Source organism: Stegastes partitus, unplaced genomic scaffold (genome assembly GCF_000690725.1).
Source record: "Stegastes partitus isolate 25-593 unplaced genomic scaffold, Stegastes_partitus-1.0.2 Scaffold1513, whole genome shotgun sequence".
In the NCBI taxonomy this organism is placed as follows: Eukaryota; Metazoa; Chordata; class Actinopteri; family Pomacentridae; genus Stegastes; species Stegastes partitus.
In genome coordinates this window covers 58571-119642 of record NW_007579244.1, presented here as the reverse complement: position 1 = coordinate 119642, position 61072 = coordinate 58571, and the positions used below count along the sequence as shown (strand labels likewise).

At 41.8% G+C, this 61072-nt stretch overlaps 6 protein-coding genes across 9 annotated transcripts; 4 read left to right on the top strand and 2 right to left on the bottom strand.

Annotated features, from left to right (window-relative positions):
- The first annotated feature begins 1558 nt into the window (after window positions 1-1558).
- LOC103371028 (kelch-like protein 33) lies at window positions 1559-6574 on the top strand. Its single transcript, XM_008300241.1, has 4 exons — window positions 1559-2516; window positions 2602-3550; window positions 3640-3810; window positions 5260-6574. Exons 1-4 carry the CDS (start codon window positions 1685-1687, stop codon window positions 5777-5779), a joined length of 2472 nt encoding a protein of 823 aa, XP_008298463.1. The 5' UTR covers window positions 1559-1684; the 3' UTR covers window positions 5780-6574.
- Window positions 6575-8017: 1443 nt separating this feature from the next.
- LOC103371027 (complement C1q tumor necrosis factor-related protein 3-like) lies at window positions 8018-10521 on the top strand. 2 transcript variants are annotated; one of them, XM_008300240.1, is made up of 4 exons: window positions 8018-8754; window positions 8842-8907; window positions 9184-9315; window positions 9778-10521. In XM_008300240.1, the coding sequence occupies exons 1-4, from the start codon at window positions 8496-8498 to the stop codon at window positions 10056-10058; spliced, it is 738 nt and encodes a 245-aa protein (XP_008298462.1). In that variant the 5' UTR covers window positions 8018-8495; the 3' UTR covers window positions 10059-10521. The 2 variants fall into 2 exon arrangements, with proteins under 2 accessions (XP_008298462.1, XP_008298461.1); XM_008300239.1 differs by having other exon boundaries at window positions 8018-8907.
- Window positions 10522-10565: 44 nt separating this feature from the next.
- Window positions 10566-16760, bottom strand: LOC103371026 (uncharacterized). The gene is made up of 4 exons (XM_008300238.1): window positions 14393-16760; window positions 13019-13958; window positions 12757-12924; window positions 10566-11531 (listed from the first exon to the last, which is right to left on the bottom strand). The coding sequence occupies exons 1-4, from the start codon at window positions 16524-16526 to the stop codon at window positions 11009-11011; spliced, it is 3765 nt and encodes a 1254-aa protein (XP_008298460.1). The 5' UTR covers window positions 16527-16760; the 3' UTR covers window positions 10566-11008.
- Window positions 16761-20334: 3574 nt separating this feature from the next.
- On the bottom strand, window positions 20335-29512 carry LOC103371025 (uncharacterized). 2 transcript variants are annotated; one of them, XM_008300236.1, is made up of 7 exons: window positions 29318-29512; window positions 27609-27707; window positions 27141-27230; window positions 26820-26894; window positions 23854-23924; window positions 23596-23767; window positions 20335-21923 (listed from the first exon to the last, which is right to left on the bottom strand). In XM_008300236.1, the coding sequence occupies exons 2-7, from the start codon at window positions 27675-27677 to the stop codon at window positions 21714-21716; spliced, it is 687 nt and encodes a 228-aa protein (XP_008298458.1). In that variant the 5' UTR covers window positions 27678-27707; window positions 29318-29512; the 3' UTR covers window positions 20335-21713. The 2 variants fall into 2 exon arrangements, with proteins under 2 accessions (XP_008298458.1, XP_008298457.1); XM_008300235.1 differs by lacking the exons at window positions 27609-27707; window positions 29318-29512 and having other exon boundaries at window positions 27141-27588.
- A 6768-nt stretch (window positions 29513-36280) lies between these two features.
- On the top strand, window positions 36281-37227 carry LOC103371024 (FH1/FH2 domain-containing protein 3-like). The gene is made up of 4 exons (XM_008300234.1): window positions 36281-36401; window positions 36505-36727; window positions 36834-36933; window positions 37029-37227. Exons 2-4 carry the CDS (start codon window positions 36545-36547, stop codon window positions 37055-37057), a joined length of 312 nt encoding a protein of 103 aa, XP_008298456.1. The 5' UTR covers window positions 36281-36401; window positions 36505-36544; the 3' UTR covers window positions 37058-37227.
- A 1008-nt stretch (window positions 37228-38235) lies between these two features.
- On the top strand, window positions 38236-49186 carry hnrnpc (heterogeneous nuclear ribonucleoprotein C). 2 transcript variants are annotated; one of them, XM_008300232.1, is made up of 10 exons: window positions 38236-38335; window positions 40183-40216; window positions 43203-43252; window positions 44009-44280; window positions 46114-46186; window positions 46270-46317; window positions 46632-46795; window positions 46877-46990; window positions 47514-47665; window positions 48198-49186. In XM_008300232.1, exons 3-10 carry the CDS (start codon window positions 43248-43250, stop codon window positions 48288-48290), a joined length of 921 nt encoding a protein of 306 aa, XP_008298454.1. In that variant the 5' UTR covers window positions 38236-38335; window positions 40183-40216; window positions 43203-43247; the 3' UTR covers window positions 48291-49186. The 2 variants fall into 2 exon arrangements, with proteins under 2 accessions (XP_008298454.1, XP_008298455.1); XM_008300233.1 differs by lacking the exon at window positions 40183-40216.
- The last annotated feature ends 11886 nt before the right edge of the window (window positions 49187-61072 follow it).

Genomic DNA, 61072 nt, shown 5'->3' with positions numbered 1-61072 from the left:
TTCATTGATATTTTAAAGAAAAGATCAGGAGGAGGTTTTATTGTCGATATAAAATGTGTTTTCATTTCCCTTCTTAACAACAACATCAAACTATGTTTATCATGCTCAAAAAAAAGTTAGGTTTTGTTGAATGAATCTGCTACCCTGAAGGAACATTGTAGGTGGAAATGGAAAGAGAAAAGCTGACCTTAGATTTGACCTGCCAATGGAACAGATCATTGTTTTTAGTAAAACTGCACCAGTTTAATGTCTATGACAGAGTTGTAGAAACAAGCATTAGTACCCTGAATGAATCTGGATGTACATTTAGTCTAAACTCTTCAGAGTTATATCACCATGTGTGACAGGTGGCTGATCAAAACCAATTATATCAAATGAAAGGTTTCATTTTGACCTACATTTTGATACCAAACTGATCTTGTAGTGGTGATATCTTCTATTTCATAGTAGTTTTTAAATGTAGTCATTGTAACACGTGAGTGTGTCGTTTATGGCTACGATAAGAAACACCACTGATGTTCATGTTTTATGTGTAATCATTAACAGGAACTAGAGCACAAATGTTATTTCTAAAGACCACCTTAGTTCGTTTATGTCTGGCTCCTTGAAGTAAGAAAGAAACACAAAAGCAGTTGTATACCTGCACTCTTTGGCAAATATTTATCTTGATCAGAATTTTGACTTCACAGATGTTCAGCAAGTACTGTTTTATTTCTATTTTTTTAAATAATGCATTATGGCTAAACTCTAAAGGGAATCACAGTCATCACAGTCAATCACAATCATGGCAAGAAGGAGAGAGAACTCAGATGTTGTTTGTTCAATATGACAATGTTATAATGCTATTACTATTAAAAGAACAAATACAAATGTTGACATTTGTATCTTCCAACAACTTAATGACAATCTGCTTCACTGTATACCTTTTTTGATTTATTTATCATAAATTAATTTAAATCAATCAAACATGTTTTATTTTCCTCTTTCTCTTTCCATGTTCTCTCTGTTCTGTGAAAACACTGTTTGCATTATTTTATTTATTTACTCATGTATTTATTGACAGGATTTACTGCTTATGGTGTATTTTTGGCAAATCAATGCGACATATCAAATGAAGTGATTTCAATGAAATGCATTGGTTTAAAGCTTAGATTTGACTCATTTTCTGATGGAACAGCATGTCACACGTGACTAGTTTGAGGACCACTGAAAAGTTAAAAATGCAGTAATTTGCGTATTTTTTACAGTTTCTGGCAGTGATAAAGAGTGTAATTTGGGCATTTTTTTATCTGCTTTTTCTTCAAGCTTAGAGATTTATTTCAAGGTCAAAGTAGGTGGGGAAATATTTTTGCCTGGCTCTTTATTAACCCTCTAGCAAAAGTCCTACTGAAACACAGACGTGTGTTCCTCCTTGGCTAACAGTACAATGAAGCACACACCAAGGTTCTCTTGAAACTGAATCTCTCTGACCCAGCAGCTATGAATAGCCACATGTTTATGCAGCGAGCAAATTTGAGCCGAAGCGAGTGAGAGGATTTGAAGGTGGCAGGAAGGTTTGTGAAGGCAAACAAAGTAGGCATAAGAAAGCAGCAAATTCATCAAGACGAGGTTTTGCTGTATATTAGCAGTAACTGTAAACTCCACTGAAAAACAACAGTAATGCAAAGAGAAAATAACCAGTGACATGGAGTTTACTCGGCGTTACCTGCCAATGGATTGGGAAGAGCGATGGAGGAGAGAGAAGGAGAGGAGAAAAAGAGTGATTGAAGAAGGTGGAGAAGGGATTGAACAGGACAACCGTGAGCTGAGGAGGATCGTGGCTTACAATGACTCCAGGATGGGCCTGACGAGTGGGAGGGGCAACAATGAGGGGTCAGAGGTCAGAATGAGTGGTGCTGGTCAGGAGAGAACTGGGGAGCTCATGAGCGATGAAGTATTTGGAGACGAAGGGCGTAACATCCACACTTGCTGCAGCAAAAACTATCCTAAAGAGGTGTTTGCATCCCTGCAAGAATTGTGGGATTCATCTCTTCTCACAGACCTGACTCTGACCACTGAGAATGGGAACAGCTTCCATGTGCACGCCCTTATCCTGGCTGCGGTCAGCGGTTTCATTCTGGAAAGGCTGAAGATAAAATGTGGAGAGCAAAGTGTCGAACAATCAGATAATGAAGAAGCTTTACAAGTCCATAGGTGGTCAGTACACACGGGTGCTGGAGTTGACCATGTTGGGCTTCGGGCAGTTGTGGAGTTTGCCTACACTGGGGTTGTAGTGTCTTTAAACAAAGTCACCATGGCTCAAATCAAGGCTGCTGCTCAAGTGTTGGTGGTACCAAGACTGGTGGAGCTCTGCAACAACAAAGAAAGACTGAAGGAAGGTGATTGTGCCTTGAAGGAAGAGAGAACGGTCTCTACTGTGGAACAGATGAAGATTACTTTTCAGGCCATTGAACAGCTGTGGGCAGAAAGAGTTGGATGTGATGTAACTTTGAATGTGGATGGCTCTTTCTTTCATGGTTAGTATGACTGTAAATCTTTAGGGAACCTTGATAAATGTTTGATAGTGGTCAAAGGTTGAACTCTTCTTCTGTCCATCTGAAGTTCACAGAGTTATCCTGGCAGCAAGCAGCGACTACTTCCGAGGCATGTTCACCTGTGGAATGAGGGAGTCTCGTCAGACTTGCGTTGAACTTCACTTCTTGTTTGCTCCTGAGTTAGAGGCACTTATTAGTTGCTCCTACAGTGGAAACCTTCTGCTTAGTTGGGACTCTGTTTTCGAGATCACCTGCACGGCCCTCCAGCTTCAGTTCCAGCCTGCTCTTTTGATTTGCCTCAACTTCATGCATCAAGAAATACAGGCAGACTCCTGCCTGGATGTGGCATCTTTTGCTGAAGCTTATGGAATGTCTGAACTTCTGGAGGAAGCCAATGACTTTGTACTGAGGAACTTCAGGGAAGTGTCAGCCACAGCAAAGTTTCAAGACCTACCAGCAGAGAAGCTACTGAACTTCCTTTGTTGTGATGGTCTGTGCGTGCCGTCAGAGTTGGCTGTATTTCGAGCTGTGATCTCATGGATTGAGGCTGATCCTGAGGAGAGATTGGCCCAGGCTGGCTTGCTGATGACAGGAGTTCGGTTCCCCCTCATGACCTTTCGAGAGTTCAGGGAGGTCAGAGCCATAAACCTGCGCATGGAGTGCTTTGGAGACAAAGAGGTTGAACTCTATGGTTCGGCACTCAAAGAATTTGGTTTCAGCCTTCCAAAATCCCAGGATCACTGTCGGGTGAGGAGGCCCAAAGATGTTGTGGTTCTTATCGGGGGTGACCAGCTAAATCAAGATGTGGGCCACCGCATACCGAGCAGGGAACTGTGGTTTGTGAACTCCCTACGTTGTGGCACGGGGTTAGTGAAGGATATTGAATGGAGGAGACTGAGTGAGATTCCAGACAAGCCAAAGTTTAGACATGGAGTCGCAGTAATGGAGGGGATGCTGTATGTAGTTGGGGGATGTTACTTTTATGCAAAGGATGACATAATGAAATCTGCCTACAGGTAAAGAAAGCACAGTCAGTGCACAAATATTCTCCTCTCTGTGCATCTGTGGTCTCAAGTTTTGCTCACACCTTTGCTTTTATTGTCAGGTACGACCCTGTGAAGGACAGCTGGAAGAGGCTGGCTGACATGCAAGAGTTCAGAAGTAACTTCTCAATGGTGGTACATGAGGAGCGCCTCTACGCCATTGGTGGAGACAAGGACATCAACACCAACGTTGACAGTGTTGAGATGTACAACCCAGACACTGACTCCTGGAGGTAATATCACCTGAAGTTGACCATTTGAAGTATCAGGACAAGCTGAGTCGAAAATCGAACATATCAGAAGTGTGTTGGGCCACTGTTGAACAGGAGTCATGCCTCTCAAATTACCACAACATTTAAAGAACCCTCAGACATTTAAAAAGAAAAGTGAACAATGTTTATAACTGAGCATAATATTAAACAAAATATCAAGAATGAAAGCTGTGAGTTTGCATATATGGTATTTTGACCCTTCCTCATTCCATGCATATGCAGTTCTAATGCTTGGACAGCAGATGTCAGCATTTGCTTGGAAACAGTTGTTTCAAAGTACTTCATTGCTTTGGAAAGCTTTAGCTCCTCCATTTCTGAGCACAATTGAACATTAAAAAATGAATTTTAAAAAAATAAGTAGGATGTTGACTCTATTGCAAAACTTGAAATGTTGTCATCTGACTGAAATTAATACTTTATTTCACAAATGTTGCATTCAAGTCAGTGGGGACCCGCTACACTGTTGTATTTGGGCCTTTTGTTATCAAGTTTAAATTCAAAGAAGACCAACTATTTTTACAATCTAAAACATGAATGAAAGTCAAGTGGTTCAACAGTTTAGGTACTGTCCATTCACCCAGCATTGAAGCTGGGGGGCGATCATGTTTTGCTGAAGGGTTTTTTTTGTTTGTTTGTTTTTGGGGGGGGGGGTTTGCATCATTGGTGAAAAGTTCTGTCATAACCTTTCAGCATGTTGTAATTGTGGTGGCCTGAATGGAAACTCTTGGCTCTGTTTTCAGGCTTTAGAAAATCTAGCCTGTGATAGACAGTAAAAAGATCAACAAAGGGTGGAGCAAAGGGTTAGAGGTTATCACTGGTGTGGAATCCTGTGTTTGCCTCTTGTTTTTCCTACCTCAGCTTTAGTCAGTTCAAGTCATTAACAAACAATTGAGCTAGCTTAGAGCATTGTCTGTTAAACCCTTTTTTATTTCCAAATATAGGGACCGTGATACTATTTGTAACAATACTGATACCCAGGCACAGTGAAAACCCAATAAGACGTGAGGAAATTGACAATGCAAGACTTAATGTGTCTAAGCACAACACCTTTATGTCTGTGTTGGTATGACAGTTCTTGGTTTTATTTCTGGGTCTTTTCCTGAAACTTTAAAAATGTTCGGCCAGCTAGCATTTAGTTTCCAGACTGTCTTTAGAAATTATGTTCATGTTCAATCAAATGTGATCATTAATAAGAACATCTCATGAATTTTAGGTCCATGCTCCTCATCCAGCACAGGTTTTTATTTGACACTATTTTTTTCATTAAGTATTTGGTTTCCCAGTGACACCAGTCATGCAGGTTAATCTCATTGATTAGTGGCTTGCTGTCAGTTCGACTGACACCCACTGTACATGCACAGACACCCGGCTGATTTTACCATCTGATGCCTTTTGTTTCATTTGTCACAGCTTTGCCCGTCCTCTGGATCAGGCTCTGAGCGGCTACGCTGTCGCCGTTCTAAATGAAGGGGTTTTCATCTCTGGTGGTTTCAACTGTGAGTATGTGTGTCTGGTTTCCATGTTCTTGTACCACCCAGAGAGAGGAACCACCTACCTGGCAGACATGACGAATGAGCGGGCCCAGCATTGCATGGAAGCCCTGCAAGGCCATCTTTACGTCGCCGGTGGAGTGTGCAACCTGAGGAAGTTTTACACCGACCAACAAGCCTGCGAGGTGTATGATCCTGTGGCCGATGCCTGGACTGCCTTTGCGTCACTGCCTGTGCCCCATGTTGGTGCAGCCTCAGTTGTCCTGGAGGAGAAGTTCTATGTACTGGGAGGATACTGCCAGGATGACTACAGTGAGTCTGGACTAGTCCATCGCTTTGATTCCAGCACACAGCGGTGGGAGAACATGGGCAAACTGCCAGGGGCTGTTACGGACATTCAGGCCTGCCTGCTCCGATTACCCCAGCACCTCAGACAGTAAATGACTGGTCAATAAATCCACTGTGGCCGTTGTAGTCAGAAGAGTTAAAGATCAAAATATGGCAAAGATACCAACATAATTGTTTGTAAGTTAGAGGTTTTTGGGTTGATTATGAGCAGATTTTATCTAGATAAAAGTCCATTGCTACTTATTGTAGTACTTTTTGAATAAATATTCCACTACAACACAGACAACTCAACCAACAGTCCATAAGAGTGAAGAAATGTTTGAGTAGACGTGGTTCCTGGATTCAAAATCAGTTTGTCTGAGATGTTCCTTGGATGGCATGTAGACTCTAAAGTCCAAAACCTCTATTTTTTTTCATAAATAGTCGCATTTATTATCACAGCATGGGCATGTTTCACCTTAAAACTCTCAAGTGTTTTGGCATGAAGCCCTCATCAGCGAGTCAAACAGATTTCATGGAGCCAATCTGTGGAACCAGGGAAACCACAAATCTTACATTTGGACGTGGTGTTTGTGGCATAAACACAGTGTAAGCCTATAAAACCTCCAGTCAGTCACCATTTTGACACACAGTATTTTTCTAAATTATAACACAATCAATACCAACAATAGCAATGGTTTACAAGAACAAGCAAATAATTTTGTTTGTGCAATTTTGACAAACATTGTGTGCAGTGGCAATGCAAGTGGAAGATTCCTGTTGGTGGAACACCACTACGAAAGGACATGAAACCTGTTTGACCCCAGAAGAAGGCTTTTATAGGTTACACACAATCGTACACACAATCATGCCATTTAAATAAAAGCATTTTAATTGTTAAGAAAAAAGAGTGTCTTGAAGGTTTAATGTGATGATATGAGTCTCTATATGCTCTCCCGTATTGCTCAATGACAAAAATAAGCTTTAATCAATATATAGAGTCAGACTATTAAAAATTGCTTCATGAGACTACTAAGCCAAATATCCCTAATGTTTTGTGAGTAGTGCATTATTTTTTGTGCGGTATTAGTTTAAGCAGACTGTGTTTGTCTATTGTTGTGACTTAGACGAAGATCAGAACACATTTTATGACCAATTTATGCAGAAATCCAAGTAATCCCAAAGGGTTCGCATAGATGGTGGAGAAGGGGTGAAGGTGATGGGTTGAAGATGGGGGGAGAAGAGGGAAGGTGGAGGGGTGGATGGAAGGAGTGGAGGAGGAGCTGGGAGAGAAGGGGGGAGGCAGAGGAAGCTGGTGTCACTCATCCTGAGCTGAACAAGAAGCAGCTTCCTCCACCTTTGTGTTGCCTTCATGGTTCCTTCCAGCTCCACAAACAACTCAGTCGTCGATCTGTCAAGATATCAGATGCTCTCGTGTTGAAGTTCACCAATGAAATGAGCTTGTCCCTGTCTCTGATTTATAATCTTTGGTGACACGGAATCGGAACACACCCAAGTTTCACTGTTAGGCGGAGAAGATTCTCGAACTCAAGTGTTCTCAGTAAGAACCAAGGATTCTTTGTATATGTATATTTATATGTGTGTGTTTTCTTTGCATATTTTGACAACTGTTCACACAATCCTCTTCACACGTGGGTGTTGTGTTGCTGGAGACCTGAGGAAGTGTATCGTTGAGTTTGAAGCAGATCGGATTAACGGGGACCGTCCTCGGTCTGGTCTTTGGCTGCCTGTAGGGGGAGCTCCTCAGGGGCTCAGAGGACAGAATAATGCAGGTGGCAAAATGTCTGCTCCAGGTGGCTGACTTCTGTGTTTCCTTTCAGTCAGACCAAAACATTTAAAATGATTCATGTAAAACATCCCAGTCTGGAGCATTCAGATTGACTGGCATGAGGTGCTACGAAGACACAAGACAGCTTGAACATTTTCAGGAGCTTGCTGCCATGAAGCTCGTCATTCAGAGTTTCTCTTCGTATGTCTTTTACAGTTGCAAGAAAAAGTATGTGAACCCTTTGGGATTCTTTGGATTTCTGCATAGATTGGTCGTAAAATGTGTTCTGATCTTCTTAAAGTAATACTGCACAAAAGTTCTGTGTTTTCAACGCCAGCTGAAGCTCAACAGAGGATGGGTGATGCAACAGGACAATGACCCAAAGCATAGACGTAAATCAACAACAGAATGGCTTCAACAGAAGAAAATACGCCGTCTGGAGTGACCCAGTCAGAGCGCCGACCTCAACCGGATTGAGATGCTGTGGCATGACCTCAAGAGAGCGATTCACACCAGACATCCCAACAATTCTGCTGCACTGGAACAGTTTTATAAAGAGGGATGGTCCAAAATTCCTCCTGACTGTTGTGCAGGTCTGATCTGCAAGTTTGGTTTCAAGAAAACCTAATTAAATTAACCATGATTTACTGTTGACAAGAAACAAAATGAGGAAAGCTTCTAAGGGGGTGAAAACTTTTAATAGGCACTTTAAATACAGAACATGTTTGCAGGTCAGAGGGGCAATTGTTGCACATTGTGACAGTCCTAAGGTCCAGACGTTTTCTAAAAAAAAAAAAAACTCAGTTTCAAGGACAGTTCAAATATGCTGATGCAACACAGCCTGTTGGAGGACATGGGGCCCTATGCACAGTGCACATACAGCAAAGCATGGCTCTGTTTTACTGGCAAACACACTTTAAATCCTCCCCACAGGCCTGTTGAGATGTGACTAGAACTGGGCTTCCTCACTCACTGACATCCAAGGACAGGTTCATAACCCACTGAGGAAAATCCTCCCAACAGGTCACACATTTGAAAAAATGGACTTCACCGCTTTGCGTCTGCTGATCCTGCTGGGATTCATGCATGTGGAGCCAGGATTTGGACAGAGAGATGACATGGACTTCAGTGAGTGGATGACGGCTAATCAGAAATATATAAAAAATTTGGTGCTCAACCTGACAAATGCAGAGCAATGCAGGAGTGATGTTGAAGCTCTGGACGCCAGGCTCAACGCGACTGTAGACGAGCTGACGAGACAGAAAGCTGAAATAGACAATCTGAAGACGGAGAATGAAGGTAGAACACAATGTCTGAATCATTATGACGTATATTCTAATCCAAAATGTTTCCTCATTCATTTATCTATTGATTGTTCTTGTGCAGACCTGAAAGCCAGACTGAATGCGACAGAGAACGAGATTGGTCAGCTGAAAAAGAGCAGTGGAAAAGGTAAGATGATTAAGTCGTACTAATATCCAGTATTTACATGCTGGAGTAAATCTTTCAAATCTTGCAGGACTAAATAAAAGAGATTCCTCAAGTGGAAACGACATGTCATTGGTTAAATAAAGGAAAAATAAATTAATTAATTAATTAAAGCTGTGAAGAATTTACGTTTTCATTCAATACTGCCTGTGTTTTCATGTCTGAATTAACAGCAATAGGCACTTCTCACTCATTTACATCTTTCCCATGAACATTTACAGTTTATTCTTCCGTCCACAGCTGCTCCTCAGATTGCATTTTCAGCGTCTTTGGCGAACTCTGGTGAGATTTACAACGGACCCTCCACAGACAAGACTCTGGTTTTCAAAAGGGTCTTCTCAAACATCGGCAGTGGCTACGATGCAAATTCAGGTACTGTGCACTTCAATACAATACAGCATGTTTCAGTACCATGTGATTTCACGCTGTGAGTCCGTGCTTAGAATGTGCTTTTACATTTTTATGAACACGTTTGTTTCTAAGAGTTTTTCTAAGAGCATCTGCTTCTGGTATTTCAAACAATATCGAGCAACGTAGAAGAATTTCCTGGCGCTACGTGACTCAGATCACAGTTGTGAAGCGTTTTAACAGCTAAACACAGGACATTGTTTCATTGGTTCAAACCCTTATGATAGTTTATAAAAGTTGAATTTACAGTCAATGCAGGTAGGCGCTATGGCATACATTTCTCTTACATCATAAATGAAATAATAAGGTAACCCAGCTTCTTAAAGGCTGTAATCTGCTGGATGTTTGCTTCCAAAGTAGCTCTGCCTCTCAGAAAAAAAATAAAGAAATAAAGGTCAGTTTCCTTTTTCCTTTGTCCTGTTGCAGGAGTCTTCACGGCACCAGTGAACGGTTTCTACTACTTTAGCTTCAGCACCTATGGCTACAACACTCACACAATGGGGGCCATACTAATAAAGAATGATGTGCGTCAAATTTCGACCTACGACAGCCCCACATCAGACGGCTCTGACAGCAGCAGTAACGCCGCTGTTCTGCAGCTGGCTGCCGGTGATAATGTGCACATGGAACTGTGGGATGATGGCAGAGTGTACGATAACCTGAACGGCCACACGACCTTCAGTGGTTTCCTCCTCTTTCCTCTGTAGATGATCAAACACCGTCTACTTGCATTGTGGTTCCATCAATAGGAGAGATGCAACAGTAGGGGTTTTATTTACAGCCTGAAACATGCTGAAATGAAAATACAACAATATTCTCTGATGTTATCTTCACAATTGCCTCAATAAAATAACCTTTTCATGCATCATGATAAAAAAAAAAAAATACAGAAAACTTGAAATACAAAAAATTAACTGTCTTAATGTAAGTAATCATCTGGTTTTATGATAGTCTAAATACAAGGACATTTTTATCCCATTAACCTGTAGTATCTTGCCTTGAAGTCCATTTTAAACCATTGATGCATGGTGTCTACCGCAGTGGACAGCTGTGTATCTCACTCACCGTCATAGATATATATGTTTTTTAATCCAATTTTACATGTTAGGTTGTGTTTAAGAAAGAAAACTATCTCATAAGTTTGTTTTAAAGTTCATGCATGAAAGGAGGAAAAAAAAACTAACAATAACAAAGAAAACTGTAATACAAAAGAACTCAATGTATGTTTTTTATTGTTCATTTTTAAGTAAATTTTTATTAAAAATATAAACCTGTGATCATTCTTTAGATTAATAAATACAAGACAAGTGTTCACCAGCCTCCCAGCTAAAGTACAGCAACTACGAGAACAAGAGGAACCAGCTCCCTCTGGTGGTCTTAGTTTTTATTGCAGTCATAGAAGTGAGCTTTTTTTCTTTATTTTTCAAAATCCTGACTAAGACATGAACCTTTTTTTTCAGCACCTTCTGAAAACGGTTGAGACTTGAAGTTATAGCACCAAAAATGCACCATGTTTGATAAATGTAAACCGGCGTGCCTGAGTTCACACACTGTAAGCTCCATTTCATGAAAATATCAAGTGATTGTGAGAACGTTGCATGCAATAAACCGTAAAACCTTATATGAATTGACAACTAATGACATTTGCCACGTCGTGTTACATTCGGAAATGTTGTGGCAAACACAGCACGGATGCTCGTATGTCATTGTTTGGCCCAGGCATCCTTCCCATGTTCTCCCATCTACATGTGATGGTATCATACCGATGGACCATTTTAGTGTCACTGTAGTCCTCCTGGCTGTATCCACCCAGCAGGTAAAACTTTCCCTCCAAAACCGCACTTCCGGCTCCGATGTGAGGCACCAGCAGAGATGGGAAAGCAGTCCAGACGTCTTCTGCCAGACTGTACACTTCACAAGCTAGCTGGTCAACAACAGCAATGTTATCAGCTGTGGTGACTCCACCCGCTACGTAAAGACGTTCACCCAGGGGCTCCATACAGTGATGAGCTCGAGGTTTGGACATGTTTGCCAGATAGGTGCTTCCTGTCTCTGGATGGTACAGAAACATGGACGCGAGACACAGATAGTCGTTGTTTTGCCCTCCTGAGACGAAGATCTGCCCTTGTGCGACCTTCGCTACATGCCCACTGAGAGGCAGATCCAAGGGCCTGGTGAAGCTGAAAGAGAAAAGACCTTGAATTTAAAAACTTTTGGTTGGATTCAAAGAAACAGAATGTTGACAGCATGTTATATATTTTTAAAAAACTACTCAAATGTTGATTGTCCAAGATCTACCAAGGGTTTAGTTGATATGTTTTCTCTCACACTAAACTAGAAAGTCTTACAGGTTAAGGGATTTGAGTGTGTTGGTTGCACCTGTATTTTGAAGCATCCGATCAGTGTAATTAGCTCCAGCTGCACTACCTGCACCTGACTGCTCCTCAGCTGAATCTAATTGGCTGTTAAGGGTAGTGTGAGGCCTAGTCTGCAAATACACAGGCAGTTTTATTTTTTACAGGATTTTTTTCTTCTTCAGTCTCTTTATTCCACTTGAAAATGCAAAAACTATACTGAGGCAATGTCAGAAGCGTAATTAAACCAACAGAAGGCGACGTGACCATAACCCTGAAGCCATTCAAGAGCCTGAAGAACTCTTGCCAGTTACCAGTAAGTTACCAACAATTCAAGAAAGGGGGCAATCATGTGTGTTCACTGATAACGAAGTCCTCCTCAATATAATATAGGTCTAAACATGTAAAAGTCTTGTTTACAAGATTGGCACCAACACTTTTTTAAAAACCCAGTGTTTCCTGCCCACAGTTCATATCAGCACTTCAAACAAGTGAAGTGAATATCTTCACCCTGCACAGCATTTACCAACGGATCTGACTTAAGTGACCTGCAAAACTACATTTGCAGCTGAATGAAAGCTAAAACACACAGAAAATTTTAAAGACACACCTGTTTGAACCAGGCCTTCAGCAGCACCAATAGCAGATTTTTCTTTCTTTTCTGTCCTTATTTTACCTCATCATACTCTAGTTCTGCCTTATTCAGCGCAGAACCTCTAGCACTTGCTAGTTTCTTCTAAACCTAACAACTTCAGCCTATCAGGAATTTCAGTGAATTTTCATTGAAGCATTTTTCTATTATGCCAGGATACAATAACTTATGTAAATGTCTACAGGTTAAAAGTGTGTTGTGTTTCCAATGCTCCCTTCTTTTGGTGACATTTCCCACTGAATCACATTTTTTGTTTAAGTTTTTTGCAAGCAAATCAAAGAGATTGGTTAGTTAGACGTCAGATGTTAGATAGACGTTGGGTATATTAAAGCAAAATGCTAAATCCTTGCAGTACATAGCACATTTTGCTGTGAATCATGAATATTCTGTCCAGTGTACCTCCAAGTGTTTGTCGTGGGGCAGTATCGTTCGACGCTGTCTATGTCGTCAGGTTCACAGTGTCCACCAATGGCATGTATCTTTCCATCCAGTACAACCACAGAGAAAGAGCACCTGTTCTCCTGCATATTAGCCAGGCCCTCCCAGTTGTTTTGAAGAGGATCATACCTTCAGATGTGGTAAAAATGACAGTGAAAAACAGTGAAAGATGCATTTAAAACTATTACTGTTATTCTTAGTTCACATCTGTGATCTCGCTCACCTGTAAACTGAATTCAGGGTATCATAAATGCCATAATATTTCTTGCCTCCAAACACATACAGTTGACCTTTGAGCACAGCCACCTCATGACTAAACCTCGCTGGCTCTGGCATCTCTCCCAACTTTCTCCACTCCATGGCCTTTTTCACTCCCGTCAAGTTTCTCAAGGAATTCCCAAACCAGAGCTCTCTGCTGATGCTGCGGCTTCCCAGGTCTTCAGTGATCTGGTCACCTCCAACCAAGACCAGGCTCTCTTTTGGCAGATAGATACGGCACTTATTCTGCAGTGAAGGCTCATTGGAGCAGAAATCTTCAAGGACTGCTTCATATAGCTCTGCCAAGCTGCGATCAGACCACATGTTCTGAGACTGGACCTCTCTGAATTCCTTGAATGTCATCAGGGGAAAGTGGATGGTTTTCATTAGGTCTTTAGCAAGTCTAAGCCTGATGCGAGGCTTTGCTTGCATCCAGGCCACTACTGCTTTGAATACAACAAGCTCAGATGGAACACAGAGTGAGCAACTGTTCAGGTACTTCAGGAGCTGTCTGGCTGGCAGGTCCTTGAACTTTGAGGTGCATGCCACCTTCTGGAATTGCCGCAAGACAAAATCATCGGCAACTTCAAGAAGCTGCGTCATCCCGTAGGCCTCAGCAAAAGAAATCACATCCAGACAGGAGTCAGGATTTATTTCTTGATGCAGGAAGCTGAGGCACAAGGAGAGGGCAGGTTGGTACTGGAGCTGGAGAGCAGTACTGGTGAGTTCGAAGACGCACCTCCAGCTGAGGGGGAGAGCACCGCTGTAGGAACAGCCGATTAGAACTTCCAGCTCTGAGGCCAACAGGAAGGGAAGGGTCACACATGGCTGGTGGGACTCCTTCATTCCCAACGTGAACATGCCACGGAAGTAGTCACTGCTTGCAGCGAGGATAACTCTGTGGACTAGACAGAAGATGGCAATGATTAGATATCCCAACTAACAGTTCCAGGACTAAACCTTTTATTTATGTGCATCATTAAAGGGGATCCCTGTTGACATTGTTGGTTGTGTGCCCCACAGTTTGGATGAAAACTTATCCAGTTTTCCCATGGACCACTGTGTAGCTACTTTGCAAATAAACAGACACCAACAGGACTGAAAATGCATTTGGCAGGGCTACAAATACCAAGAAATCCTGCAGCCTGATCTTAGATACCAAAGTTATTAATAAATTATCGTCTAATGTGCTCACTCTCTGCAATGAAGGAGGTGGTATTAAGTTTCATTTAGCACCTTCTTGTGGGAAAAGAAACGTATAATAGACAAAACCAAATAGGGGCACTGTGGGGGATCCAAAGTAGGCTGCTATGAATGCAGACATTGGTGGTCTACTCACCATGAAACGACGCCCCAAGAGCTTCCAGAATCACATCGCAGCCCACTTGGTCCATCCACAGCTGCTTGACGGACTTAAGACTGATCGTTATTTGTTGTGCAGCAGAGGTCCGTTCCTTTTTCTTCTGCCCTCCAGTTTTTGTGGACTCCTCCTCTTGCTGGGTGCAGAGATTCAGGACCCTGATTACCCCCAGTGCTTGAGCTGCAGCCCTAATCTGGTCAACATTGTCCTTGTTCAGACTTGATATGAGTCCAGTGTACGCAAACTCCACGATCGCCTCTATCCCAACATGATCCACGTCTGGACCAAGAAATACTGACCACCTCTGGGCTCCTGCACTTGCATCATGGTCTCGTCTTTCATTAGCTCTATTGTTTTCTACTTTTTTCCAGATAAGGGAGCTGACAGCGGCCAGGACGGGAGCATGGACATTGAAGCTTTTCCCATCGTCAGTGTTCAAAGTGAGGTCAGTAAGAAGGGAGCAATCTCTGAACTTGTTCAAGGCGAGGAATATGTCTGTTGGGTAATCATCTTTGCTGTAAATCTTCACCTCATCTTCATCACTATCATCCCCATCCTCGTCCATCGAATGTGCTGCTTCCTCCTCATTTGTAGAATCTTCCTCTTGAAGATTTTCAAAATAATTTTGAAACTCCGCTTGAGTTGTCCAAGATTTGGTGACAGTTCCTTCTTCATCTGTCAGCTTCTCACTTTCATCTTTTTCATTCCTTTCCTGGGTAGTCCAAGCTCCAGAGAGTCCATTTTCGTTTCTCCGTGACTTTTCACCAGGAGCCTCTAAGTCATTTGGATCTTCATTCTGTTTCTCACCATATCTATCTTCAACTTCAAGTCTCTCTAAGTTGTGAGATTCGCTCCCTGAGCTTTCATTCATTGATTCCACTGAATCGTTGAATCTGTCTGCTTCCCGTGCTGTACCATCCCAGTTTTGCTGAATGTTCTCAATTGGTATTTGTTCTCTGATTTGTTCTTCCTGGTGGTATCTTCCACTTTGCTCTTGTTCTTGAAGCTCTTCTTCTTTCCCCTCAGACTCCCTCTTAACTTCATTGTCTCCTTCTTCCTCCATTTCCTTTGCTTCCTTCACCGCCCACTCTTCCTCCTCATCTACCTGCTCATTCTCCTTAATCTCCCTCTCTATCTCATTTTCATCCAGTTCCTCCTCTTCCTCCAAATCTACCCTTTCATCTGCGTCAGTCATCTGCTCGTCTCCCTTTTTGTTCTCGTTAAGCCCCTCCTCCTGGCTACTTTCTCCTTCGACCTCTTTAAATTTGTTCGCTTCAATCGCCTCCCATTCTTCCTCCTCGTCTGCCTCCTCCTCCTTAACCCATCTCTTCACCTCATCTTCGCGCTGTTCCTGCCATTTCGTAACTTCCCCTGCTTTCTTTATCTCTGTCTCCTCGCCTTCACACACCTGATTGTTCTTCTTAACCTCCCTCTCCTCCTCATTTTCTTCCTTTTCCTCCATATCTACCATTCGATCTTCTTCAACCATCTCTGTGTCCTTCTCATCTCCCCTTATCTTCTCTTCAAGCCCCTTATCTAGATCACTTTCTCCTTTTACCACCTCTTCTTCGAATACTTCTGCTTCCTTCACCTCCCATTCTTCCTCCTCTACCATTTCTTCCTTCTCCTCAACCCAACTCTCCGCCCCATCTTCCCTTTCCTCTTCACATGCCCTATTGTCCCCTTCTTTCTTCACCTCTTTTTCCTCATTCTTCCTAACCTTCTTCTCAACCTCCTCTTCCTCCACATCTGCCCTTCCATTCACTTCACTCATCTCCTTGTCTTCCTCTTCATCTCCCTCCTTACTCTCTTCAAGCCTTTTCTCCTGACTTTCTCCTTCTACCACCACTTCTTCAAGTTCCTCTACCTCCATTTCCTCCTCTTGTCCTTTTACCACTGACTCATTGTCTTCCTCACTTCTATCCTCTTCACTGCTGTCTGCATCTTCACCTTCCTCGTCCACACTATCCTCTTCTTCCTCATCACTCACCTCCACTTTAACCCAGCGTCTAATCCTCTCCCACAGTTTTTTCCTCCTTTTCTCCTCCATCTCTCTCTTCCATTCAGTCCACTTCCTCTGGACGCATAGATTAGCTATTGACATGCTGTTCATTATCCCTATAATCTGCACCAACACCTTCAGTCTCTCAAAACATTTACACCTGGAGAAGCCAAACAATTGCAGATCACTTACTTTGTGCAAAGGTTCTGAGGAAAGGTGCACATACAGTAGTAGATCATGTATTGTTGGAAGCAGCACCACTTCTTATCCTGCCTGCAGACAGCAGCTGTGTTGTCTGTTTGCTCCTCTCCTGCCTCTCTCTCCTCGTGCACATAAATATTAGAGAGTGGCATGAGTGTTCGCTCATATGACCAAACAGGCTGCTCTGTAAAGTGTACTGTATCCCTGGCAGTTGACATTGTAGACATTTTATGGAGTCAGACCTAACAAAAAATGTAAGGGCTTCAAGGACTAAATGTTTTTACACTTCTATTTTTCCATTTCTTACTAGATTTTTATCTTTTATTTATTATAAGACACTTTTGTATCTTTACATGCCATGCACTTTACCCTCATGTTCTTAAATAATTGTGCATTTCAGTTTTTTACTATAGTGATCATGTTCAGCAGTTAATAATAAAAAATCTGGGGCAAGCAAGTAATAAACATCGAATGATCTTGACTCAGAGGCAGCTGGATCTCTGCCCATCTGAGTCTATGAACTGCAACATCTTGGGGGCCTTGGCAGGCATCTTTATTCTGGGGCATATGACTTGGGGATCAGTATTAAATGCCTAGCATGTCATCAGTGGGATCACATTGCTCCTCCACATCCAAACACAGTGGAATTTGGGTCAAGGATCAACAGGCGTGTGGGGAAGAAGGAGGCCGATAGGGCACCGAACCAGACAACACCCTGATGTTGACAACACCTGTCGGCTTGTCAGCTTTTGTGCCAACAGAGAAAGCAAGCAGCTCTGTCAAGCCGTTACCTTGGCTTGAAAAATAGCTTCACAGGTTGCAAGCAGCTGACAACGGACCCCCGCAAACACACTCTCGTCTTGGGTTACCACATTGTTAGAAAGAGCAGCTGGATTGAGTTGCACTTGCTATTTATACATTCATTGTCTTTCCACAGTTTTAACCTGTGATTTACGGTCTTAAGAGGCCTCCCAATATGCTATTTGCATCTGCTACCATTCTTCCTGTCTCTATTTTACATATAACTCTACAAACTGTGATTGTAGGTCTTCTGTTTTCAACATGAAAACTTTACCTCTCAGATCCTCTGAGATCATTGGAACACTGTCATTTTGTCCATACAAATTGGATTTCTAATTACTTTGGATTTTAGCCATCACTCAGCAGTTTCAGTTTCAGTGTTTTCATCCGGAGCTCCAAAGTGTTTACACACCTCAGTGAAGTGGTGCTTGACAAAACCAACAATACTCAGCACTAATCAGACAAACCCTCAGCTGTCTTACACTGACACTGAAATAACACAAAGCATTTTAATTACATTCTCAAACCATATTTGATTTCTTGGAACCCTTATTCTGTGACTGTAGGTTCCTCGTCTTTAACGTTAAACTCTTTCCTCACATATTCTCTAAGATCATTGGAGCAGCACTTTATTTTGTCCACAGAGTGGGTTTCTAATGAAATTCCATCTATTGAAATGCTTTGAAGTTTGAGCACTGTGAGTGGGTGAGCTGGAAATGAAACTGGTGGGCAACACCTCGCTTTAAAAAACACTCCTACCTGAGGACACAATGACTGTGCTCTTTTCACAGCCATTCACATGTGAGGCATCACATGCACACATACCTACTGTACGTACACACAGCAGCATTTAAACAAGCAGACAAGTGAGTCACGTTGTTATTCAACACTACGCAAAAAAAAAGAAGAAAGAAGCAGCATGCATTTGAATAAACTGAGCTAAATATTTTACATGCTGAAATATTGAGAAGTAATGCATTTCTCTCTTGAGTGAATATCTGTGTTATTGTGTGTTTTTATGCATTCAAGCGGGTGAAAGATGCTTTTGGTCCATAAATTTACCCAAATAAGGCTGTCTTTGAGCACGAATGCTTCAGGGATTTCCTAAAAAAGCCTTAAACAGTCATTGCCCTATATAACCACCCCACAACTCCACTAGACATTAAAATGTATTGTATATTGAAACTAACTTTTCCATGAAAAACAAGGTAATCTGAAGGGAGCAGATTTTCTTCACCACCACCACGTTCACATTCTGAGTTTATACCGCGGCAGATGTGCAGATGTTTCTGTGTTCACATTATCACCTACAGAGAGTGTTTAGCTCTGGGCAGCAGCTCACAATCTACTTATGAAAAGTCTGTTTCCTCTGCAGTGCTGATTGTTACCATGACAACGCATGCAGTGAGAGGATGAGTGAAGAGCGCTAACCTCGTTATGGGACCCCCCCATCCCCGCCTCCCCTTAGGCCCTTTCCTCAAGAGCAGCCACACTGCTGGGACATAAGCCTTGTAGTCTTCTTAATAGCATAAGAGGAACAAAGAGTGCAAGAAGCAGCAATGTCTCCACGTATTAAAGGGTCAGTGCTGTAATCTTGAAATCAAAAACAAAAGTTAAATAACATAGAGAAACATTTCAGCATATTAGAAAATGCACATCTTTGCTTTTCTGCTAAAAGTGAAACAAGATTGGAGCCACCCTCATGTCTGAACATGAAGGCCCAGAGCCTGCACCCAGTTAGCTTAGCTTAGGGTGGCCATATTTTGATTACCGAAAACCAGGACACTCGGCCCGGCAATGAGATACTCAAACGATACTCAAAGTTTACTCAAAGATGTCTTATCATTTCAATACATTTAAAACCAGGACATTTTCTCACTTTATAAAAAAAACAACCAGGACGGCCAGGACAGGACGTGAAAAACAGGACATGTCCTGGGAACACAGGATGTTTGGTCGCCCTAGCTTAGCTTAGCATAAAGATGGTAATCAGGTGGTAGCAGCAAGCCTGGCTCTGTGCATCAAAACCACAATGCCATCGCCGATAACATTGTTTTGCCTTGTGTTGCAGGAGGATCAGAAAAACTCAGGAGGACCTTCAACAAACTCAGCACCCCTGAAGCTCGTCCAACCTGAAGATGAAACACTCAGGCACAAGCAATCAGTGCAGTCTCAGTGCATTTCAACGCAGCAAGGAGTGCACAGACCTGTACATTCAGGAAGCAAAGCAACCACTTCCCAAGTACAGATGAGGTTCGGGACTCTGCAGACCAATCAACACTCGTGAAGACAACAGAGAAGGTCGGTGGTTCAAAAGAGGCCATCTATGTCAAGCACCATGAAACAGAGGAGGTGGTCTTCAACACAGCTCATCGGCCGCTTACGATGCTGTCCAGCCATCCCTCCCCAGGCAGCTTCACACCCAGTCACATCTTACCGCAGGGGACCTCAACAATCCTACTGCCCACACGATGGCCGGTTGAGTCCATGACTCACATGAACTGTCATGGTGCTAACAGCCCCTCAGGAAACTTCAATGTCTGGAACTTCCTCGCAGCCGGTCAGAATGTAAGACGTCTGTCAGCTGAGAGGCCAGATGATGATGTCCTCAAGAAACACAGGCAAGTCCAGCTGCCTTTATCTCAGCACTTAGATGAACCGTGGCCACCATGACCTAGAATCTTAACAGACATACCATCAGCTTTTAAGTTGAAGTAACAGGTCTTTTTGTTTTCTGTTCAATCCATAGAAAATCTGAACAATTTGTGGATTTATGCTGCTGATTTGCAGACTGATGCAGTGTGAGATTGCCAGGAAACGAACAAAGACTTCTGAAGGTCGCTGCTTGAGAGACTGTCCCACACATCATCACTCAACACCTTCACTTTAACAGCAGTGTTTGCAAAAAGCAAGCCTGTTTTTGTCAAAATACAATCTAGTTTTATTGAACTTCTACGGCCCCATGGAACACAACAGTGAACTTAAGTGTTGAAATAAAACTAACATTCAAGACGAGCAATACAGCAGAACGAAAGAGAAAAGGGTCCTAAAAATGACTCAAATCCACTAATACAACTGATCTTAATTTAAACTGAACATTTCTCTACAGGGATGCAAGCATCTTCAGTGTGGTGTGAAAAAAAAAAAAACTTTAAGAACATACAAAAAAAACAACATGAAACATACAGTACAGAGAAGCCAAAATGGCTGTTTTTCCCCCCAGCTTGAAATAAGCAGCATGACTGATTGTCAAGCTTAGTTTTTTAAAATAATAACAGTTAATCAACACAGACATAAATAAGGTCAACATTCTTAAGCCTGATAGTTTCAACTGTAAGAATGTGAAATGTGGTTTAAATTGCTTGAACGTATTTACAGTAAGTTCCACTAAAGCTCATTTCTATTTTGAGGTCAGCTTATTATTATTATTTATTTTTTTTACTAAAAACATACACAAGTGCAGTCAGGAAGAAGGAGAACCTGTTTTTAAACCAACAAGTAAAATAATACATGTAATCCAGTCATTAAACCAACAGATGTACTGTAGATCACACACGATGGGAGCTATATCAGATCTCTCCTGCTATTGCTTTTTAAAATTAGGTCATGCTCTATTTTAGAACCGTACGTCCCTGCATTCACAAAGTATATTCCACAGAGAAAAGAGGGAAATGGCCAAGAAGGTGACAAGAGATGTGTTTTGTTTTTTTGTGTGTGTTGTTTTTGGGTTTTGTCTTTTTTTTATACCAGAAGTTAAGATGCCGCAGTAGGAACAGAGGAATTGCATAGTTCAGCAGCATTGGCTTTTACATGTTTTCCTATTGAGCTTGTTATTTTTCCCTTTTTTTATTTAAAATGTTACCTGCGCAACCCTGAAACCTTTCCCCCCACGTATCGCTCCCATGGCTCGTTAGAATAAGGAGCGAGATGAGAGGTCTATTTTTACAAACGAGGGGGTGAGAAAGTGAGACGGAAGGTGAGGTTTTTTATGACACAGAAGCAAGCACTGACTTTATGTTGTGGGGAGATTCTAGACGTAGCATGAAGGAGTTAAATATCTGAACCTGTGCCTTTTTGGTTTTGCTGGAGCCTTGAGGAGAGCTGTCACTATAAATCTAACCCTGATTGTAAGTTTTTCGATTCTAGAAGGGAGAAAATAGCATTTCATTCAAATTCAATAATTGGTTAGTGTACTATTAGTTATAAAGAATTTCTCTTTGTGCTACCCACTACACTGTATGAGTTGGCGGAACTTTTCATTTATAAGTTTTGGAATGAAACTCCTGAAACGTTGGGTCAAGCGCTGGCCCACGGCAGCAGGAAAGACACGATGACGATGACGAGGGAGAGGGAGAGAGGCAGCGAGAGGAGGAGGAGGAGAGGGAGCGAGAGGGACGTCGGCCACAGAGACATCAGTTTGGAGCCTCGGCGGAGCTCGGCTGGACTCTTCTGCCTCTCGGCGTTGGGCTGGCAGATGACCAGCGGCCTGACCTGTGATATGCTCTCCTGGACGACAGGACAGAAACGAGAGGGCCGCTGTAAATGCCAGACTTAAAACTGCTATTCAAGTTGTTGCCGAATTAGTTCACACGATGCACAAAAGCCTGTTGGTGCCAATCTCTCTGTGCTTTGCAGTGGAATAGAGGTTTAATCAGAGTAGACTACAGCAGCTAGGAAGAAAAGTTTCAACACCAACGACAAACATCTTAATCATGCATCAACAGTGTTTGTGTAATTAGTCTCACTACCACAGGGGGGAGACAAAAGTTCTACTTTGCAGGTTCACTGAAAACTTGAACTTGTCGTGTTGTATTTGTGCTTTTAGGACCTTAACCCTTTCAACACTATAGCCCGCTATACCGGTCTGTGGCTTTCACCCCGTCCACCCTGCAGCCCGGTATAGCAGGCTATGGTATAAGGCGACTTTCTGTTACATTTATTTTGATTGGCTATCAGTGGGAATCCCCGTACGAAGTAATAATTACATACAGGTTTCTCGCCAGCGTCATAACAGAGCAACGGCCCGTTACGCTGCAAATTGGGCCGATACGTTGTTTTCGAGGGTATGTAACGGGAAAATATTTAACAACAAGCGCCGGTGGAGTTTCGCTGCCAATGCTGTTATTCGCTAGCGTATTCGCCGTTAATCATTAGCAGCATTCGCTAAGACCCCCTCAGTATGCTGTAAAGGAATCCTGGAGAGGACTCTGACATATAGGCATATATCCCTCGTAATTCAAGGCAAATTTACTTAGTGTTGAAAGGGTTAATGATCAAAAAGCAGGAATCACAAATGAGCAGCAGGCAAGTAAAAAGTATGTTCCACAAAACCTCCAATGCAGTCAGTGACTTCGGTTAGCTTGTAAGCTACGAGTGAGAAGACCACAGACTGTAAAAGATAGCCACCTCAGTGTCACCCATTAGTTTGTGGATAACCATTATGAAGCCTCAAGTTTGGAATTCGGCCATCATGACTTTTGAAAGTCTGCATGACATGACATGACTGAGGTCAGACTCAAGGATGCTATATCACGTGGTGGTGACCTGTCAATCAAAAGGTAGCCACACTCTAAAGCATACCTGGCATCATCGTCTATTTTACTCTAAATGGGACTTAATTAAAAAAAAAAAAAAAATGCCATGTCGTACTGAAGGAGACTTGAAACTAACTATTGAGATCATAAACTCATTAGAAAAGTGTTTATTGAGGTAATAACTTAAGTGAGAAGTAGCGTCATTTTCTCATAGACTAGAGTTCTTTCTGCATCCAGAACAGTCGCCCCCTGCTGGTCGGTAAAAACAATACAGGTTAAAGCACATCTGCAGTCTAAGGTGGGACATGCAACTTTTCTATTTACTTGTCCGCATCAAGTGTTGTAAAACCATAATTGATAAAACTGAAAAAGTAAAGACATAAATGTAAAATGTAAATGAAAACAAAACAACAAAAATGTAATGAAAATAATCCTGGAATATCAGGACTCATTTAACCAACACCGGTGAATCCATGTTTCACGTTTCTGTTATTCACCATCAATTATAAACACTAGAAATTAATTTGACCAAATAGTGATTATGAGATTACCCCGGATGGAATAACTGTCTCCTCCTCTTGATGTTCTGTACCAGTGATGAGCAGATGAACAGCTGATCAGACTTAACGTTGCTGTGTCTTTACCTCCAGTATGGTCCTGCTGTGTGCTCTGTCAGGACTGAGCCTGAGGTTCCAGCGGTGGGATCTGTGACTCCGCCCGCCGTCGTCTTCGCTCTCCGTGGTGTCCTGCCGCGCTACCCGAGGACGCTTTCGTCTCCGCGAGCTGATTCGCTGGAGCGAACCGGGGTCCTGGAGTCTGAGCCGATGGAGTCAAAAGGCACAAGGTCAGAACACTACACGGGAAGAAAGTTAATAGTTGGATGCACGTGTCTGTCATCACACCTGCAATCTGTGTCTTCTATGTCAGCATCTGCATCACTCTCCCCCTGAGGGTCAGATAGCACACACTCCTCCTGCAACAGAAGGAAATTAATCAAGCATGCATTATGTAGTCAAATATAAAATCAAAATGACACACAAGATGCTAGAAGCTGTTAAGTTAGACTAAACTATGACAAGTAGGTTTTTTTTTTTGAGAAAGAAAAGCCTCTACATCTACAGTATGTGGGCTTTTATTTTGTAGTTTTCCTCCATGAATCATCCCTGACCGTCCCCATTTGTAATCCAGAAACAACACTTGATGATGGCATTTGCGCTGTGTGAGTGTGTTCATGCGTCACTTTTTGTTATCGCCGTCGCTTTATTGTGCATGAATCAGCCGACACCTCTACCCATAACATGACTAATGAGCTCAGAGACACTTAATCTGGTGGTTGTTTTCTATTTATATCGCGGTGGTATCATCGATCCACTCATCTAACTCTGGAGCAAATGAAGGAATAGCCCAAAGAGTCCAACTATTCCTTTAAATAAATTAGTTACCAGCACATATGTTGAGTATACGTATTGTACAGTCGGAATTTTGGACAATAGAAGTGTTGTGTTAACTGAATTTATTGGTGGCAGAGGATTAATTCCATTAATTATTCTATTGCCCTCAGTTCTAGTGAAGTGAAATTATTGTTAGAGGCTTTTTGATTTACAAGGACACAATACACAGATAAAACATTCCCTACTTTGGAGTCTGTTGGCCTACTTAAGTTTTTTTTTAAAGGTAATAACTAATAATTATCTGCATGTTGTGACCACTACCAGTAACTTCAGGGCTGCAGATATGACTATTACATTGTCAGTTCATCTCTTGATTATTTTTTCAAACTGCCGATTAGTTGTGTGATTAGCAAACGGTGAATAATGTTGATCAGTGTGTCTCAAAGCTCAAAATAATCACCTTAAATGTTGTGTTTTGCCCACAACAAGTTATTCAGGTTGCTGTCATAGAGGAGTAAAGGAAGCAGAAAATATTCCAATATTAGAGGCTAGAATCAGAAATTAGATTTTGACTTAAAGCAATGACCAATATGCATTATTTTAAAGGTCCTGTAATGTTTTCCTTTTCAGCAAATTACCCATCCCTGCAGTGTGTCTTTCACATTTTCATCTTAAAATACTACAAAGATGGTTCATTTCACCGTGACTGTACGACGTTACACCCCCGAAAACTAATGAGCTGCTGCTGTCCCCACCCACTTCAGGAAGAAAACCTTCTCTGTGTCTGTGATTGACAAACACTGCTCAATACGTAACTGCTGAAAATGAGACTGACACCTAAAAGTGCTGGAAGGCTGACGACTAGTTGTGTGAGGATTTGAGGAACGGCAGAAGAAAACATCTTCATATCTCAACAGATTTTATTTTACACCAAACAACCACAAAACAAAAGGAAAGTGGATTTTCTCCATGTGGGACCTTCAGTAGGTGACAACTAATTGCTTAATTATTGCATTAACCTCATTTTACAACATAAATGTGTAGCAAGACTTTACCATATCTCGAGTTAAGAATGTATTATTGTTTATATATTTTCCATTTTTGTGTGCGTAGATGACTCCTAATCTCCACATTGATGAGACAGAGATCAACTGTTAGTCTAATAAGCTTCTGCTCTTATCTTGTTTATAACAATTTTTGGTAGAACACGCTCTGGGTGGTTGTGTTTAGGGCCTGACTTATGAATGAAGAGTGGATTTTTACTGAACTATTGGGAGAGTGACCAAACATTTTTTATTTATTTTTATTGCAGGTAAGCTCCTCATCCTGTCGACCTCCCCTGGAGATTTCGCTGTTGTTGGTTTTGAGTGGCGGCTGAGTTTGCAGTGTGGCAATTAGCTGAATGAACTAAAACTGAATAATTATAAAATCATGATGCTGCACAATCAGTTTCGCCTGTTCTCTAAATATTTTCTCACTTCTAGACTCGTCGACTAGTTACTGTATATTGTTTCAGCATCGACATCGTGATGCACAACAGCAACACACACATCGTTCTGCAACTTGTTTGGCTGCTCGGTATAAAGAGAAAACTCAGAGTAGGATCGCACGGCTCTAATCTGCAACAGAAGTCTGTCTGTTGTCCGTAAACGTATGGAAATATTTCAGCAGCAGAGAGGACGACGTTGACCAAAACCAGGCTTTCTGTCGGCACTGTCTTGGAACTGTTGTTGCTATCAGAGACGACACGATGAATTTGTTTGACCATTTAAATCAGTTAAACTTAAAACTGTTGCTGAATGTGTTTTAGTCAGTGTGCCTAAAACAAAAACAACTTTGCATGTCTTTTCCACTTTTTACTAGATCAGTTTTTACATTTGATGCACATGCACTCCCCTACAAAGTCACCCAGTGGTTCTAAAATGATTAAATGCCTGCATTTCTTCATATGCAGCCCTATGAATTAGTCCAACTTTACATTTTCACTTAATCGACAAGGAAGTGGGTCATTAGAGGGACAGCCCTGTAGTTCACAACCTCCTTGTCAGACAGCAGAAATTCCATTCACATTACTACGGCACTTATTTCATTTTCTTACACATCACCATCAGCTGCCAATATATCCACATCTTCCTAATTAAATCATCATCGCCCTTTGCTGGGGCCCCTCTAGGCCTTTGGGTACGGTCTAATGGTGGACCTGATATATGGTCCACACCTCATTTTAAGCTGCAGGAAAAAAAAACCCAGCAGCATCCGCGTCAATCATCTTGCCTACATGAACCCTGGTGTTAGTCACGTCCGCCTCACATGCTCGAGTCTTAAAAACCTGCCAGCTGCCTGCCAGAAGAGCTGCAACACACATATCAAAGTCTTCCAAGGTGTGAAATCTCCAGACTCCTGTAAGATACAACACAACTCCCGGCGTCGAGCAAACGCACAAACATAAAGAAACGCACGCATATGCTCCACGTTACCTCTGTGCCATATCCCTCCGAGTACCTGGTTACCATCACTCTGTTTTTTCCACAGTGTTCACACAGCAGCGTGTCCTGAGAACAGAGAAGCAGGAAGAAGATTGATGGACTGATTGACTTCACACCTTGAACGAGATACGACAAACCTGACAGTGAAATATAGTGTAAGAAAAAAAAAAACACACAGAGGCAGCAGAAGAGACACAGAGAGGTCGGCGGCAAGCTAAAGGCAGATATTTAGAGCGAGTTACAGATGAAGGAACACTCTGGGCAGGTTGAGCGACGGCCACAGACACTTAAGTGGGAAGCCTGAGCACTCACCGGCGTAGGCGTGTGTGCTTCTGAATAAAGTGTACAGGGACCAGCCTCGCACAGACACACTACATCCACCTCTCCACAACTCGCCCCCATCTGAGACAGAGACACAAAGACGGAGAGGATAAACAACTGTGATCTGTTGACTTGTGTGAAGCTTTTATCGCCAGCCAGCAGCATATTAACAAAGTTAAAGGAGCAACGCTGTGATGGGCTTATATAACGTATCGCGATATCACTTCGAATGAGCAAAAGTTTTAACGTCGTGCATCTGTTTTAAAATGCTTAAAAATGAAAGACCGAGTTATGAAAGCTGAAAAATCCTCATAATTAAGTCAAAGGAGCAAATAGCATCCGACGTCCAATAAAAGGCACAATCATGTTACCCCTTCACCAGATGTCTCAGTCGGACAGATCAGGTTATTACGTGTCAATTAAAGGCCTTAAAGCGCGACACTGAGTTTGCAGCCTCACCTCACAGTCATTGTCGGACGTCTCTCCGGAGGTAAACAGGCCGTGGGAGTCGGATTCCCTCCTCAGCATGACCTCTGCCCTGATCACACTCACATAGACCTGCACACACACACACACACACACACACACACACACACACACACACATTACTGCCTCCTAATGAGTTGTGTTGAAACCTGGTATAAATATCAACATAGTGATACAGGGTGCACCATCTTACATGTATATAAGTAATTACTTTATGAGCTTCAGTCAGTCAGTGTCTTTACTGATGTAAAAATTAAATATCCAGTTTAATTATATAAATATAAAATGTTTTAAAGTTCCCCCAAAATAATCAATGGACCTTTTCCATGCATGTGGTACTGAATAATGCAACACATACATTTTTTTACTCTTCTGATTTTACTAGTTATTATCTGTAATTTAACTAAACAGGGAAATCTGTAAAATACCACCTAAAAAAAATATTCACTATTTTTCTGTCCTTATAATTAAAATAATTTGTAGGTTATTATTTTTTTTGACTGAAAATACTTGTAAAATGTGTACATTACTTTGAGTTTACGCTTGTTTTTTATGGTCAGCATGTAAATTAACACTTTTCTGTGATTCGTTTATTAGTTTATTATTTTATTTTTTTCTTATATATTATTTTATCTATTAGTTAACAAAATAGGGAAAATCTGTGAAATAACACATTAAAAAATTATTCACTATTTTTCGATCCTTAAAATTAAAATAATTTGTAGGTCAATTAGTCAATTTTTTTGAGTGAAAAGACCTGTAAAATGTGTACATTACTTACAGTTTTTTCTTGTTTTTTATGGTCAGTATGTAAATTGACACCTTTCTGTGATTCTATTAGTTTATTTATTTATTTTATTTTTGTATTATTTAGTCTATCAGTTAACAAAACAGGGTAAATCTGTGTTTGTTTGTTTTTTATATTTTTCAACCCTGACTATACATAGTGCCATCATTGGAAAGTAACATTTTGGCTAAATTTAATACTGAAAAAAATGTGATTTTTACAGTAAAACATTGTAAATAAACAAACTACTATTTACAATAGTACAGAGGATTGATGTGGACATTATTTAGTTATTTTTTTTTTCTTTTGTTTGTTTATTTTTTCAGTGTTTTTACAAGATATTGTGTAGAATTTCACTTTTTTTTTAATACACGTAAAAACTATTTAAAGCATATTTTATTAACAGTGAGAGTAACTGAGTAATATTAAGTTGGATTTTTTGATGTATTAAATGTTCCTAATATTCCTATACTTCCCATAGCAGTGCCCTTTTGTTGCCTAAATATGAGGTTTAAATTAAAGATGGGCTCAAATAAGCGTGCACAATTTAAAGTGTGAGAACATGAGAGTTGTTTGTGGGGGAATAAATTGAAATAAAACTTGCTGGATGCTGCTGTGTTGACGCAGACAGAGATCTGTCATCACAGCAGCCCACTGGAACATCTGTTCAGCTCTGTCCGCACTCACATTACGTAATAACCTCCGACAATCAGAGCAGGAGAACTTTTCACATCAAGAGAGACGAAGAAGAAAAAATAAAAAAAAACCCACAGTCATCGCTCGGAGATGTTTTTATTCCGTAACATCCAAACACCAGAGACGAACCCCGGGTTGTAAAGAAGCCAACTTAGTGATGCCCGTGCGCGCCGAGCGGAGAACAGAGTGACCCTCTTACCTGGAAACCATGCCGGGAGCCGAATTAAAGCCGCAGAAGAAGAAGAGGAGTTCAGAGGATGAGCAGCGGCGCGCGGCGACGCTTGTCCGTGTGGCGCGTGGAGGCCATGAGCTCGCGCTGCCGGTGCATGCTTGACATTGTGGCGGACCGACCGTCGGTGGTGTGATGTCAGCCGCCGGTGACAGGCGGGCGGGCAGCCGCTACGGTCCGGGAGGCGCGCGCTCGTCGGGATAACGGAACGTTCCCAAAACATGACGGGAGCGCGCAGAGCGGAACGAAGGGCTTCCGTTGGCGGCGCTGTCAAAATAAAAGCAGGTAAACAGCGTGACAAAGTAGTCAGAGTAGCTCTTTGGTCATTGGTTAAGACAGTAAAGACTCACTTCAGTGCATCAGTTAGTTATTAGAAGTTTTATTTCTATTAAACTCATCCATTTCTGACTTAAAATAGCTTATATGTAGGAGGTAGGTGTAAATAGGACACCTGACATATCGGTCAAGCTGCAGTGCTTCAAAAACGGCTTCAAGTTGTTTGGTTCTTAGAAATTTACATATCTACCTGTTTTATAAAATCGCAAATAATAATTAGCAAAATCAAAAAAAAAAAAAGTATTCATTTACATGTTAACGGTAAAAAAAAAAAAAAAATCATATCAGAAATCTGTATTTTATGAGGGTTATTTTGATCTTTTGAAACCTTTAATCATAATATAACGTTTTTGTGTTTGTTTTTTAAAAACTAAACTTAAATCTGCAAAAGTAATGTTTTACTTATTTGCAGTCATTAATAGAAAAGAGGTAAACTGATTTGATTTGTTTACAGATAATAACTTGTAAAATCACGGACAAAATTATTATTTTACATGATAACAGTAAAAAACTAAACAAAACAAAAACTGTAAATCACTTCCATTTACAAAACTCTATATTTTTACAAATGGTAAATCTTTTGTTTTGTTTGTTTGTTTGTTTTGGCAGATTGGCCACACAATTCCACACTGTACTGTATTTAAACAGCAATAATATTATTATTAATATAGATATATTTGCCATCATTTGAAGTAAATGCTGTGCACATTGAGGATAAAAAAAAAGAAAGAAGTAAAGAAAATATTTAAGTATTATTTTACAGATTTTCCTTCTTTTGCTAAAATTCTGGAAAGTAGTAAAATAACAGAAAAAAAAAACATATAATTTGCATGTTGAGTATAATTTTCCAACTTTAACTTTTCAGTATTTGTACAAATATTAATTTATTCTTTTACAATGTGTGACATCTGTTGAAATGGATGTTTTTTTTTCAAATAGCATAACTGTAATAATACGAAATGATAAAATCTAAACGCACTACTTCTAATAATACAGAATGATGCTACCAGAAAAGCTCGGCATGTTGCTCCCTCTGAGTGTGTTCTCGCTCCCAGATCACGATATGAAAGCGGTTTTGTGAACCCACCAATCGTCAGATCTAAAGTAAGGTGCTGAGGTCACATACCATCACCGCTCACAACTGCCACATTGTATTGTTGCGATGAATGTGTGGTGTGAAGCAGCAGTGTGGTATACTGGTATGTAATTGTCTTTCAGGAAAATGAGATGTTCAGTTGCTTGGAAAAAAAAAAAAAATCAAAGGTATGTGTGGAATGGTTTGAACTGGATCCAAGATCTTGCCATGATAGGTTTTGGAGAAACTGACATGAAGCTCAAAACACAACTCGGTTCATCTTCGACAAGAAAAGAGTGGCCTTGTGGGTTTAAAACCACGACTTTTAAACTGTTCTAATAAAAATTGATATTAGCCTTATTAGAACAACAAAAAGTGATGTAGTTGTGATGCATGAACCTGACATTAGTCTCACAAAGCTGCATGTGGTGAGTGTCCCAGTTCACAAAGACCTTTTAAATGACCAAAAAGATCAGATTCTTGACCCTCAATTCTAAAAGAAAAAAAAAAGTTAATACTCTCAAAGCAAACTGGAAATGATTACATGTAATTTTTGCCTTGATCTTTATCTTGGCCCTGAGAGAGTCAGACTGCTGCCAGCAGCTGTGGTGGGACACACAGAGAAACCGTTGAAAAGAGATGCACTCGTTTATTTGTACAACCTCGACCACACAGACATACACAGGGAGGCTCGGAAGCTCCCAGCCATCAAAGCATATCGACTGGAAATGTCACTGGGAATCCCTACGTGCCACATCATTATCCAAACACCGGTTGAGGTTTTGTCTGGTAACTGGCCAACTTCAGTCTTCATATTATACAAATGAACACTTGTCACAGGTGTCTTTTTCAGAGGTCAAATCCTGTGCTTGTGTGACCACTCCCAGGTGTGACTTTTCAAGATGTAAAAAAGTGCATTTATAATCTTAATTTTGCTTGAAAACCCTCTCTTGATAAATAAATGCCAAATGATACTTTGCAAATAGAGCTCATTTTGGCCTAATGTCCCCTGAGTCCCGCTGCAGCCTGCAGACAGCAGGGTCACTGAGCGAGATAAAGTGTAATTAGCAGAGACCTAATGGCAGAGGGAGGGATCCTCATTAGGGCTGCATGTCGACCATGAAAACGACCCTGCAAAACACAACCATAGACTGTGTGTTTTATGAACTGTATACAGGATTGAGAGCTACTTTTCACTTAAAAAAAAAAAATATAATCAGTTGCAATGCCTTTGAAATCATGTGTATGCAGCGTAATGTTTATTAAAGACTATTATTTCAGTTTTAAGATGTTGTGGCTGCACATTTAGCATTTTAGGACAATGTTTCTTCATACAAACAAACTTTGTCATGTGTTTTTTCTCCTTCAAAGATTGCAAAACATGTCTTCCACAAAGTTGCATGTAATATGAAAGAAATGCAGCACAAAACTTGGTCAATCGTTCTCTTTTATGTGCTCATGGGGGAGAAGAGGAGGGAAGTAACAGATCTTCAGAGGCAGATAGAGAAGCTTGTGTATACACAAGTAGCAATACAAACAGGAGATGCAGCCGTGATAAGGAAATTAAGGGAAAGGGTGCAACTCAAATAAACCCAAACTGATGCACCAGCGGACCCATGCATCTCTCTCTCATGCTTTCAGAGTAAAACTCTCACTCAGTGTCAGTGAGGGAGATGAAAGTCGGGGGATAGCTGCAGAGGAGCGTCATTCGAATATTCTGGAAGTGCTGTACAAAGGCGTTCCTTGGATTTTCTCATCAGGACTAAACGCAGCCCATCAAAACTCATCGGTATTTTTTTCCCCCTTCGACTGAGGTTGCAGGTTTTTGGCGCGTGCACAGGACAGCAGTGGCCTCTTGGATCAAACACGGCTCGCTGTTTTAGATTTGAAGGGACAATCGCTGCACCCCAGGCAATTGCAGGTTACGGTGCAGCGAGAACACCCTGAGGTGGTTCAGAAATTGTGATTTGGGTGTGTGAGCTATGTGCTTCTGTGGTGGACAAGTAAGGCAGAGCATCCACAGACATTCAGACGGATACACAGAGTCTGTGAGGCGGTTGCTGACTGCACAGTAAGAAGAGGAGACCAGGGAGAAATCAAGTTTTGTTTCTGTGTGGAGCATGAGGACTAAAGGAAATATGGTTTTCATATGATCAGATCTGAAAGACTTCATTTTTTTGTAGCATGAGGAAGAAGTGTTACCTGTTTCCAAACACAAAAAAGACATCCTAAGCTGATTTGTCAAGGTGATGCAGTCAACTATCTGCAGAATTTTATTTTAAAATCGCAGACAACTCTGAAGGACCAATGAAGGAGTCGGAGCAAACCAAGGACATGACCTGGGATTTTGACCAATCCTGGGCTTCATTCCTCACGCCCGCTGCACGTCTTTGCCTCAACACCTTGGATTTTTCCGACCTCTGGGATGAGGAGGACAGTACAGAGGACGAGGGAGCTCATACGTCCAAAGAATCATCATCATCGTGCCTCCAAGTCGCCCCAGCACCACCACCTCTGCCTCCTCCTCCTCCTGCTTTGCCCTCAGCTTCCCCTAAAGGTGCCACCACTAAAAGTCGCACCTTGAAGCTCCACTGGAGGGAACTGCAGAATCTGGCCCCGCTTCCCAGGATGACTCGCTTTGGGACTCAGACTATTTGGGCCGGACTCGAGCCGGTGCATTTGGATACAAACCGGCTGGAGTACTTGTTTGAATCTAAGGGCAATAGCACCAGTTTGAATGTGGTTTCTGGGCGGCAGGTGAGAATGACGAGGCAGGAATCGATTTCTACGCTCTACAGTATCTGATGTAATCTCATGGAAAATACAGTGCAACTAAGAGACCACAGATCCAGCCCATTGGGTCCATTCATGTGGTTCTACATCAGTTGTCAGAAAATTCTCAGTCATCCAGGTCGTGGTAATAAGAAGAATTTCAGTTAAAGGAAACTGAATTGCTTTTTTTGGCTCCTGAAGATGTGTCACCTCTCATCCAAGAGGCTTCTTCAGTTCTGACTGACTGATGGGGGGTCCTGGATATATATTGCCACCCCCAAACCCCATCCTGAAAGGCGTTTAGACCGGAGACTCACATGCCTTGAGGTGTTAATGGTTGTGCAACTGTGAAATCAGATTTAAATGATGGTGAGAGTTTCTGGGGAAAGATTTCAAGACTGCATTATGAGTACAGAAACACCATTATGGTCTTGAGTTATCCCTGACCTGGTGGTTTCAAATCATTTTCCCCTGAAGGCACTGGGTCTAAATGGGCCGTTAGCCATATGATTTAGGGATGTCAGTACACATCTGGAACTCTCCATCAGTCAGTTAGAGCTAAAGGAAGCCTCACTGGAAAAGGATGAAATCACTTCAAGAACCAAAAAGAGAAGTCCAGTTGCCTTTTCCTGAAGGTCTTTGTACGACCATGACCCGGATGATTGAGAATCTATACAGACAGAAATGCTGAAATGATGTTATATATTAACTTGGATCTTGTTTTGGGGTCTGTTATTTTCATTGGGTCATATTTCCATCTGCTGCAAGAATTCAAGCCACCTCACAGCATCAAATGTCTTTCTGAAGGATAAAAGGCCTAAAATAGAGATATACAGTCTCAGAAATGTTTACAGTCCTGATTTGCGATTACCTTTCGTATCAGCTATTATGATTTCTCAATTTGCCTGCCTCATACTTTGTATTTTTATCCCAACACAGAAGCAGCCGTCGGTCTCAGTGCTGGGAATGAAGCGCAGTAACATCATCACCATCGCACTGAGCAGCCTCCCCCCTCCTCGCCTCCTCCCCCCTGCTATCTACAGCATGGACAGCAGTGTGCTGGACAGAGACGATGTTCAGGTACAGTACAGGGCGAGTCCTCTTCGAATTAGCATCTGATTAACCTTTAAATGCGGAGTTTGCTTTTTTAAGGCCAAGTATGTTCCCTCACGAACAAAAAACTGTGCAGACAAGATACAGACAATGTACCTAAAAGTGACAGAAAACACACAATATAGAAGCTAAATGAGGACTGAACTATGTACAACAGGCTGTAGAAGAGGAGCAAAAAATACATGAAGTGCAGGTGTGCTGAAACTGCGACAATGTGCTTGACATATGAGATAGTGACGTATGAATATTTATGAAGGGGATTGTATAAAAAACAAACTGCTCCTGTGTAGTTTTGGTAAACAGAGTTCTGTAGCGCCTCCCAGAGGAGGTGGAAAGTATCATGCCCAAGATGTGAAGGGTCTGTAAGGATTTCCCCAAGTCTTTGTTTGCTTTTCTTGGATGGCAGCCCTTATATTGATGTGACAAATTAAACCTAACAGTGGTGCAACTTAATCTCTTTTCACATTCCTTCTCTAAAACAGCGTCTTCAAGCACTGATCCCATCAGAAGAGGAGCTTTGCCTGATCAAAGAGGTCAAGGCCCAGAACCCCCACTGCCCTCTGGCCCAGGCTGAGCTGTGCCTGCTCACTCTGGGGGAAATCCCTCACCTGAGCTCCAGGCTCCAGCTGTGGGCCTTCGCTCTGGACTACGACTCCTTGGAAAGGGTAAGTAAAAAATGGAGCGAGTGTTGTCACCATGGCACCACCTACACGAGTAATTCCTGAGCGTGCGGCACAACAACGCCACCGTGACGACTTCTCATCAGCAAAAATGTCACCAGAGTAAAAATAAAACACAGATTTGATAGCTTACTTAGTCTATATGAATCACCACAGTGCCCTTTAGATGTATTTGTCCTCCTAATAGGAAGTTGCTGAGCCTCTCTTCCACCTGAAGTTGGCCATGGAACAGCTGGCAGCCAGCCAGACCTTCAGGTGCATTCTGGCGACAGTACTCGCCATCGGTAACTTTCTCAACGGATGTAAGGTGAGTGAACTTTACTTTATTAATCTTTAAAGCACTTTATTTCCACCCACAATTCTCACGGCGCATTTTATTCTCTCAAGGCCCGTGGCTTTGAGCTGAGCTACCTGGGTAAGCTGTCCCAGGTGAGGGACACCCACAGCCGCCAGCCCCTGCTGCACCACGTCTGTGTGCTCCTGCTGCAGCTTTACCCACAATCCTCCGACCTCTACTCTGACATCACCGCCGTTACTAAAGCCAGCAAGGTGTGTAGTTGCATCTATATGTGTGTCTTTGAGCACCAGAGTGTACGGGAGGAGTATTTGGATAAAAGAAAAAAATCTGAAATAAAGATTAACGCAGTTTATTCCAGCTAATTTTGTAGATTAGTTGGAAAATCAGTCAAATTAGGTTAAAATGGAAGAAAATGTACAATTTCAAATGAACAGTCAAGCAAATAAAAGTCAAAAATAACCAACATTTCGCTGTGAATCCACTTTACGATGCACAAACCCTTCCTTTATCTTTACAGTGCGACTACTCCCAAGTCCAGTCCAGCTTCGCTCACCTGGAGACCCTGTGCAAAGCATCATGGGAGCAGCTGAAGATGCTGGACAAGGCTGAGGAAAAGAGGAAAGGAGGAAAGGGGAACAAAAAGAGAGGAGGAGGAGGAGGAGGTGGTGATGAGGCCTTGGCTTCAGAGGGTTCGCTCCGTCACAAGCTGCCGAAGATTCTGAAGGAGTGCGAGGAAAGGCTGAAAGTCCTGAGAGCGGTTCACCGTCGGGTTATCAACAGGTGCTCTGCCGTTATTGAGGGCCTCAGAATGACGAATCAAACTGTAAAATTGGTCTTAGTTAAACTTTATTCATTGTTTTCTGTTTAATTTTTGCTTCTCCAGGTTCCACTCTTTCCTCTTGTTCCTCGGCTACTCCCGAGCCATGGTGAGAGACACCAAAGCAGAGGACTTCTGCAGAACCATCAGTAACTTTTCACTGGAGTACAGAAGCACACGGCAGGCCGTCCTCCTGCAGAAAGAGCGGGAAAGACAGAGAAGTGGAACAGAAAGCCCAGGTCCAAACACACCTGTAGGCAGGAGGAAACAGCCACAGACCCCTTCACAGGTTCTTATTTCAGATGCTTTTACAAGGAAGGATTCTGTACAAAATCAGAAGGGAAAAAAATATTTGTTATCATGCAGATTTTGTTAACTTACTGTTGATTCAGCAGGAAAATGATGAACAGTGGCGGCTGGAGGAGGTTCTGAGAACACCGGAGTCCATCTCAAGGCTTGATGTCACTCTGCCTCGAAGCCGCAGCAGGATCCAAAGTACTTCATACAACACACACTGTCTGAAACACAACTTGCTCCTGTTGACCTCTATCAAATGTGCTCTAATGACTTCTTATTTGTTGACTTCTCAGGTCCATTTACCCGGAAGCTGAAGTGGTGACCCTGCTGATCCTCCCAAAACCATTCAGTCACTGGCGATTGTTATTTATGATGCTGTTGTTGCATTGTGGTCACATTTTTGTAGCACTGTGTTGTTTATCAGTAAGAAATGGGGATATGCATGAAGCTTCACATGCCTTTACATTTTTATTCAGGTTTAAAATAAAGATGCTTTGAAATGTGTTATGATAAAGTATATTTAAAAATGATGCATTCGTGTGTGTGTGTGTGTGCGTGTTCTAATGCAATGCAATTAAATTAGCGATACAATGTGCAACATGTAAAATAATGTGCATTGAAGAAGAGGAGAAAGTGCCGCATATGTCATCAGACAGATAACAAAAATATGAGCAATTAACCAAGGCAGAGTGTGTGTGTGTGTGTGTGTGTGTGTGTAATATATATATATATATATATATAAACAAAAGAAAACCTGAATGAGGTTTTTTTTTATATAAAATATAAAAATGTTTAGATTACAAAAGAGCAATCAACACGTATATCTTGATATATCTTTTTCTTTAAAAAAATATCTGCAAAATTTATAGAATTGTATAATGCAGGTAACAGCAAAAATATGTGCAAATAACCAAGACAGAAAACAGGTTACAATTTTTATAAAATCAAGTTGTACTATTGTACTATAAAATATCATTTTAAAATTGTTTTTAAAAAATCACTACTTCTAATACCTTTTTTTTTTTTTTTTTTTTTAATAAAATGAGTTTTAAATACTAAAATATTAACACTATGAATCGTCATCAACAGCCATTGAAAACATTTTTCTATAAAAAAGTGCATTGGCTTACACATTTTTTCTACTTCCTTAGCAATAATTACATAAAAATTTGCCCAATCTGAGAAGTTTCTATAGATTGGATCAGTCTGTTCCCAGTGACGTGATTACATGAGGAATTTTTTATTCTGATTGGGCTAATATTCCAATTAGAATTGAAAATTTGGGGGTTTTCTCCTTTTTCCTAAGTGCCATTCAGTCGAGTTTAGTTTAGGCTACGGATGTCGTCACTCATGAGCCGGAACTGACAAGCGCATCTGCCAATCAACGAAGGACAAATCCAGACGGGGCGGTAAAAATGCCCAATCAGAAGCCGGGATTCGGGAGTGGGGCGTGGCCGTCTTGCTGTGAGTACGAGCCGACGCCATTTCGTGCCCACTGGTTTCAAGGTGATACATTCAGCCAGCAGAGCCGTAAGCGGATCTTTACCTACTCAAGTAGAAAGAGCGTTGAATTGTTCTCATTTTTAGTGTTAAGCTCCTGGTGAGTATTTTTACACGAGAGATTTTTTCCCTTTTTTTATTTTTTTCCTGACTTTGAGGCGTCTTTGGGACTTTTTGTTTTTATTTTTAATGCATTTTTCCTGGCTGGTGTTTCCCGAGACTGTGTTGGCTTTTAGTGGCGTACATTTTGTGATGGCAGCATAAACTGCGCAGAAAAAAACTAGTTTGAAGTAGCTTCCACAGCGATATTTTTTGGGGCTTTTGTTTTTCGAATAAGACACTTTAAAAAAAAAAAACTCAAAGAATTTTTCAGGGATGCTGTGTTGCCTTGTTGTTTATCTCAGTGTGGTCTCATTTTCATGGAGAGAAATATGGAAGAATGTTCCAGGATTTTCTGGACAGTGGTCAAAACGAGGTCGCCCCTTTTTCTGGAAATATGTTTTTACATTTTGTTTTTGATTCTCGTCCCCCCAAAAAACTTGATTTGCAGTCGTTGACATTTGGCTCGTATTTTTATATTTTCTCTGTGATCTTGGCAGTGCTCAGGCGGTATGTTTCCTGCAGCAGATCTCAGGAGTGATGTCATTTTTCAGGCAAGATGTTTTTCCCCCCCACTGAGAATTGGGGCGTTTTTGAAGGAACATTGACACAACAGTGTTTTGATGTATTGTGCAGTCATGGACAGGGGGGCTTTCTGTAGCAACGGGGGGCGACAGAATTTGTGCATTTGGTCATTTTGATATGATTATTAAAGTTCATTCGCAGGCTGAGAAAGCCGCTCACTCGTGTTTAACCTGAGCTGTGCAGCTGCTTAGACCAGGAAGAAGGCCTGCAGGAGGGCCTGTAAGTAGGTCTAGACTACCACACTTGCTTTGTCCCTTTCTTGGCTTTATTATCTTCCAGCTGTATCACTTGTATGCTGATCTGTGAAAACCAAAAAACATCCAATTTGCAGCAAAGTTTTGACAGTAGGACTGGCTGCAGGGCGGATTGACGGTGCCTCCTCCAGAAATGATCTCTGTGTTACCCCCTCCACCTCCCCTCATTCCCCCTGTCCTCTGGAGGTGTCCTTGAGCCGGAGTCCCTCCAGGCTCCGGGGGCGCTGTTCCATAGCTGACCCTTTGTTCTGACCCCTGCAAGGAGGGCAGGCTGGTGGGGGGAAGAGGGAAGGCCAGCAGCTTCCTCAGGCTGGTGGTGACGTGCACTTTGCAGCAGATATCATGTCGGTTTAGTTTGAAGATTTAGTAGGTCGAGTAAAAAAATAAATAAAACTGCAGTGAAGTCAGTTCCATTCCCTTTTCTTTTGCATGATCATTTGATTTCACAGAGACGCTGAGATGACAAAGGAGACACCAGCTCTGGCACTGTTTCTGCCTCATTCACCTCCATTCATTCCCCACAGTATCAGCTGTAGCGTTAGAGCGACGCGAAGCAGGTCGAAAGCCTCCAATGTTCATGAAATAACTACTCGTAGAACTAACTTCTGTCTTTTTGCAGCAGCTCTGGATCTTGGCTTTGTTCAAAATCATTTCAAGGTGTTAAATTATTCATTTTAAATGAATTTAAAAGGCAAAATTCTACCAAATATAATTCACATATTCCAGGAAGTATGTTTTGTTTCACTAATTTTTCAGATAAATCTTAAAAATCAGCAAAAACCTTTTTGCTGTTTGAGTTGTAATTTGAAAATAAGCAAACATCTGAGTAAAGGAGGAAATTATTTTAACTTAAGTTGTCTTGGTGGTACGATCTGATAAATCTGTTCATATTCTCTCACACATTTCCTCCCCCTGCTTGTTATATTAAGATTTCAAGTTTATTTTTTAAAAAACAAAACTTTCAAGACTTCTTTTCTAATTTTACCTTTTTTTGTTTCCCCCTTTTTAGTTTTTGAAGCCACTTTTTTCAGCAGCGACAAATCGTAAGTTGGTCTCAACCTTTTTTTTTTTTTCTTTTTTTTTTGTTGGTTATTTTTCACCTCAACTTTTGCATCTTTTTTTTTTTTTTCCTATTTTTTAATATTCCACTTTGCTTTCACCCCTTTGTGACATAGCCCATTTCTCCCCCCTTTTGGATTTCTTAGAGCAAATAGCATGTAGTGGTTTTTTATTTTTCTTTTCTTTTTTTTGTGCTGTGAAAGTAGAAAATCAAGCTGCTTAATTTTCAAACTATTTGACCCTCATGGCGTCGCAAATGAGTCGCCTACATGCTCCCGGCTTTAAGATAATCAAATGTTTAGAGTCTGTTTGTGTTGTAGCTCATTCTAATTACTGAATAACATTTCCTCGATTCCTCCTGCTCTTAGTTTAAGGGCTGACAAAGGCAAAATGAAACCATTTTTTCTGCCTTTGCTTTTGTAAAGTTGTTCTTGTTTTGTTTTGTGAGTGTGCATGTCATTTGATGGTTTTAGATCTGACTAAAACACACAGTTAGCTCCTGATTACGAGCCCCACGGTTCCCCCCATTAAAGCAGCATGCCAACAAAACCCCATCAGTTACTAACTTAATCACTAAATGCTGTTTTTTGTGCTCTTTTTCAACAAATTTTAAGTTTCATTTGCTTTTTCCCCCCCTCCCCCCCCACACACATTCATCATCATGTAGCTGATTAGAAAATGAAAAAGCTCAAGATCACTTTTTCTGCATCGTCCTTAATCTGTATTAAAGAAACGCGACACACAGCTGCGTAGGTGCGACACGTCTCCTTCCGCCAAACAGCTGCTGTCGTTTCGTCTCGTCCGTCTTCAAGCATGAGTCCTGAGAGCTGCAGCGCCTTTCACAGTTGAAGCACCAATGTCTGAACCCAACACTCTCTCACACCAGAGACATGCTCGCAATGAACCCACCTGCAAGGTTTTAAACTGTTTCGGCAGTCTGACACAGAAAGGCCCAGATGAGGCAAAGGAAGTTATTTCAAGCTGCTACGTAAAGCTTTAACGCCCTCATTCTGTCTGTAATCGAACCCCTATTAGTGCAAAAAAATGTTGAGTTTGAACACTGTGCGATCTTAGCAAACACAGTAGACCTGCAATAAACACTGCCTTTGTATTGTTGTTGAAATCTTATTGCACTGAATCACATGCACACGGAGAAATGAAGCCCTCAAAGTCAGCACCAGTCTGATCAGATTTTAAGAGCTTGACCTGATTCTTATGCAAGGTGGTATTTTGTCCTCCCACCAAATGATCTAATAAGTAGCTGTTGTCTTTGCCCAACCACACAGCCTGGTTTAGTTCAGCACCAGCCCCGTGGAGTGCATGTGTCTAAACCCTGGATATTCCTGCTTGAACCCAAACACGCCACAAAGCCTTAGAAACATTTGCTAAGCGGCCTGCCCGCCATCGCCTCCCCTCCCGATCACACCCGGTGTTGTCGACACCCTGTCAGCCTGCCAAAGCACCAGAAACGTCCCGGCCAAATCATGTAGAGAGGAGCAGCAGCCGAGCATTAAGCTTTGGCCGCGCAGCCTGCTGCAAAAACCATGTAATCCCCTGCTAGCGGCTCCCGGCCGGAGAGGGAGAGGCCTGCTGCTGGGTCAGCCCGGCTGGCAGCACCGCTCCATGTCTGGCAGGTGAGATGTTGGCTTTGCAATATCTGAAGTGGCTGATAATGAGATGAAGCGCTCTCAGGATTGAGAGGGAATTAGCAAAAAAAAAAAAAATACAGAAAAGGTTGACGAGCAGAGCCGGTGTTTACTCCTGGTGTGGTTGATTATGTGGAGGAGAAAGTAACACATGCATTTATGTACAGTTGGTGGACAAAATAAGAGAAACACTTGCATTCATGATTTTTTTGCTTCCCCTCCTGCAGTGTTGCATAACTTTGCAGCGACTAATGCGACAGCAGTGCTCAAGTGCTGCACCTAAATACCATCTTCAGTTGCTTGTGCTTTACTTAAGTAGCTCCATTTCTGCATTGCTAGAATTCAGAGGCAAATATTTACTTGATAATTTAGGTTACTATGCATAGTTAGTGTGAATAAAGACATACATTATGATGTCATTTTAAAGATTAAAATGAATCTTAACTGATCCCTGAAGGGACATTTAAAGTCTAACCAGCAGATAAACTCTATAAAGAAGTTAGATCACCTCTAGCAGCTTCAAAATAAAAGCCAGTCTGCTGAATGAATGCTTTTACTTTGAGGACTTTAAGTATATTTTGATGCTGATAGTTTTGTACTTTTACTTCAGTATAAATTTAAAATGCTTGACCCACTTATAAGAGAATATTTAGGTGCAACATCAGAGTGCTTCCTCCACCTGTGGTCCAAACGCTGTCATGTTATGTAGAGCAGGAGAGAGAAATCTAAAAATTCATGATAGCTTTTGGCACAAAACTGATCTAAAGTTGCATTTTTACAGAAGCCTTATGTCCAGTGTTTGGCTGCACATATTTTTATTTTAGCAGGTTTTCATCAGCAGTGACTAAAAGAAACTCAAAGGGATCAACATAGAAGTTTGATCACTGCCCCTGTAGGCTCATGATCTATTCCTGGTGTGTGATGAGACAATTTGGATGTTTTACTTCCATCAGCACCGAAAAGGTTGTTCTAGTAAAAGTGAATCAAAAAACCAAGGACAGGGCTTCCTTTACCCTCTGTAGACGTAGGAAATGGATTACATTTAGACATGCTTACAAATGAGTCGATTTTACAGAAATGCACTATTTGCTTTTGTCATAACGAACAATCATTTATCCCACAGGTTTTTATGGCCATCTCCTTTTTTTTTTTTTTTTCCTTTTTGACATTCCTACAACCTCCCGATCAGCCCCTCTTCCCCTTCCTAAGCCCTTCCCGGGCTTTCCAAGAAACAAACATCTTTTTGGAGTTGTAGTAGATGTCTCCCCACACCCACTGACTCCCATCTCTCATAGTCTCTCGACGACCCTCTTCTCTCCAACAGACACAGACAGGCAGGCAGACCTCCACCGAGCCGAGTACAGACACAATGGAGTGAGTGTTGGCTGCTTCCCGACCCGATCACACTGTCTGTTCTGCTGTCTCACATCGTTTTATGGTGGATGAAACTAGTTAGTGTGTTCTAGAAATACCTCAAGTTCCCTTCTTTTGCTGAATCTTCCTGTTTTGTAGAAGATAGAAAGTAGGAGCTACAACTTTCAATTCCTCAGTAACCGCATTTCCTCATATAAAGACGAGTACATGTGGCGGTGATAATGAGGATATTACAGAGTGTAATGTGTCGATTAACGGAAAATTAATCAGCAGCAGTTGTGAATCATTTCAGTGATTCATCTGTAAAAATGCTAAAAATCGACTGGTTTGAGCTTCTCATGTCAGAGGAATTGCTGCTTTTCTGTATTTAACAAGACTGCACCCTGGGTTTTGTGGTGCTGCTCATAAAAAACAAGCTATGTGACAATTCCAGCTTTGAATCTGACCATCATTTTTTGATATTGACTAATGAGTGAAAAGATGATCAACAGTTTTCTGCAGGATTTCTCTGCCTGTTTTTAGGGGCACATGCTCAAGGCTCAGGCGGTGTGATTAAAGCCACACTGCTGAAGAGCTTGAAGGTCAACACTCACTGACCTCGGCACAGAGATTATCTCAGAGTTAAAGTGCAAGCTTTAAAGAAAAGTGTTTATCAGGAAATTGAATTTCTTCTACCTTTCCCTGAACATCACCAACCTCCAGATACTGACTCATATCTCCTTCTTCCTCCTCCTCCTCCTCCTCCTTCCGCCCCAGTTGGTCGTCGTCCTCCTCCTCCAGCCTGATGGCCAGCAGCAACGTGACCAACAAGACCGACCCCCGATCCCTCAACTCCCGCGTCTTCATCGGCAACCTCAACACCCTGCTGGTCACCAAGGCCGACGTGGAGGCCATCTTCTCCAAGTACGGCAAGATCGTCGGCTGCTCTGTCCACAAGGGCTACGCCTTCGTGCAGTACGCCAACGAGAGGAACGCCAGGGCTGCCGTGGGCGGGGAGGACGGCCGCATGATCGTGGGACAGGTGTTAGGTGAGGCGCTGGATGGAATCTTAGGATCCACATTTATTTTAAATCATTGGAGATATGCAGCGTTTACAGTAGCGTCGCCTGTTAGAAGATAATTCTGTGGCACCCACGATTCTATACTGGAAAAATAGGCGCATTTTTCTCACCACACCATCCTAATTTTTCTGTTTATTTGGGAAAAATGAATAATTAGTGACTGCTGTGTCAGTTAAAATAGGTTCTTAATGATGTACAATTTTTGACTAAGCAGTGTTTGTGCAACCAGTCCAGTACTATCTGATTAATTACACATCACAAGCCTATCAACACTGTAGAATCAATGTTCAAATATTCAACATTTTGACACCCAAGGTTTCATTGCAAATGTATATTGGTTCCAAATATTGGTTATTGAGTGACCCTCCAGAAAACAAAGCGCCTGTGTGAAAGAGAATCTGTGTAAAACTATATTTTGTAGATTTTATAGGAGGTTAGTGTCGGACTATATCTTGTCAAACCACAGGTTGCTTTGTACCTTCAGCCAGTGACTGAATAGTCTGACTTCCCCTGGAAATGGACCGTAGGTACAATCCTTCATGACAGGAAACTACAACGGCCTCCTGGTTAGCAACCTACCTAACGGAAATTTAAAGTTTTGCCAAAAGTTTGGTTCATGCAATCAGACTGTCTTGCTATTTGAGCTATTTCTATGACAGTGCTCATCTCCCAGCGTGCAAATGTTCCACTATGATGAGTCCCCTGATTCTATTTTAAAGATAAGCTAAGATATGCCTTTATTTATCTCACAGTGGAGAAATTCACATTGTTGATAGCAGCATTAAACAGAGATACACATATACGAGACAGAAAAAAGGGACACCGGTGCTGCATGCTGGGCTTAGCAACGCCGAATATGAATATGATTTTTAGAAAATACAAACAAGCTGAAGTGTTTTTCTACAGCATAGAACTGTCTCACTATGCAAGACCTCTAAAGCCATAACAAAACACCACAACATGTTATTTTCACTTTATAGAATATTGTTTAAGGTGCTAGTAGGGACATTTTATTGTGTTTGGACAGGCAAGCTTCATGTCCTCCTTTCCAGTCCACATGCTAAGCTAAGCTAACTGGCTCGTGGCAGTAACTTTATATTTGCTTGTCAGAAAAGCAAATAATAGAACAGAATAGAATCAGTCATTGGTGTTCGCAATGAAATTGGTCAGTCTGTTCATACATAACAAATAAATGGATAATTAGTTAAGCAACAGAAAAATAAAACAGCATAATAAGCATGACTCCCAAAATGCCTGAGTGTGTCTTTAAGAAAAAAGTTAAAAGTTGTAGAAGCTGTTTTGTTATTTCTCTATTCTCTGATATTATTTTGTCTCCTGAATGTGAAAAAATGCGGAAACACCACGAATGTGTCGTGAATCTGTTGGAAAAACAAACTCATAACTAATCACACTCTGCTGACTCACATCTAACAGTCTGGGTCACCTTTAACGTGAAACAACACTTTGTCCTCCTGGCTCCCTCTGCTGCCCTCTAGTGCTGCAAACCAGCCACTTAAATAGCAATAATATGAGGATGTTAAAGGATTAAACACCAACGTGGTCAAATGGAAGCAGCTGTTCCTGGTCTGGATGTTTCTGACCTGTCCTGTAATCCAAGAAGATTACGATAAATACTAAATATTTCTTTCGTGACCCCACCTGGCAGAGGTATGATCTGTCTTCCAAAATAACACACAGGTGGAGACGAAGAACTGAAAAAACGTTCCGTCTGTGATGTGTTTTTCTGACAAGTCTTTCCTTCATGTGTCCCTCATTAACTCTGCCTTCTTCCTCCCTCAGACATCAACCTGGCAGGTGAGCCGAAGCCTCACAGATCGAAGACAGTGAAGCGATCTGCAGGAGACATGTACAGGTGTGTGTTTAGTAAAAAAGTATTAGAACTTAAAGTAAAGAAAGTATGAAGCACAAGTTAATCTTTTTATCTGATCTCTGCAGCTCATCCTTTGATTTGGACTACGACTTTCAAAGAGATTACTATGACAGGTAAGCCGTCAGTTCTTTATGTTCTTCAGAGTAATTGCTCACATTTTTCTCAGTGTGCTTCTTTTCTGTCAGTTTACTGTCTAGACTTGGGGACGGCTCAATTATTTTACCGCCCGGAAGTTTGATTTGTCTTATTTTAATCGTGAATGAATTGTGTTTCAAGTGTGAGTTATTCAAAATGTTCAATGGCCAATAAAATAGTGAGAAACTAAAGATGTCTGTGCCAATATTATTAATGTTTTTCTCTCATTGTGTAACTGAAGGGTGTATGTTAAACCATTAAACATATGGTGACACCTGTATTAATGTTTCAGAATGTACTCCTACCAGTCCCGGGTGCCTCCTCCTCCTCCGCCGCTGTCCCGGGCCGTCATCCCGTCCAAGCGTCCCCGCGTGAGTCTGAGCGGCGGAGGGAGCCGACGGACCAAGACCAGCTTCTCCTCCTCGTCCAAGAGCAGCCAGAGGACTTCGCGCACGAGTAGGTCCCACAAACAGCCTCCCAAAAGCTGACCGGCTTTTGACTCCCTTCCCTAACACCAGCATGCTAACTGTCCCGCAGTGAAGGCGGACGATCTACAGACCATCAAGAGAGAGCTGACGCAGATCAAACACAAGGTGGACTACCTGCTGGAGAGCTTAGAGCGCATGGAGAAGGACCACACCAAGAAGTCGGGTAGGATTTAATGACACCGCAAATTTAAATAGAAGAATTCCAATTAAAGTTTCTATATGAGCGATTTGTGCTTGATTAGCTAAATGAAGAACTTCTGCAGGTAACATCAGGAAGCTGCACATACATGGATGTTTTTTTTCCATCACTTTTAATGCCAAATGTTTAACAGGAGCAGCATTTCTGTTCCCACAAAGTCACAAGATACGACTGCACTAAGATGAGTCATGAGGATGCAAATCTTAAATATGAGTTTTATCTGATGAAATGTTCTGCAACAATGTGTTTCGATGTGATCCATATCATTTCCAGGAATCAAGCTGACCATCCCTAGCAGCGGTTAGAATGGGATTAGAGGTTTGCATTTGTGTGTTCATCAGTGTAGCTCTTTCATCATTTTGACTTTGCTTGTAAGTTTTGTGGATTTAGAAAGCCGCCGATCCCCCAGAGCTCCATTCTGCGGCTACATCTGCTCATCCATGCCCGTTTTTCTCTGCACATCACATTTTTCCCACCATCTACTCAGAGATGAAAAGCAGCAAACCGGAGCCCGGCGAAGTGTCCCCCCTCCACTCGTCTACTTCCAGCAAGAAGGAGGACGGCCTGAAGAGGGACAGAGAGAGCCAGGAGCTGAATGACTCAGAGGACGAGGGAGATCTGCTGGAGGACGAAGACGAGGTGAGGAGGTGCAGCGCTCGTACGGCGTTTTGTTTTCCAGTTTTTCCCAGTGAAGGAAGGCCTGATTTTTGTACAGCTAGTTGAACAGATATCACAATTAGGGCTGATGCTGGTCTATCATGCAGCAGTGTTTAAAGATATTGTTGGAATAGAAACACAGCGTAATCACACACCCTAAGACAACTTTTTAAGCTAGTTGCCAAACAGCAGTCGTCATTTTTAATCCACTGATTGCTACGCAGATTATTCATTAAGACTGTTTAGTCTGTGAAATGGCAGAAATAATTTCAAAGATATCACATTTTCAGGGATTGTAAAACAAAAAGCAGAGGATTCTAGCTCCTGAAGTGCTGTAAATGTTTATTTCTTTCGCAAATAAAAGGTTTTGTGCAACAATTAAAGTGCAAAAACGTGTAATTCTGTATTATCTTGCTTATAAAAATGATGCATACATGTGATGAGACTGCAATTATGTGATGAAGGAAGAAAAAAAAACAAAAACCATCCTGATTCCACTTTTCCTCCCGTGCAGATGAAGAGCAGAGGGAGAGAGGAGGACGAGGAGGAAGGCGAGCAGGAGGAGGGCGAGGACGACGGCGATAGCGCCAACGGAGAGGAGTCCTGAATAAGACCCAGGCAGACAGACACACACATACACGTACACAAAACCAGCTTGTGTCTGATAGTTCCTCCACACCAGACTTGTACACGATGGTCCTGTGCTCATATCTGCTGAACTGACTGGACGATGACAGATTGTTGTAGATATATCGCTCCTCTCATACACAAATTATATGTGAAGTACTCGTTTCTGGATTTTCCCTTTTTTTCCTTTCGAGTTGGTCATCTGAATATTCCATACTGTTCTTTTTTTGTTTGTTTTGTTTTTTAATTTTGCTTTTTTATATAGACTTTTTCTGCATCTGGGTGTATTAGGATCAAACTCAGTTGAGGAAACGTAATATATTGTGCTTTTGAACTATAATATTAAAAATTGGAAGGTAAATAAAGCAAAGCCCCTTTGACTTTTTAGAAGATGTGAAGCCAAAAATAATCAGCAACTGATATTTTATCAAGGCTGCAGTAGAAATAAGTGCACTGAGGTGAATCCAAGGCTACTCTGGGGACTAAGATGCTGCAGTTTAGGCATGACAATTTGAAATAAATTAAAAGACATATTCCCGATCCAGCTGCTGCACAGCTTCCTTCCAACCAGCAGGTGGCAGCGTGTCCCAACAACACAAAGACCACCAGGACCTATTTCTGTTGTTCGCAGAAAACCTTCACCGTCTGCTCGCCAGATAAGAACACGAGCACGCACCAAATCTCATGTCAGACGACGCTAATGCTCGGACGCAATCCTCAACGGTCCGCAAATTGTTTTTTTTAGTTTGTTGCCGGGGTGTTGCGACCTTACCCGACCTTGACTTGTGTAATGCAGTGAATCTCCATGTTTGTCTGTTTCTGTTTTCTCATTCGACTGCACTGGTGAAAGTGAATAAACATGTTTTCCAAGTTTGAGCCTTTTAAAAGCTTTTCCTGCTACGTGAATGGATGCGTTCCTTTTTCGTGGCGAGGCCGCCGCCAGCGTGACGTGAAGGTGGAGCTAAGTTGGTAAATTGAGCTGAGAAATTACAGGTTACGCAACACAATGAGAGCGTAATTAAAATCTATGTAGGTTAGATGGTGGCTTTTAAGTGTAGATCAAACAGGTTCGGGCTGGACGTGTTTTTATGAGCTCGTCAAAAAGCTCTTTAGTATTTCTTATGTATCTTCAGATCCAACCTTGCAGGTCGTTCAGTCTCGACACATTCTTCTAATTCAGCACATAAGATCAGTTTTCCCTGAATTATGCAAAACTGAGACAACTGCACTCATGAAAAAGGTAAAAATTCTGTATTTTATCATCCTGATTGTTTGCTGCAGGCCACAAGATGAGCCTTTTCCCCCAAATTTATTCATTTTCTGATAAATAAACACTATTAAAAGTATGAAAAATTAGCTTTAAGCAGACTTTGCTTACAACAATACACAGTCAGCTATCACTGGGTGACTTTGATGCTGAAGAAAGCAAGTTCTGAAGTTGTTGCCGTCTTTTTTTCTGTGAATTCAGAGTGGATTTATGGACATCGGGGGCGATGTCTTCAGAAAGTGTAAATCACACTGAATCTAAAAATGTGTGGAGAAGGTGAATGAATTCTGATGCAGGTCGTGTCAGTCTGGTGTGAATGTCCTCGAGTCTCCTCCTCGGCCCTCCCTCCAAGTCTGCTGCACCACACTGACATACGCATGCCTTTGTTGTTAGAATATTTGTACATTTTTTTTCGATTTCAGCGAATTTAACCAAATATGATGAGACAGAAAAAGAAAAAACATCCAGTATCTGCTGTCAAAATACAAAAGCACAGAGCACACATGCATGAGAGCACACGCATGACAGAACAATCCATAACATGTGCAGCAGGAGGAAGTAAAACATCAACATCCGGTCGTGGTAAAACGTGTACTGTTAATATTAAAGGCAGCGTTCCAGGGTTTTGCCTCTGGCTGACTTAGCGTTTACTGCCTTGATGGACGGGAGGACAAAGGAGTTCTTAAAGCGGCTCAGCCTGCACTGGGGGACTTTGAAGCTTCCGCCTGAGGGAAGAAGCTGGTACTCAGGATGAAGGACATGAGTGGGATCAGAAATAATTTTTTGGGGCCTGTCTGATGATGCTTTCATCAAAGACACCCTGGAGTGTGGAGTACCGCCCGACTCCTATGATTTTTGTGGCTCTCGGTGTTGGCCCAGTAAGCTGGGCTTTCAGCTGTACGCTGAGGTTGCCAAACCCGGCAGAGACCAGGATGCTTTCAGCCATGATGCGGTGGAAGGGCCACTAGTTGCACGTCTCAAATTTCATCAAAATAATTTGTCAACTCAAGACATGGGAGGCGAAAATGAAAATAAATATGCTTGAAGCGACTCACGGCTTAATAACTAGTCAGCATCAATACGCAGCTTCCTTATTAATATACATTAATGTGCCGGGAGTCAGTGGAGGCCTTAGAGCCCAGTAATGAATGCACCAACATCAAGCTGGCAGGAATAAAGAGGAATGCAAAGAGGAAAGAGGGATCACTAATCAATAAGCTGCAGTCTTCAGGGTGGACTGTGACTAACGAGGGGACAACAGACAGAGAGGCAGGCAGGATGGATAATGAGAGCGGCCGTGATGGAGGGGTGGATGGATGGACGAACAGGCCACAGAAGACTGGAGACAGATGGAAGGGGAGCTAACAGATGGAGAGATGACAGGAAGAGCGGAAAAGATTTTGTGAGGCGGAGGGGGGGATGAAGAATGTGGAAATAGTGTAGCAGTTAAAGTGAGTGACTGCAGAGCTGTCCCCTTTATTAAAACATTGTCTAAGCGCTGCTGGGTGTTTTATAGGGGAGAGGATGCTTTGGTCTCGTCTCAGCGTGCATTTTCTTGCAAGCGCCACATTTAACGCTTTAATTTGAAATGATTACATGTTTTCGAGAAGCTTCATGGAAAATCCTACATGTTGATCATCAGCTGAGCACAGAGTCACATTTCACAGCCACAAACACTGCCTCTTTTGTATTCTTAAGTGTTTTCCAAAGCTTCACTGTTCGTACGCGTGTAGTACAGGACTGTAAATGCACGGACATGCCCCGTCTTCAGATCAGTTAAAGGCTCTGAAGAGAAAGCGTGAAGCCGCATGACTTCACGGCGCGAGAGTTCGAGGCGCAATCAAAGGCTTCAGCTAATTGAACCATCAAATTACACCGACACGCTCGTCCTGTAAAAATATATGTGCTTTGAACTGTTGCAGTGAATGTCTGTGTTGTTCTGAAAATACATGAACTAAATGAAACCGATTAGATGACACGTTTAGTTGATCAAACGTTTATTCATATATATGTTGTCAGCATGTGTGACGCTGCAGAGCCGCAGCTAAATGAGCATTCGTGAAATTAAAGTGAGTACAGGGAAGGGGAAGGTTACCACTGAGGTGTGGTCACTGTTCTGTGGGGAACGTTGATCAGTCCAGTGGAATCAGTGGTTCTGCAGCACAGAGGAGCTCCTTGATGCATGAATGCACAGGATAGGTTTTCATGCTGTAAAACATTTCTACACTTTGGATGTTAAGTAGGGATTGCTTGATTTTTGAAAAACTGTCATTTCGATATTTGCTTTTCTGCAATATACATGTATATATATATATATCCTCTTAAAACCTGAGCTCTTGCTTGATATGCATTTTTTATTGAGAATAATAAAAAAAATATATAAAGAAAATAAAAAATATATTTTAAAAAATATATAAAATATATTTAAAAGTATGCTATTTAAACAGATCAAATAGCAAAGATAATAAAACATGAAAAATATGAAGAAAATATAAATATATTTAAAAATAAAAAAATATTTAAAATAAATAAAATAACAATAGTAAAAAATAATAATCATAAATGAATTAAAAAAAAATTTACTACTGTGTTTATATAACCCTAAATGTGATGTCCAAGCATGTGGACGCCAGGTCTTAGGAGGATATATATATATATTGTGGCGTGAAAAAATCTGAGAATATTTCACCAGATGGCTTGAATAACTCTGGAAAGAAGTGTTTATTCTGGAAGGATTTGGTAGATTTTGTCGAGGAGTTAATCTGCATTGGAGGGGGAAAAAAAACTATTAAAAAAAAAAAAAAAAGCAGTTTGGATTCTCTCGTGGTGTATCACTGGCAAAGGCATTCAAACGGTTGTTGTCTCTCGATGGCAGGGATCTGGTTTTGTACTCACAGTTTTGTTGTGCTGTTGACAGAGAACCTGTTTTTGGTCAGTGTCCTCCTTTCTGTAGCTGAAATATTTCCGTACACTGACACTGGATTTGTTTTTTTGCAGCCAAATCGTCCTTTTCAGTGTTTTTTTCGCCTGTTTCTCAGTCATCATTTAAAAAATACAAAAAATGTTATATCAGACAGGCTTTTGCTCGAGGTTAATTATGGAAATTTAGAGCTGCAAGCCTGTTTTATGTATTAAGCAGCAAAAAAAAAGTTAATGTTTGAGTTAATTTGCATCACTTAACATTGCACCGCCTACGACGTGCACATCGCAACGTAGACGCTGCAGCGATATATTGTAGAATGCTAAGGCTCTTATTTGTCATGCAGCACCATCAGGAAAGGGTCTGACAGTTTCTGCAGAATATAAATTACCCCCCAAAAAACACAGCTCGAGTCACAGAGGGCAATCTTCAGTGAAAATAAGAACAGACAGTCCTGCAGCAGATGGTTTGGCCCCCACGCAACCTTGATCTCCACAACATGGAGCACATTGGAAAAACTGCACAAGTGCACCTAAGAGGACTGATGCTGTTTTCAAGGCACCAAATACTGACTTGATTGGGGTTTTTATTTTATTATTTTACTGCACTTTTAATGAGGTTATTGTTAACTTTTTATAGCATAAATTTTTTAAAGCGTCTTCACTTTACTTTTATAACCTTTGCACTTTATTATTGTGTGCCCTTCACACAACTGAAGGGATAGAGAATAGAAAAAAAGAACATAGAATAAAAAATATAAAAACAACCGGGATATTGCGTTCAAGAAGAATGGTTAGTGGGAATTTGCAGAGTTCAGGGCAACGACAGCTCTTGGGTAAAAACTGTTCTTTAGTCTGTTTGTCTTTGTCTTTATTGCCCTGAAACGCCTCCCTGAGGGTAGAAGTTTGAAGAGGTGGTGGCCGGGGTGTGAGGGATCCCTGATAATGCTACAGGCTCTCCTGAGGCAGCGGAGAATCCTCAGGAAGTAGAGTCTCTGCTGTGCCTTCTTCAGGACTGAAGTGGAGTTTGCAGTCCAGGTCAGGTCTTCACTGATGTAGGTGCTCAGGAACCTGAAGTCTGGAACCATCTCCACCCTGTCACCTGCAACGTTATGAGAGCAAAACATTAGACTTGTAATAGTTTAAATATGTGCATACACAAGGTAGAAAGTTGTGCAGATTTTATGTACATACACAAAAACTAAGCCATGGAGCGATACTGTATGCTGCTGTTAGTCTGACTCACCGGATGTTCACTGAGGGTTTAGGCCACCACCACCCACTTTCTGTTCGTGTGTCAGTGTTTTCTAATTAGCAGCAACCCACCACACTGGAAATATAACGTTTTTAGCATCAGACCTGCTGTTTTTTTGTGGTGGAGTATACATTTCAGTGACAGCTCGTCTCCCTGCATGCTAATGTTCCACCACAACAAGCTGAGTGAATAATAAATTCTCCTTTATTGGGCTGATAACCTTTTTCTGCTCCTTCAGCTAAATAAACCATCCCAGCAAGCTGGAAATAAGCCTGTTTTCTTAGCTTGTTAAAAGCTGACCTTTTGAAATACACGACTTTTACTGGGCAGCGCGTATCACCGGCTGAACGGGTCGCAGCTTTGATTCTGGAAACATATTTCCACCAACGTCTATTTGTGCAATTAGGTGTCCCATTGAGCGAGACGCAGGACATTCTCAACATAAAGCCAGCGGCTAAATGACTGAGCGATGACAACATGGACTGTAAAATCATCTCAGTAGATTGTCTGCTCCACAGAGTCAAGTTTTAAAAATAGCACGTTGGTTTAAACTACCCTGCTATTGTCTATTAATTCTGTAGGAAACTGTGTGTAGGTCACCGCCAGCAAAGCAGTACGTAGGCATTAACCTGAAGTAGACCTTTCTCATGGTGGTCATTTACTCTCGTTACAAGAAGAAAGGCTGTAATAGCATTATTAATGGCTGTAGTCCATTTGGGTTTTCCAGCTGAGCCCTCTTTGACCGTCCTGGCTCAGCTGGCACAACTAAACGCAGCCAAGCCATTAATGATGTTATTAGTTATATCTTCTGTGACTAATAACGTCTCTAATGGTCTCGTAGCGGCTTGACCTGCTGTGACAAGTCTGAACGTCCACCATGAGAGCAGTATCTAATTGTTGAAATCATTTTAGTCCTCGAATTAATCGAATAAAACTCTTTTACAGTGAGAGGCTGAACGTAAAACTTTGCATCACTTCAGCATCTTATTTGGTAAAGTAGCACCACAGGCTTCCTCGAATCAAAAAAAAAAAAGGTAAATATGCAATTAATTCACTCCCTGGGTGTGAAATACGACCATTTTGTTAAAACTGTTGGTGTCTCAGTTTGGACGAATGATTTTGAATTTAACCCGGGACACTGAAGTTCATGTGCTGTTATTCTGTCACTTCATTTTCACTTAAGTTCGCTTTCTACTTTCATTTTCACTTGACATTTAGTTATGATTCAGCATCAATCATGTCAGGAAATGTGTTGTATTTTAGCTGTAGTACATCGTTGCACCACCAGGTGGAGCCTCCTGCTGTGGAAACTCGAGGAGGCGTCACTCAGACTACCAGTAGTTCTGTGTTGGCAGGCAGAGAGCGTTGGGGGGAGTTTAGCTGGTGAAGTACCACCATGAGAAAGTCTCCTGTGAAGCTCAATGCCCACTAGAGCTCTCACTGTGTAGCTGAGCTGTAGTGTGTGATGTTGAATGTGGCCAACATGGTTGGTCTGGGAATGAGATTTTAGCTGTCAGTTTTAATATCTATAGCACATGTTAAGCCTGCTACACACTGTGCGATTTTTGGCCGTCCCAGACATCCACAGAATCGTGTATCTTTGGTCTTGGCTCTAAGTCGGTGGTCCTACGTCGCACTGTGAGACAGGTTCAAGGACGGCTGTTGTCATGGTCATGGACCAAAGACAACATGCGATCAAATTTCTGACAGCGTCAGAAATTTGGGGTGATCATCTCACACTGCTGCTGCTGTGACCTACATCAACTAACTAACCAATAGAAATGCAGTATGAGATGACGTACTGATCAGCAGGACACTAGCTCCCTTTGCAAAATTGGCGTCCTAAGTTGGCCTCTTTTTCTGAGCCACAACTGCATCCTTATCCTCCTCCTTCTCCTTTTTAGGGATTTCTCTCCAAACACATAAATGGCACCGGGACGAGGGCTCCGTTCACGCTTCGATAGCTTCTTTTTCGTGGATAGATGGCGCACGCTTATGACGTTTTATTCTTGTGCATTCACATTGACTCTTGTACATCGAAGGCTGCGATTCAGAAGCGTTTCCATCCTGCAATCTGCACACAGCGAACTTCATGTCATGCCCAAAGTTTATTAGATTCATGTTGTACCGTGTAGCTAGCTGTGAACTTATAAGATTGTTAAAATCACACAGTTTGAAGCCGGCCTCATCCACTAGAGCACGAGGTTTAGGACTGGCTCTCTTAGCTAATTCCAGTCCCAGATGATCTGGGTAAGCATCAGTTTAAACCGAGATCTGATTGCCAGTACAGGGGAAATAAAGTGTAACCATTCTGAAGCTCCTGTAGTGTGAATCCATCCTAAAGGGTATCTACGGTATCTAAATGTGAAACTAAGGGCATACGGGACAAGTTAGGAGCGATATTGGCCTCAAAATACTCTCTGCTTATTTTCTTTCATGCTGAGAGCTGGATGGGAAAATTCACAGCTCTCAAGTCTTTGTGCTGAGCCTCGCTGTAGCTTCATACTTACTGCACAGACATGAAAGTGGTATCGACCGTCTCATCTGAAACTCTGCGAGATAACAAATAAGCCCGTTTTCCCAAAACGTCGAACTATTCCTTTAACAATACGCTGAGCTGGGAAGCATTGATTTAGTGATTCGCAGATAAAAGGTCATCTAGAAGACATCCTGAGAAGGTGCCAGAAGCCTTCAAACACAGGATGTCATCGTTGTCTGTGTAACATACAGTTAGTCTGCTGTGTCAAGTTCCAGCGCCATTTAAAGTGTAATGATAGTAAATCTGAATAACGTAGAGATGGATGTGGGATTTCAGAGTCTAACATAAGATGTAAAATTTAAATGCATGATAAACAGAAGTGAAAAATGTTCCAGGTGGGTGAAGACTGAGATAAAAGCAATAATCTGAGGCAAAGAGAGGTCACGGGGGAGGAAGGGAGGGCGAGTGGGGGAGAAAAAGCAAGGGATGAGAAGGATGTGAAAGAGAGGAAGAGAGAAGAGATGAAAGCGAGAAGTTTTCCAGGGCTGCAGAGAGGTCAAGAGGAGGGAGGGGAGAGGTGACGAGAAGAGCTGGAGCTGTAAGCCTCCCGGGTGATTTATGGCGTCGCTGTGAGCTCCGGGTGTGAATATGTGCGACTGTAAGAGTGCGAGAGACGCAGCGGAGAAGGAGGGAGCGTGAAACAAAGACACAGTGAACGAGAGCCATAAAAGTAGACGAGAGAGCCTCGGAAGAATCGGTGCGTTCATACTGTGTGTGTGTGGTCATGAGGAAGAGGGGGAGAGTTTGGAAAACACCGGATGAAACATGAGTCAAGCATCAGCAGAGAAAAGTTCACCGCCTGCAGGTGCATTTCAGTTTGGTTACAAGCAAAACAGCCGACTGTAGCCGTGTGTCTGGATGAGTGTAAAAGAAGCAACAGCAGCAGCAGTTTGGAAATTGTCTTTTCACACTTAATCCCCTTCCCGGTAGCTTCGGTAAATACTGATACCCTGACTGATGCTGATGGACGATCTGAGCTGAGAAACTATCTGAGCTTCATTCTGCTGTGGAGGTGCTTGTACATGTGGCAGCAAAGCAAACACACCCCCATCGTGACCTGCTTCTGTCTGCCTCTCTCTCTTAAGCTTATTACAGATATTGATCCAGTGTTATCTCTAATGTAGAAAAAGAACTTTATTGGCAGCCGCTTTAATTCGGTGACGCTCGCGCTGCTTCACCCACCATTTCCACCCGTCAGAGAGTTACTAAGGCAAATTACATCTCCTTATTTCATTTAAAAATTACACTGAGGAGCTTTTTTTTTTCTTTACTTTGCGTGTCTTGTTAGCCGGTGACCTTAAAGCTCAGTTGGCATGAGGAAATGTGACTGGACAGAAAGGCCACCACAGAATGTTGAAGCCTGAAAACCATAGAATGCATGTATAGTAGTAGTTTCCAGAGACCTAATCATCGCCCAAAATAACCAGGACAAAACTGAAGCGTCCCCAAAAAGTCAGTTAGCTACTTGTGTCGTGGATGTGAATGAAGTACCAACATCAAATCTCAGTTTTGTATTAAAATGTACAAAAATATTACCATCAAATATACATAAAGTTCCAAAAGTAAAAGTACTCATTATGCAGATGAATGTGTGTTTTTTGTCATTTTAGTTCATTATATTTGTTTTGGTGCTAGTAAAAAAAGGGGTTTAACTGCTTTATGTAGTTTATTTGCAGGGTAGCTTTGTCAGTTTCCCTTCTAGCATCAATAAAGTTTTATATCAACCTGTAATATTACAGCATAGTTAGTTTCTTGATTATATTTTGGAACTAAATATAGTCACGTTGTCAACAAACAGAGATGACTAAGAGAGAGAGAGAGAGAGAGAGAGAGACTGGCTGGAACATCAACCCAGTTGTTGGTACTGTTGCCTGAGCAATGGCCGTCCATGAGATTAGGGGAGAGAGCTTCTGAAGGACCACTCAAGGCTGTTTGGCTATTGAGTTCAACATCAAGAGCAATTGGACGTCACTTTCTAGTTCTTGAAGACGTTTCACCTCATATCCAAGAGGCAACGAGATTTGGCACTTCAGCAAACAGAGAAGAGGAGAACAGGCCTGATAACGTTGGTCTTTCACATGTAGCTGGAGTGTCTGTAGCATTTTCTCCAGACCCAGCAACACTTTGACAAAAAAAAACTGGTTCACCGTAAGGACAAAACACCCACACACGAGCTGAGCTGTACATGGAGTCCAACGCAGAGAGGAGCGTACAGACCTATATATAGGGGAGACGAAACCACAGCTCCAAAAGCTCCTCCTCAGGACAGACTCAGCAGTCGACCTGCTTCTGAAGGATCAGTACTTTAAGGACAGCGATGCTCCCGCTCTGGTCAGAGAAGACAGAGGAGTGATGGGAGCCATCTATGGTAAACTGGAACAGTCACTTCTAAACAGAGAACTGGGTCTCCAACACCACTTATCAGGTACTTATCATGCAGTGTTGAGTTTCCCAACTATCGTCCCATCAGTCAGTTAAAACTGAAAGAGCCTCTTGGATGTGAGATGAAGCGTCTTCAAGGACCTCAAAGAGAAGTCCAGCTGCTTTTACTAAAGCTCAGGAGAACCATGACCTGGATGACTGAGGATCTCCACGGATCCTCTGCCTTTGAGTTTAGAGAATGGTTGTAGTCATGGTTAATAGAAACCAGCATTGACCTTCAACAGGAAACAAGCAGCCCACGTTCTGGACATTTGGGTTTCCCTCTTTCCCAGCCGCCCTGACCACCTCGTTTGTTTCTTCCTTTGCTTCTGATGGACAAAAACAAGTCCTACCTCAGCCGTCTGTGAATTACGCATACATGTCATCTCTGGGAAAAGGCAACAAATGCTAGTTTCATGTGTGGCTTATTTTAAGAAAATTTGAATCTGGAAGCTTCTAGTCAATTGACAGATAAATTGAGTCACTTATTCCCAAGTTTATTAACTTGTTCCTTTATCACTCAGGTTGTTGCAGAACTTCAGCACCGTCGGCTGTGATTTTAGATTCTTCCCAGTATTGACATTTTGCTTGGTAATGGCTGCTGAATCCACAACAAAAAGATCAGCCACCGTCAAAGCATTTCATACAGACTTGTTTGCGATAACAGAAAGTGCCTCTATTTTGGTTCCGCCTGTTGTTGCTGCACTCGGTGGCACTTGATTTGTCTCCACAAAGACGAGCCAAACTGTACCAGTGTGTGTTTTGAACAGTAGTATTGTGCCGTGGTTGCCCTGCGACTAGCCCCAATAGCTGGTGTGAATATAAATGAGAGAGAAAGAGGGTTTCCACTCGACACAAAGGGGGATGAGATGAAGAAGAGGAGGAGGAGGAGGAGGATGAGAGGAGGAACTGTTGCTTTAGGCTGTTATGCCTTGTTTTCTCCCTTTGGCCATGTTCAGCACAGGGCATGAGAAGTTGGACCATCTTCCTCTCGTTTCTCTCACTGGGTCCCTCCTTGTCTTCCTTACGTGGCAAACTTCTTTATTTACTACTGTCCCTCTGTCCTTCTGTTTCCTCTGCCCTAAATCCCTCCATTAATCCTCCCTGATTCCATTTTGCCCACACTTCACTGCTTTTTCCATATCTCCGTCCTGCTATCTCTGCTTCCCTCGCTCGACTCTGCAAACCATTAAAGACTTTCGCTCTCTCTTCCCTTCATCCGTCCTTTTCCTCCCACTCACTGCGGCGCGATTGTTGACTGATCTGACTGTAGCCTCAGATTAGATGCGACCCTGCAGCTGTAATCAGCCCTCAGCGTTCCTGCTCCTCACAGATAATCTGCTTGTGTTCAGGAACACAAAAATCTGCCGATACATCTGTTTTCCACCGTAATACATTTATACATGTACGCCGCTGTGATGCTGCTGCCGGTGGCTCCACGGAAAACACAGCAGGAAAGTAAAACTAGCATTATCACAATGTCAAAATACTGGTCAGTACAGATCGTGTATACATAGGAATAATTCAACATGATGGAAAATAGGCTTAATTGCTTTGTTGCCAAGTGTTAAATTACATAATTGGCACCACTCTACATGGGCCAGGACAAGAAACTTCCTGGATTCTACACTGGTTCTCTGGCGACAAGAAATAGAAGTATTTTTTTTGTTGATTGAACTAGCAAACATGGACAAATAATCAGCTAATAATCATAGCTTCATATTTACTGTACACACATGAGGATGCTATCAATATATGTGTCAACATATTAGTGGTTTGTGTGTAAAATGGGCAATATTGGGTTAAAAATTTGTTTTTTTTTGTTAGCTGACGAGGTTTGCTCGGCATAAAACTGTTCTGTTCAATCTCTTCGTCGACCTCATATCTTTTCTCCTATTTAAATCTCATAATGACCTGATTCATTTCTACTTAACGCAGACAGACGTCACACTACCCTAAATCTTGAGAGGACTAGATTCAGGTAGCTTTCAAATGGAAGAAACTTCAAATAGCTTTTGGGTCTCTTAAGGATGTTCAGGTTTCGTTATCTGAAGTTCTAAGTTTCTTGGCCTTGATATTAGTAAGACTGGCAGATTATGAAATACCTCGTTTTGGGGTGGATTGTGCCACTTAAAAATACAGTAACTGTATTTTTACACTGGTTTCTCATGTGACAATTCAAACATGTCAAAATATATGCGAAAGCAAAACCATCTTATGTCTCAAATTCACTGAAACAGATTGCAGTTTCACATCAGATTATACCACATTAAACAAGCAAATCGTGGCTTAGAAACTTTCAACAATATTTATTTTATTCGAGTAAAAAAATCTCATCTTTCAATATCACTGCATCAGCCA

What these genes read in the sequence shown, in the direction of transcription:
- LOC103371028 (XM_008300241.1), top strand. Translation starts at nt 1,685, where the DNA reads ATGGAGTTTACTCGGCGTTACCTGCCAATGGATTGGGAAGAGCGATGG. An exon ending in GGATGGCTCTTTCTTTCATG is followed by an intron (nt 2,517 to 2,601) that starts GTTAGTATGACT and finishes GTCCATCTGAAG; the next exon opens with TTCACAGAGTTATCCTGGCA. An exon ending in ATAATGAAATCTGCCTACAG is followed by an intron (nt 3,551 to 3,639) that starts GTAAAGAAAGCA and finishes TTTTATTGTCAG; the next exon opens with GTACGACCCTGTGAAGGACA.
- LOC103371027 (XM_008300239.1), top strand. Translation starts at nt 8,496, where the DNA reads ATGGACTTCACCGCTTTGCGTCTGCTGATCCTGCTGGGATTCATGCAT. An exon ending in GAAAAAGAGCAGTGGAAAAG is followed by an intron (nt 8,908 to 9,183) that starts GTAAGATGATTA and finishes TTCCGTCCACAG; the next exon opens with CTGCTCCTCAGATTGCATTT. An exon ending in TGGCTACGATGCAAATTCAG is followed by an intron (nt 9,316 to 9,777) that starts GTACTGTGCACT and finishes GTCCTGTTGCAG; the next exon opens with GAGTCTTCACGGCACCAGTG.
- LOC103371026 (XM_008300238.1), bottom strand. Translation starts at nt 16,526, where the DNA reads ATGAACAGCATGTCAATAGCTAATCTATGCGTCCAGAGGAAGTGGACT. An exon ending in TCTTGGGGCGTCGTTTCATG is followed by an intron (nt 13,959 to 14,392) that starts GTGAGTAGACCA and finishes TCTTCTGTCTAG; the next exon opens with TCCACAGAGTTATCCTCGCT. An exon ending in CCCACGACAAACACTTGGAG is followed by an intron (nt 11,532 to 12,756) that starts GTACACTGGACA and finishes TTTCTCTTTCAG; the next exon opens with CTTCACCAGGCCCTTGGATC.
- LOC103371025 (XM_008300235.1), bottom strand. Translation starts at nt 27,314, where the DNA reads ATGCTGCTGGCTGGCGATAAAAGCTTCACACAAGTCAACAGATCACAG. An exon ending in ATAGAAGACACAGATTGCAG is followed by an intron (nt 23,768 to 23,853) that starts GTGTGATGACAG and finishes CCATCGGCTCAG; the next exon opens with ACTCCAGGACCCCGGTTCGC. An exon ending in ACAGCAGGACCATACTGGAG is followed by an intron (nt 21,924 to 23,595) that starts GTAAAGACACAG and finishes CCTGTCGTCCAG; the next exon opens with GAGAGCATATCACAGGTCAG.
- LOC103371024 (XM_008300234.1), top strand. Translation starts at nt 36,545, where the DNA reads ATGGTGAGAGACACCAAAGCAGAGGACTTCTGCAGAACCATCAGTAAC. An exon ending in AGCCACAGACCCCTTCACAG is followed by an intron (nt 36,728 to 36,833) that starts GTTCTTATTTCA and finishes TTGATTCAGCAG; the next exon opens with GAAAATGATGAACAGTGGCG. An exon ending in AAGCCGCAGCAGGATCCAAA is followed by an intron (nt 36,934 to 37,028) that starts GTACTTCATACA and finishes TTGACTTCTCAG; the next exon opens with GTCCATTTACCCGGAAGCTG.
- hnrnpc (XM_008300233.1), top strand. An exon ending in CCAGAGGACTTCGCGCACGA is followed by an intron (nt 46,796 to 46,876) that starts GTAGGTCCCACA and finishes ACTGTCCCGCAG; the next exon opens with TGAAGGCGGACGATCTACAG. An exon ending in GGACCACACCAAGAAGTCGG is followed by an intron (nt 46,991 to 47,513) that starts GTAGGATTTAAT and finishes CCATCTACTCAG; the next exon opens with AGATGAAAAGCAGCAAACCG.